Source organism: Dendropsophus ebraccatus, chromosome 5 (genome assembly GCF_027789765.1).
Source record: "Dendropsophus ebraccatus isolate aDenEbr1 chromosome 5, aDenEbr1.pat, whole genome shotgun sequence".
In the NCBI taxonomy this organism is placed as follows: Eukaryota; Metazoa; Chordata; class Amphibia; order Anura; family Hylidae; genus Dendropsophus; species Dendropsophus ebraccatus.
In genome coordinates this window covers 70,851,373-70,923,461 of record NC_091458.1, presented here as the reverse complement: position 1 = coordinate 70,923,461, position 72,089 = coordinate 70,851,373, and the positions used below count along the sequence as shown (strand labels likewise).

Genomic DNA, 72,089 nt, shown 5'->3' with positions numbered 1-72,089 from the left:
CATGTGCAGACAACAGGAGTATGTTTGCGTATTAGGTAAGGCAAAAACGCACTCACCTAGTGGAGTTGTACTAAGGGCACAACACCTAGAATTACTAGTGGCAAAACCAATGGATGATCTCCTGGAATTGCTGCCACTGATCCCAACCGGATAGGAAACAACCAGTAATGATCATAATTGTTGACAACCAGTAATTGTCATTGTTTGCAACACCCGGTGTCCAAGCGGCCTCCTGGGTACTGCAAATGTGATCAGTAGGGGGGGGGGATCAAAAGTTTGCTATGAGGCCCAGCAATTTCTAGTTACACCCCTGTCTTATTATTAAATATGGCAGAAGAAATGAAGGCAGGAAGGAAGAGAGAAAGGGAAGGGAGGAAGGTAAGAATAGAGGGAGAGAGGGAGAGAGGGAGGGAGGGAAGGAAAGAAGGAAGGTAAGAATAGAGGTAAAGAGAGGGAAAAAGGAAGGAATGAAGGAAGGAAGGAAAGGGAGGGTGGGTGGGAAGGAAGAAAGGAAGCAATGGAGGGAAAGAGGAACAATATAAAGAAGAAAAGATAGAAAAAAATGAACAAATGAAGGAAGAAAGAAAGCAAATAAATTATAGGAATGGAAAAAAAAAGAAGTGAATTCACAGCTGCCATACATATAACTATGACCATGACTGAACCTTTTCTTCACACTGTTTTCTTTCCATTACACAGTGGGCAGCAGTTGAAAATGAGACTGTTGTAGCATAATGGGCCTAACACAGAATAGATATCGTTACCGTTCTCGCCCATTCCGACTCAATTACCTGAGAGAACATTATTAAGAAAGCTGTGCGTTTATTTAATAAATAGATAATTGTGGTTTTAACACCGGTAGGAGAATAGCTTATTTACTGTAGATTTCAACCACAGGTGTGCTCATTTCTCGGCCTACTCTTTATAGAAATTCTCAAAACCTAGTGTTTTGAGCAGTGTTCATTTCATTGTGTGAGGAGGTCCTGAAATCAATCATTCTGCCAGGCCTTTCAAGCCTCTTTTAACTTTTTTTAATGCACTAGCAGCTTTTCATTAAGTCTTTTTTTCTGCAACAGGGAACACAGGTAGTGAACGCCAATGAATCAGCAGTAATATTGATTGATATAGAAAAGCAATAATTAACAATATTTTCTGGGTCTTAGAATACTTACTCCTAGCACAGAAATAGAAAAGGACCAAGTGAAACCAATTAGCTAAGGGTATCAGGTTAGAAGTAATGAAGGCCTGGGGTATTGATTATTACGTTTATACAGTATTAGGTGATTTTTTTTTTCATGCCCTTGCTGACATTAGAAACATACTTTGAGATTACAGTAGGTCACTGTTATGTATTGTAAAGGTTATTGCTGGTGATGATGCTAGTACGTTATGGGGTGAGAGGTGTACAGTGATCTTGTGCCTTCAGAAATGTCTAAGATGTTATAATACATTAATTTAAATTTAAATCGGACAAATATATGTAATCTATAAATACTTGTGTATCCGAATAAATCCAGAGTGTTTTATTGCTAAGATGCAGTATATTCTCATTGTTATTTCAATGTAGATGGTTCAGCAAGGGGCCCCTCAATTGTTTAGTTTTCTATGAAATAATACAATCACAGGAATCCAGAAAAGGTGTGATGCTCCCAAACAGTGACACAATTTAAATGCAACATGTCCAAAATCCCAGGGCTTCCCATCATCTGACTATACAGTATGCAGCTGCAGCTGCACCTATATGTTTCACACAGACCAAAACTATACAACTAGCAGCTTGCCCAACTGTTAGGATCAGGAAAAGACAGGAGTATTGAAGGCAGGTAAATCATTGACTTCAGCAGTACACTTACACATTACCTCTTGATGTGTCTGTAGACAGAGGGGAGGAGGATGGGCAGAGCTACAACCTACCCTCACCTCAATGTGCTCCAAGCCCTGGCCTGAGACCTGACCTGATGTGCCCACAGCTGCTGGTAGGAATATTATCTGCTGGCTTTTTTTTTCCAACTAAAAAAGCTGGTGCTTTATGCCTCCTATGTACTGAGCCTCCTATGGACTGTGCTTCTCATGAACTGTGCCTCCCATGTATTGTACTTCATGCCTCCCATGTACTGTGCTTCTCATGTAGTGTGCCTCCCATGTACCGTGCCTCATGCCTCTGATGTACTGTGTCCTTCATATACTGTGCCTCTCATGTACTGTGCTTTTCATGGGCTTTTTAATAGTTGCATACAGCACCATCATACCATGGGATCTATCCTGCATGTATATGAAAGTTAGTGCTTCATGTCTACAATGTATAATAACTTTAATATACCTGCAGGATGGATTCCATGACCAGATGTGGCTGTGATTTTATGGGTGCTGTATGCTGCGATTACAAACAGATGCACAGTACATTCTGTGAGGCACCCCCACCAGTAACTAGAATTGTTGTTATGTGCCCCCAGATCCAGCAAAGAGGAGTTTGGATCAAGGAACATTAAAGGGGTAGTGCGGGTCTAAGAAATTATTCACAAAATAACACACATTACAAAGTTATACAACTTTGTAATGTATGTTATGTATGTGAATGGCCCCCTTCCCGTGTTCCCCGCCCGCTGCCCATGTACCCAGAAGTGTAGTGCACTATACATACCTGATCCATGTCGACCGACCCCGTCTGTAATCTTGTCAAAGACGTCATCTTCGGGAGGCCGGCCGACCCGCTCCTGCCGTCCCTCATGTCGGTCCTTCTCTGCCACGTCATAACTGTGCTCAGCCGCGATTGGTTGAGCACAGTTATGCTCAGCCAATCGCGGCTGAGCAGCTGATGACGCGGCCGCGGGGAACACGGGAAGGGGGCCATTCACATACATGACATACATTACAAAGTTGTATAACTTTGTAATGTGTGTTATTTTGTGAATAATTTCTTAGCGCCGCACTACCCCTTTAAGTATAAGCTTTGCTGCCTATTCAGTATATATAGGGCTGACAGACATTTACTGTATTAACTTGGTCATTAAATTAGACCTGTCACAGGCTTTTAGGTGCATAAACTAAGTGCATGTTTGTGTATGATATCTCAGTCTGATTTCATGCATACGTAGCTTTATAGATTGAGCCCTCTAGCACTGAGATAGCTGTCATCTTATTATTACAGAAATTAGATCTAAAAGTCCAGGGGGTTTCCCCCTGGATGCAAAAGTCCACTTATGTAAATCCCAACCCTTGCATACAATGCTTCTGTACATGCTTGTAGGCCTGGATGCAAAAGCCCAAGCGAAGACCAGTCATTAAGACTACTAGGAGACGCTCTGCTCTCAGAAGGTGAAGTTGAAAGTAAAAACTAATGGATGTCAATCAAGCAGTTAGAGGTTAACAGGCATCCATTGGGAGCACCTCCTGGAATTTGGGAGCTTTTATCCATATTAATAAAAAGACAGCTATTTTGGCACTGGAGGGCGCAATCTGTAAATGGGAGGTATGTGTGAAATCAGACTGAGAAGCCCTATACATCTATGCACTTGGTTTAACCACCTAAAACCTTGTGACAGGTCTGCTTTATGGGACATAGAAATCTAATCTGCCTGGTCATTAAGGGGTTAGTATTAAATAATAATAAATAAGATTGTTCACACAACAACTTTAACCCCTTTGCGTCCCATGACTTACCCCGTATCTGCAGTCAGGGAGCGCCTCTATTAGCCGACTTGGGTCCTGTTGACACGCTAGCTAATAAAGCATTAAAGTGCAGCTGTCAAACCTGACAGCTGCATTTAAATGCTTTGTACCTCATGTCCCTGGTGTCAAGTGGGACGAATCTCAGCATTGCACTGACGCTGATCCTGGCTCAGCAATACATTTCTCTGGTCTGCAGCAGGCCGGAGCAATGTATCACTTATCTCATTGATCATTGCTGTGTTTCTACACCCCCCTTTTCCCATTTTATAAATATAAATAAACAAACATATTTGGTATCGCTGTGTTAGTAATCGCCCAAACTATTAAGTTATCACATTCCTGATCTCGCAAATTCCAAAGTGCAAAATTGCGCATTTTTGGTCGCATCATTGAATGACTTTTTACAGGTTTTGCAGGATATTTTATGGGAAAATAAAGTCTGTCATTGCAAAGTACAATTGGTGTCACAAAAAATAAAGGCCTCATATGGGTCTCTAGGTGAAAAAATTCAAGCGCTATGGCCTTTTAAACATAAAGTGGAAAAAGCAAAAGTGCAAAAATGAAAATTCCCTTTGACCTTAAGGGGTTAAAAACAAAAAGATCCCCCATTAGATATAGAAAGTATGTGATCTAAAGGTTAGCGTAAACCAATTTCCTCCTGTGGGTGCACTCATCACATACTGCTGACAGCATAAACATACTGGAGTGGAGCAGTCGGTCCATCAGAGAGTTCACCTAGCCAGATTGTGTCCAGTCAGGTCCCCCACATATGTAATTATAATCACATGCTGTATCTTAGTCTTAGGTAGCTGGCTTAATTCAGATCAGTTCAAGCGAGAGAAAAGTAAAGTGTTCGCTGTTATCTGCACTGTGTTTTATGACGTTGATAACAATAAGTTCCCTTACCATGACATGTCTAACGTTTGCAATAATCAGATATTTACTTCTTATAATAATGCACTGAAGCGCAGCAAGAGGGAAAACAGTCAGAAAGTAAAAAGGTAAAACACAGGAACATATTTGCTTTATTTCATGCGGTCGTTTTCTGGCTAATTAGCCAATCTTTTAAGCAATTAATATTATGGTAAAATAATTAATATGAAAAATTTTAATATTATAGCGTGGGTGCAGACATTGCAAATGCATGATGACTTTAATTTAAAACATACATTATTTCTAGGCAAAATATTCTGTATAAAAATGAGATGGGTAAGTGTTGATTTTCTCCGAGGTTAGATGAAAAGTAGAACAACTTCAATTCACACATTATGAAAATTGTTCATCACTGGGCTCCTGTTTATACAGTAGAAATGCATGTGGGAAAAAAGTAGGTCTTAGGACTAGAGATGAGCAAACCGGGTTCCGGGAGTCGATCAGAACCCGATCGTTCAGCATTTGATTAGCGGTGGCTGCTGAACTTGGATAAAGCTCTAAGGTTCTCTGGAAAACATGGATACAGCCAATGACTATATCTATGTTTTCCACATAGCCTTAGGGCTTTATCCAAGTTCAGCAGCCAACGCTAATCAAATGCCGAAAGTTCGGGCTCGGATCGACTTGAGCATGCTCCAGGTTCGCTCATCTCTACTTAGGACACATCTATATCATAAAAATCAAAGTCTGTCTGTCTGTCTGTCTGTCCTTCTGTCTGTCTGTCTGTCCTCTATAGACTTCCAAATGCCTGAACCGTTTGACCCCAAATTTGGCACACAGATACATTGGGTGCCCGGGAAGGTTATTGCGAAGGTCCCGTCCCCGCCAGATGTACAGGAGGGGAGGGGGAGGGGAAAGAGAGGCGCCCCATAGAGATGAATGGGAAAATCTCCTCACTGCAAACACAGGTGATATAATTAGCTGCAGCAGACACGGCAGTTGGAGCCTTAGCAACCAATAGGATTACTGCTTTCATTTTCACAGGGAGCAATGGTTGCTAGGGCAGCTGCCTCACAACATCCACAGTAATAAATGGTAGACCCCCTACTCCATCTATACAGTACATGTATATACAGGACCCCCTACTCCATCTATACAGTACATGTATATACAGGACCCCCTACTCCATCTATACAGTACATGTATATACAGGACCCCCTACTCCATCTATACAGTACATGTATATACAGGACCCCCTACTCCATCTATACAGTACATGTATATACAGGACCCCCTACTCCATCTATACAGTACATGTATATACAGGGCCCCCTACTCCATCTATACAGTACATGTATATACAGGGCCCCCTATTCCATCTATACAGTACATGTATATACAGGACCCCCTACTCCATCTATACAGTACATGTATATACAGGACCCCCTACTCCATCTATACAGTACATGTATATACAGGGCCCCCTACTCCATCTATACAGTACATGTATATACAGGACTCCCTACTCCATCTATACAGTACATGTATATACAGGACCCCCTACTCCATCTATACAGTACATGTATATACAGGGCCCCCTACTCCATCTATACAGTACATGTATATACAGGGCAGTGCAGGTATACCAAACTGTGACTGGGTAACACTGCTACACCAGACCTGACCAATACCGCCATACTGTGCTGGATAACACTGTCATACCAGACCTGACCAATACTGCCATACTGTGACTGGATAACACTGCCAGACCTGACCAATACCGCCATACTGTGACTGGATAACACTGTCACACCAGACCTGACCAATACCGCCATACTGTGACTGGATAACACCTCCATACCAGACCTGACCAATACCGCCATACTGTGACTGGATAACACCTCCATACCAGACCTGACCAATACCGCCATACTGTGACTGGGTAACACCGCCACACCAGACCTGACCAATACTGCCATACTGTGACGTGACTGGATAACGCTGCCACACCAGACCTGACCAATACCGCCATACTGTGACTGGATAACACTTCCACACCAGACCGGACCAATACCGCTATACTGTGCTGGATAACACTGTCATACCAGACCTGACCAATACCGCCATACTGTGACTGGATAACACTGCCATACCAGACCTGACCAATACCGCCATACTGTGCTGGATAATACTGTCATACCAGACCTGACCAATACCGCCATACTGTGACTGGATAACACTGCCATACCAGACCTGACCAATACCGGCAAACTGTGACTGGGTAACACCGCCACACCAGTCCTGACCAATACCACCATACTGTGACTGGATAACACCATCATATCAGACCTGACCAATACTGCCATACTGTGACTGAATAACACCGCTATACCAGACCTGACCAATACCACCATACCGTGACTGGATAACACCGCCACAACAGACCTGACCAATACTGCCATACTGTGACTGGATAACACCCCCATACCAGACATGACCAATACCGACACACTGTGACTGAATAACACTGCCATACGGGTAAATACAACCCTGCAGGTATACAGGACACTACAGGTATACAGGACCCCAAAACTATACACTACAAGTGCACGAGACCTCCACAAAACTATATACTACAGGTATACAGGACCCCAAACTTTACACTACAGGTATACAGGACCCCAAAACTATATACTAAAGGTATACAGGACCTCCACCAACTATATACTTCAGGTATACAGGACCTCCACCAACTATATACTACAGGTATACAGGACCCCAAACTATACACTACAGGTATACAGGACCCCAAAACTATACACTACAGGTATACAGGAACTCCACCAACTATATACTACAGGTATATAGGACCCCAAACTATACACTACAGGTATACAGGACCTCAAAACCATACACTACAGGTATACAGGACCTCCACCAACTCTATACTATAGTTATACAGGACCCTCAAACTATTTACTACAGGTATACAGGACCCCCGAACTATATACTACAGGTATACAAGACCTCCACCAATTATACACTACAGGTATCCAGGACCCTCAAACTATAAACTACAGGGATACAAGACCTCCACCTACTATACATTACAGGTATACAGCACCAACTATATACTACAGGTATACAGGACCCCCAAACTATACAGTACAGGTATACAGAACCTTCACAAACTGTACACTGCAGGTATACAGGACCTCCCTCAACTATACACTATAGGTATACAGCCCCCCAACTATGCACTACAGATATGCGAGACCCCTAAAAACTATACATTGTGGGTATAGGTATACACTAATTCCACTGATTAACTCAGATGAAACAATACCTTTAGCTTGGCCTCCTGGGCACCTTAGAACAAATCTAATTAACACACTGACACTTTATACCCGGGCAGCGCCGGGTACATTTTCTAGTCTATATAATAAAAATGAAAGTCTGTCTGTCTGTCTGTCTGTCTGTCCCATATAGACTTCCAAACGCCTCAACCGTTTGACCCCAAATTTAGCACACAGATACATTGGGTACCCGGGAAGGTTATTGCGAAGGTCCCGTCCCCGCCATATGTACAGGAGGGGAGGGGGAGGGAGAAGAGCGGTGCCCCATAGAGATGAATGGGAAAATCTCCACACTGCAAACACAGGTGATATAATTAGCTGCACGTCTCCAGCAGTAAGCGGCAGTTGGGAGCCTTAGCAACCAATAGGATTACTGCTTTCATTTTCATAGGGAGCTGGAATCTGAATGGTTGCTAGGGAAGCTGCCTCACAACAGATCCACAGAAATATATGGTAGACCCCTTACTCCATCTATACAGTACATGTATACAGGACCCCCTACTCCATCTATACAGTACATGTATACAGGGCCCCCTACTCCATCTATACAGTACATGTATACAGGACCCCCTACTCCATCTATACAGTACATGTATACAGGACCCCCTACTCCATCTATACAGTCCATGTATACAGGACCCCCTACTCCTTCTATACAGTACATGTATACAGGACCCCCTACTCCATCTATACAGTACATGTATATACAGGGCACTACAGGTATAACGGACCCCCTACTCCATCTATACAGTACATGTATACAGTGCCCCCTACTCCATCTATACAGTACATGTATACAGGACCCCCTACCCCACCTATACACTACATGTATACAGGACCCCCTACTCCATCTATACAGTACATGTATACAGGACCCCCTACTCCATCTATACAGTACATGTATACAGGACCCCCTACTCCATCTATACAGTACATGTATACAGGACAGTATTACCAGCTGCTGCTGCCCTAAGCACTAAAACTGAAGATGCCCCATCCTCACTCACCAATTAGCATCAGGATTGGTAGGTAATAGCTCCACACATCACATTTAACACCGCCACACCAATACCGCCATACTGTGACTGGATAACACTGTCATACCAGACCTGACCAATACCGCCATACTGTGACTGAATAACACTGTCATACCAGACCTGACCAATACCGCCATACTATGACTGCATAACACTGCCATACCAGACCTGACCAATACCGCCGTACTGTGACTGGATAACACTGCCACACCAGACCTGACCAATTCCGCCATACTGTTACTGGATAACACTGCCATACCAGACCTGACCAATACCGCCACACTATGACTGGATAACTGCCATACCAGACCTGACCAATACCGCCATACTGTGACTAGATAACACTGCCATACCAAACCTGTTCAATACCGCCATACTGTGACTGGATAACACTGCCACACCAGACCTGACCAATACCAACATACTGTTACTGGATAACACCGCCACACCACACCTGACCAATACCGCCATACTGTGACTGGATAACACTGTCATACCAGACCTGACCAATACCGCCATACTGTAACTGGATAACACCGCCACACCAGGCCTGACCAATACCGCCTTACTGTGACTGGATAACACTGTCATACCAGACCTGACAAATACCGCCACACTATGACTGGAAAACTGCCATACCAGACCTGACCAATACCGCCATACTGTGACTGGATAACACTGCCATACCAGACCGGACCAATACCACCATACTGTGACTGGGTAACACCACTATACCAGACCTGACCAATACCGCCACACTGTGACTGGAGAACACCGACACACTAGACCTGACCAATACCGCCATACTGTGACTGGATAACACCGCCATACCGTACCTGACCAATACCGACACACTGTGACTGAATAACATTGCCATACCAGACCTGACCAATACCGCCATACTGTGACTGGATAACACCGCTATACTAGACCTGACCAATACCGCCATACCCCCCTCGAAAAGACACCAGATTTTCTGGCAAATCTGAACGGGAGGGTACTGCCCCTCTGCAAGGTGCTACCCTACGCACCAGACCATGGGTGCCTAATGGTAAATACGACCCTGCAGGTATACAGGACACTACAGGTATACAGGACCCCAAAACTATACACTACAGGTGCACGGGACCTCCACCAACTATATACTACAGGTGTACAGGACCCCAAACTTTACACTACAGGTATACAGGACCCCAAATCTATACACTACAGGTATACAGGACCTCCACTAACTATATACTTCAGGTATAAAGGACCTCCACCAACTATATACTACAGGTATACAGGACCCCAAACTATACACTACAGGTATACAGGACCCCAAAACTATACACTACAAGTATTCAGGAACTCCACCAACTATATACTACAGGTATAAAGCACCTTCACCAACTCTATACTACAGGTATACAGGACCCCCAAACTTTACACTGCAGGTATACAGGACCTCCACCAACTATATACTACAGGTATACAGGACCCCAAACTATACACTACAGGTTTACAGGAACCCAAAACTATACACTACAGGTATACAAGACCTCCACCAACTATATAATACAGGTATACAGCACCCCCACCAACTCTATACTACAGGTATACAGGACCCCAAAGCTATACACTACAGGTATACAGCAACTTTACCAACTATATACTACAGGTATATTGGACCCCAAACTATACACTACAGGTATATAGGACCCCCAAAACTATACACTACAGGTATACAGGACCTCTATCAACTCTATACTACAGGTATACAGGACCCTCAAACTATGCACTACAGGTATACAGGACCCCCGAACTATATACTACAGGTATACAAGACCTCCACCAATTATACACTACGGGTATCCAGGACCCTCAAACTATAAACTACAGGTATACAAGACCTCCACCAACTATACATTACAGGTATACAGCACCAACTATATACTACAGGTATACAGGACCCCGAACTATACAGTACAGGTATACAGGACCTTCACCAACTATACACTGCAGGTATACAGGACCTCCCTCAACTATACACTACAGGTATACAGCCCCCACAACTACACACTACAGGTATACAGGACCCCCCAACTATACACTATAGGTATATAGCCCCCCAACTATGCACTACAGATATGCAAGACCCCTAAAAACTATACACTGTGGGTATACAGAACCCCTCCAACTATGCACTACAGGTATACACTAATTCCACTGATTAACTCAGATGAAACAATACATTTAGCTTGGCTTCCTGGGCACCTTAGAACAAATCTAATTAACATACTGACACTTTATACCCGGGCAGCGCCGGGTACATTTTCTAGTACATAATATAGATAATGTACGCTTGTGTGGTTTGATGGATCTGGGGGCAGTGTCATTTGAGCTTAAACAGGGTTTTCAACTGTCTGCAGATTCCTGAAATATTTTTTACAAAGCCAACACTGCGCATTACCAAAAGTAAACCATACACACAATAGAGCATGGATGAGGCAGCCTTGTGGTTTGGGGCTGGAGAGAATAATAAATAATTCCAAATATTAGTGAATTTTGGAACAAAACTTTCAGGCTTCTGCAAAAAAAAAAAAAAAAAAAAAATGCAAGGGAGATTGGATAAAGTTTACCAGGGCTAGATGTGCCATGCTGTTAGACTCCTACCCAACTGAATGATTCCAAAAATTTAACAAAGTATTAGTTCAAATCAAATATGTCAACTGCAATTTATGTTAAAAATATTAATAGTTATGGCCATATTTTCACATCAGATAATGTTGTGTGAACATACCCTAAATGTGAAAAAAACTTTTGAAGTTATTCTTTTTGATCTAATTTTTTTAAATGACAAAACTTGCCATTTTAACAGGGTTGTCTAAACTTTTTATATCCACTGTATTAGGTTTCTTGTGTCTGTCCTGATTTGCTTTATGCTTGAGATCCTCCGCTATTTTTGTAGCCCGTCAATATTTTTTCCAGAACCGGACTTAGTGTTCCAGATGAGCGGTTTATTCAGTGCAGGGCATTTGCATCCCTTTCCTGACATCAGTGGGGGTCCAGCTAGTCAGACACCCAAAAGTTAGCTTGTTCCCCTATCACAAGCTCAGGTGAGAATACCCCTTTAACAAGTCTCTGATTTTATTAAAACTGAAGCATTGAAAACTGCACATTTTTAATATGCGTAGAGTGAATCTTTTTTTCTACTAAAGCTATTCTAAGAAAATCATTTCAACTGCATCAGTTCACTAACAGTACATCTAAAGATACAAGTAGGTTACACTAAAAAAAATCCGCACCTTTTTCCCAAAGTATGCCCTACTCACCTAATGTGTGGGAAGGCATAGAGGAGGCATGGCCTCTTCCAGTACCTAATTTTCATGATTTATACCTGCTAAAAGACGTAAATCATGTCAAAAATCTACACCAGCTACACCAGTTCAGTCGGATTAACTACTCTTAGTAAATCAGGCATGGGGCACAGGGGGCAAAGCTTTATGTAAGGCCAACGTACCCATGCACCCATCTCGATAAATTCCCCACATGAGATAGCTGTTAGATCAAAGAGACACATAATACCTTCTATGTATCTGTCCATGCTTCCATAATATATAAAATGCTTTTAAAGCAATACTGGATTCACCAACCCACCCCACTCAAACTACTGGTCCCTTCCATTTGATGATGCTAAGTCCTTCACGGTCGTGTCTTTTAAAATGCACCGGGTGCCTTGGTTAGGGTAAAGAAAAATATATTTTAATCTGCAGCAGCCGAGTCAATGAGGCATTGCCTAGGGCACAGATGCTTTGCTGCAGATTAAAAGATAATCTTTTACCCTAACCAAGGCACTGGGTCCACTTTAAAAGACACGACCGGGAAAAACTTAGGGGAAGATTTATCAAACCGGTGTAAAAGTAAAATTGTCTTAGTTGCCCCTAGCAACCAATTAGATCCCACCTTTTATTTTCTGAAGGACTTGTATTGAATAAAAGGTGAAATCTGATTGGTTGCTAGGGGCAACTAAGACAATTCTATTTTACATCAGTTTGATAAATCTTCAGTTTAGCTCCTGAAGTTCAACAAAATGTAACACCTCCCATCCCTCCTGAAGGGTCAGGTATGAAAGGGGGAGTAAGGAGGTGTTACAGCCCTTAGCAGATTAGGAGCTTGGGAAAGCCTCTTTAACACTGTCCTAGAGAATTAAAGCATAGACAGATATATGAGACATGCTATTTTTCTTGTTGCCCTGACAGTTATCTAACAGTGTCAGCAGTTAGGAATCTGAATTGCAGCTGACAGATTCCCCTTAAACCTTGCAAATGGGACTAAAGGAATTTATGGGAAACTGACACACAGCTCACCATTCAACTTTATGGAAGTCATGAAAATTGCCAAGCCAGCATGCTAAGCACTGGATATCATTTATAACATATCCTATGGCTATACCATAAATGTCATTTATTAAAATATCCCGGTTAACAGAATCTCAGTTGTTTGACAAATATAGCACAAAGAACCCAAGACCATTTTTTTAGCTCCTACTTACTCCAGTTTACAGCTGTGACACATTGATAAATCTTCTTCAGGATATTCATCATTGCTCCTCATTAATTTTGCAAAGCAGCATGTACACTATTTAAGAAAAGGTTGTATTGGCATTGTGTTATAGACTAGAAAGGTTTTTCATACTTTATATTAAATACGTTGCTGCTATACCTCACCATCAGTAGAAGTGGTTTCTATTATAAAATACATTAGCAGCCTCCTTTAACGATCGACACATTGTGCAGAGCCTTCATATGGGTTTGAAAACTGGAATTTGTGTGAGCGTAAATGTTACAGATTTTATTGTCTTTCCTTCATTATAAGTGCTACCACCCACAGTGATAACATAATTGAAAAAGCTTCTGTTGTCTTTGTTGGAAACTGATGGAAAACAGGATTTTTTTCTCTAGTGATAACAGAATTCAGAGACTCTAAATACTGGGTGTATTGGCAAAAACCAAATAGGCAAAGAGGGAATATGGGGTAATAATAGCCTAAACAAACAAGCCCAGAGGGGCTTAGAAATCTCCTTAAATATACTATAAAATAGAACTTTTATTTCATCTCTTAAAAATTAGCATGCATATGAACTATGCAGGGTATGTGTCATTAATATAATTTTTTCCCGCTAGCACACTTTTGACTCGCTGCGCAAAAAAATCTGGTCTATGTGCAATAGGAGCATGGGCCTGATAAATATTGGACAATTTTTGGGCTTTTTTGTGCAAAGAAACTGAGAACTAGAGATGAGCAAAGCGGATTCGTCTTGCGTCATATGATGCAAAACTGATCTACGCTCATATCCCTCAGGCTGCCCAATCTGTGCAGAGGGTGAATACTGCCCAGAGACCGCCTGGAAACATGGATACAGGCGGTACTCTTCCTCTGCACAGAGCCGGCAGCTTGAGGGGTATGAGCACAGATCAGTTTTGCTTCGTACTAATCTGCTTTACTTGTCTCTACTAACAACCTACACCAGGGTTTGACTAATGTACTGCTGTGCAGTACTGGTGGCTAAAAGAGTAGCTGATATAAACCACTCCCTATCCATTTTTGTGAAATTGCTCAAAATTTGCATAAACAGCCCAATATTTTTTTTTCTTTTTGCCAAAATAATTAAAAAAGAATGATACCTATGCCCCTATGTCTTCACATGATAAAACTAAATGATTGCTCCAGTGATTTCCAATGGACTTCGAACTTTACATATTGAGCGTGCAGACCATTGGGCGGGCTCTGCCCTGGGTTCCAAGGTGACAGGTTTCCTTTAAATAGACAGCCCTTATACAGTATGGGAGGCACAAACTCTCAGCAGTACAATAAACAAATAGGACTGCAGCAGAAGGTTACTCTTTTTTAAGTAAGGTAGAATAGTGAAATGTCAAAAACTCTGAAACTTCTACACCGCACTACAACTGTAGTCCTAGGTTCCCTACCCTGTGAGATGGGTGCTCTGCAACTGGTTTTCTCCCAGTGAATCACCATAAAGAGCTAACTCACTTCAGGGCTGCAATAAACCCTTTGCACAGGTTTCACAGGTTGGACAAGTTTCTGAAGAAGTGTAGCTGGGGCAGTCCCTTTTGTTTCTAGGTGTAGCCTGAACCCCCTATGGTTCCAAGGTAGTTATGAGCCATGTGCCCAATCTCTCTCTCCCTACAGGTTCTCTCTTGCATTCTGTATATACTTCTTTCTCCTCTTGACTTGTTCTCTCTCAGGATAGCACACCAGCATAATAAGAATTGCCCAAAGAGCTCTTTTGTAGCTCCAAGTAATTCTGGGTTTTAGAAGGTTAAGTGGACATATTAACCAATAGTCAGAGCATTAGTGTTACAGCTGGAGTATGAAACAAGCATAGCCAACACAAAGAACAAGACTGGAAAGAGTCCAGGAGACAAGTAACCATAGACTTAAGTCCACACAAACTGAGATTACACAGAATAGGTTCAGAAATTGCATTTGGAAATGTATATAGCGAGGCCTTGATAAGCTCATGAGAAACAGCCATGGGGATCCTGTACTACATAACAACAGACCTCAGAACTAAGAAAGACTAAAGGCCCTATTACACAGGCCGATCTGGAGGAGCAAGCGAGCTCCTTGTTTTCTATTGCACCGAGCGACTATTGTTCTAGTTTTTTTCATCCTGTTGAAAGACAAGGATCAGCCGATATTGTGCATGTCTACTGATTCTTGCCTTTTAACAGGAGCTATTACAGCAAGTGATAATCAGCCAAATATTGCTAATAATCGCTTGGTGTAATAGGGCCCTTAACTGCTGGTTTGGCTCAGCAGCAGAGTGTGGTTGTGCAAACTAAACAGAATGACACAAGAAGTGAGCTATGCTAGCACTCAAGCAAACATGTGGAGAATCTTGGTACAATAACAAATGGCACGGTCATCAGCACACATTACATAACAAGGTGGCCTACACACTCAGCCGACATGGTAGGACAGTGCTGAAGCAGTGATCTGTGAGTGTAGCACTGACACCCTCTCCTTGGCATGGGAATTATATGTAGCTGCTTTGTTAATGATCCATAACCCAGTAATATATATTGAGCAGACAAGTAGCAACAGTTAAAACACATAGGTAAAGCATAGTAAGCAGTGGATAGGCTATCTGAACCCTTTCCGTTCTCTTTTCCAGTGAAATTTACTCTTTAATGTCTTTTACTTGTTATTTCAAAAATGGCCTAAGATTCCTAACAATTCTTTGTGTATTTATACTCAGGCTTGTGAATTATTCTGTTCCATACATATTCCACTGACACTGCTCCAATAATACTCCGACAGATCATTAATCTTTCTCATAACAGCCGTATTTAGCAAAATTAATAAGATGTTTTAATCAAATGTTAGCTGCTTCCAATGTTCCCATACTATTCTCTCTATACATATTCCCAGATTTAGGGGCCGGATGAGTACCAAGGAAATCCAGCCAACAGTGGGCTTATCCAGAGGCCTGACAGATATGCTCCTGGCGTCCTCATCTGGCTTCTTGGCACTCACCACCGGCAGCTGTACTAACAGCCTGGCTCTTGCCCTGAAGCATGTCATGTGGTCATGTGCTCCACTGCTACTGGCTTTTCACCCCCTCTCCTCCTGGATATAGTTTTCCTTTGATTCACCTTGAATTCAAGGAGCATGTGTTCTGATCTTTAACTGAAAGTAATTTACCGATCAAGTCGCTGCCCAGATAACTGATTTAATCTTTTTACACTCTTGTTACCTTTTTATTGAAAACAACACTAACACTTTTCACATTACGTTAATAGTCACTCTTTATGGGGACATAAATTCTGTACGGATTTGCAGATGCACTTTAATGTGCATGAGTAATGCTGCTTTTTATATAAATTATTCATTCTGTCACTCTTTTCCATTTGTAGTGATTCTCCTGTAACAGACACTATATTTTGCATTACATCCTTTTCAGAATGTGCATATAATGAGCCGACATTCTATATTATTATGCTCCACGTAACATACAGCATTTGCAAAAATCAGTATCATCAAACCCAATATCAGCATGACAGTAAATATATATGGGATCATAATAATCATTACATGAGAAGGACACAGTTGCAATGCATCAAACTTTCATATGACAATTCTACCACCAAATAAAATGTTAATAGAGGAAATCCTTCCTAATAATAAAAAAAAGTATTTAAATTTTCCTTCTTTATTGTCGTTCAATTACCTTATTTGTCTATATATTATTGTTATAGTTTTTGTTGTTTATACAATGTGGGCAGATTATTACCAGGCGTCTGTATTAGAATTATAGGTTATTCTCACAGGAAGCAAGCTTTGAATATTTAGAACATCTTGAATTAAACAGTTGAAGGCTTTTGCAGCATAAATACTAAATAGAAATATTTGAGGGACCAGATCTGTGGGAACCAGGAGCATCTATTGCTGTCTCGGTATAAATAATAAGAAATACATTCATGCGACATCCAATTAAGTGTTGTAGCAGCTCAAGTAGTTAATATTATGGTGGCTGAGCAGTTCTTCATAGACACAGTACAGAACTTGCAATACAAGCTGGCTGGATGGTTTTATGCAGTAGTGTGCAGTAAAGTAGTATTTTATAATGAATCACACGTCAGGGGCCCTAAAAGATCTTAAATAATAATATATGTTACTTTATATACAAATCAACCTTAGCAGATAGATAGCTAATGCCAAGACTCCATCTACGAATTAAAACATAAATAAAGCCAGCATGTAACTTGCACTCTCTTCCCTCCCTAAAGCTTCTTTAGATATATGATGTAAACTTTATCCTTATATGCAGAGAAGATGAGTATGCTGGGGTCTCTCTTACATTGCTTTGCAGGTAATGTTATTGTGGATAATAGGTATATGGAAATGAAATAGTCATAGACATAAACCCCACACTTCAAAATAGAACATTTGTCTTCATTGTTGTTGGACAATAAGGTCATTTTCATGCAGCAGTATTTAGGTCAGTAATCCACATCAGCATTTGGAAGCCAAGACCAGGAGTGGGTCCAACACACAGTTTAACTTTTTCTCTGTGTTTGTTCCACTCCTAGTTTTGGCTTAGAAATACTAATGAAAAATACTGATCAAAATAGCAATAGATTAGCTACTAATGTAAGGAGCTATGTGACACTAGGGATGCTGTGTAAGCTAGTATGCTTTGGAGCTGACTTCAGGTGGGCATAACCAGGTATATTGCTCTGGGTCTCCAACCACAAGGGGGCCCAAGGACAGCTTAAGGACCATTTGTCACAATAAAAAAAAGCTGCAAAAATACTATGATTTTGTACAAATGCAGTATATATGATACAGGGGCCATGGGAGCAGTATATATGATACAGGGGCCATGGGAGCAGTATATATGAGAGAGGGGCCATGGGAGCAGTATATATAATACAGGGGCCATGGGAGCAGTATATATGAGAGAGGGGCCATGGGAGCAGTATATATAATACAGGGGCCATGGGAGCAGTATATATAAGAGAGGCTATGAGAGCAGTGTATACATACAGGGGGCAACCCACATAGCTACTGACTTTACTGCACATGACACAAAAAAGTAAAGTAAAGTTGTAAAAGTGCGGAGACGAATTGTAGCTGCAAGAAATCATCATGGTGGTCTGGGCTGGATGGAGAGGGAAAGGAAAGTGACACCTCAGAAGAAGACGTCACCTGTGAGTCACTGAATGACTGACTTTTTTTGCCCCAAATTGAAAAGGATTGAATAACACTGCTCTATGCCATAATACACACACTGTTTCTTCCTAGTAACAAACCCCTTTTAGCAAGATTCGCCCTGTAGTTCAAATTACCTAGAAACGGCCCTGCATGGGAGCAGTGTATATGAGAGAGGGGCCATGGGAGCAGTATATATGAGAGAGAGGCCATGGGAGCAGTGTATATGAGAGAGAGGCCATGGGAGCAGTATATATTAGAGAGGCCATGGGAGCAGTATATATGAGAGAGGCCATGGGAGCAGTATATATGAGGGAGGGGCCATGGGAGCAGTATATATGAGAGAGAGGCCATGGGAGCAGTGTATATGAGAGAGAGGCCATGGGAGCAGTATATATGAGAGAGGCCATGGGAGCAGTATATATGAGAGAGGCCATGGGAGCAGTATATATGAGAGAGGGGTCATAGGAGCAGTATATATGAGAAAGGGGCCATGAGAGCAGTATATATGAGGGAGGGGCCATGGGAGCAGTATATATGAGAAAGAGGCCATGGGAGCAGTATATATGAGAGAGGGGCCATGGGAGCAGTATATATGAGAAAGGGGCCATGGGAGCAGTATATATGAGAGAGGGGCCATGGGAGCAGTATATATGAGAGAGGGGCCATGAGAGCAGTATATATGAGGGGGGGGGGGGGCATGGGAGCAGTATATATGAGAGAGGGGCCATGGGAGCAGTATATATGAGAAAGGGGCCATGAGAGCAGTATATATGAGAGAGGGGCCATGGGAGCAGTATATATGAGAAAGGGGCCATGAGAGCAGTATATATGAGAGAGGGGCCATGGGAGCAGTATATATGAGAGAGGGGCCATGAGAGCAGTATATATGAGGGGGGGGGCATGGGAGCAGTATATATGAGAGAGAGGCCATGAGAGCAGTACATATGAGAGAGGGGCCATGGGAGCAGTATATATGAGAGAGGGGCCATGGGAGCAGTACATATGAGAGAGGGGCCATGGGAGCAGTATATATGAGAGAGAGGCCATGGGAGCAGTATATATGAGAGAGAGGCCATGCGAGCAGTGTATATGAGAGAGAGGCCATGGGAGCAGTATATATGAGAGAGGCCATGGGAGCAGTATATATGAGAGAGGGGCCATGGGAGCAGTATATATGAGGGGGGGACCATGGGAGTAGTTTAGATGTAAGAGAGGCCATAGGAGCAGTATATATGAGAGAGGGGCCATGGGAGCAGTATATATGAGAGAGGGGCCATAGGAGCAGTGTATATGAGAGAGGGGCCATGGGAGCAGTATATATGAGGGGGGGACCATGGGAGTAGTTTAGATGTAAGAGAGAGGCCGTAGGAGCAGTATTTATGAGAGAGGCCATGGGAGCAGTATATATGAGAGAGGCCATGGGAGCAGTATATATGAGAGAGGCCATGGGAGCAGTATATATGAGAGAGGGGCCATGAGAGCAGTATATATGAGAGAGAGGCCATGGGAGCAGTATATATGAGAGAGAGGCAATGGGAGCAGTGTATATGCAAGAGAGAGGCCACGAGAGCAGTATATATGAGAGAGGGGCCATGGAAGCAGTATATATGAGAGAGGGACCATGGGAGTAGTTTAGATGTAAGAGAGAGGCCGTGGGAGCAGTATTTATGAGAGAGGGGCAATTGGAGCAGTATAAATGAGAGAGGGAACATGGGAGCAGTATATAAGAGAGAGAGAGAGAGAGCAAAGAAGGCAGTATTTATAAGAGGGGGGACAGTGAAATCCCATTTACTTAGACTAGCTGACATGTAGCTTAAAGGAGACCTGTCACCCCCCCGTGCGCGTAACTCCCATAGACTGCCAGTTTGGCAGGCAGGAGGCTGGCAGGATTCCACTGCGGAATTCCACCAGTTTTACTCCGTGTGAACTGGCCCTAACTGCGTGAACCACGAGCTCCCCTTTTAATTTTGTCCAGGGCCACTGTTAACTGCTTATGTTATGCCAATGAAACAGCTCAAATCTGTCAAAGCACAGGCCTTACAAGACCTCTGAAGGTGTTTGCCATATCTGAAACTAAAGGCCTTATTACACCAAGTGATTATCTGCCGTATTGGTCCAATTAATGGCTGTTAATAGCCAATAATGGCTTGGTGTAATAGGTAATGTTAAAAGGCAACAATCAGCCAATGTGCACTTTGTTGGATGATCATTGTCTTTTAACTTGTTGAATAAAAACAATGACAATAGCGACAGTCTGCTGGCCGTCGCTCCGTGTAATAGGAACAGTGGCAGCAGACCACTGCTTTCTTCTATGAGCCACCCGGACAATCTAAAGATCATCCGGGCAGCCCCTCTCTCAGCTGCCTGCAGCTGCCATATAATGACACAGACAGCAAGCAGGGAACGAGGCGCAAGCAAGCGCTCCTTAATATCGGACCATGTAAAATGTTAGCAGAAGTCCCTGACTTGTTTTCCCAGAACATCCCGCAGATGTTTGTTCAGATTAAGATGTGGGGAATTTGGAACTTGAACTCTTTGGCCCATATTTATCAAAGGTAGAGATGAGCGGACATGCTCGTCTGAGCTTGGTACTCGTTTGAGTATTAGGGTATTCGATGGTGCCCGTTGTTCAGACGAGCATCTCGCGATACTCAAGACAATGGCATCTTCCTCTTCCTGCATGTTTGGCGGCTTTTTTTCAGTAGGCAGGAGAGTCTTTGGGAGCTCGTAGCATCACGTGGGAACTCTACATGTCGACAGCGGTGATTGGCTGGTCAGACCAGATGACCTGGGCATTTAAGAATCAGGTACCGTGATGCTTGTTTCAGATGCAGGCTGGATGAGCATAGGGAGAGAGCTGCTGTCTGTCAGGGAGAGTGTAAGGCAGAGAATTAGTGTGTGGTTAGGCAGGAATCCGACACGATGAACCCTACAGTCCCTCTAAGGGCTTAAAATTTTCAAAACATATATATATATATTTTTGCTACTCTTGGCTGCTGGCTTGGACTTGTAGTGCAGCTGTCAGTAGTCAATTTGTCCTGTTGCCTTAAAAAAAGAACCAGCACCAGTTACACATATACTCTATGGGGGACATATATCAAGTAGCGTATCTTTGTTTTTCGGCGGAAAGTGCCGTTTTGCGAATATTTTATTTACAAAATGGCCGTTTTGAGAATAAAATATTCGCAAATCGGCACTTTCTGCCTCGTACGCCAGGGGGGCAGGGAGGAGATGTGGAGGGGGCGGAACGGGGGGGCGGACTCAAGAGTCTGTGCGATTTATCATTGCTTTGTGTTAAAGATACGCAGGAAACCTACTCCAGCTGGCGTAGGTTTCCTGCCGTGTGCACCGGCGTGCACAGGATTTATGTAGAGGCAGTCCACCTCTACATAAATCTCCGTAGTGAGATTTGTTATAAATAACAAAAGACTTAAAACCGAAAATGTTGGTCCCCTCAAAAATAATCTGGGTGTAATGGTGGAGGGGGAAGAGGAAAAGGCCAATCTACTAAATACATTCTTCTCTACTGTATTCACAGAGGAGAATCCCATAACAGACGATATGACTAGGGATAATATAAATCCTCCCATAAATCTCACCTGCCTAACACAACAAGAAGTGGGGAAACGCCTTAAAAATATTAAAATCCATAAGTCACCGGGCCCAGAAGGTATCCATCCTAGAGTTTTGCAAGAATTAAATACTGTGTTAGACAGACCGTTATTCCTATTATTTAAAGATTCTATTACGACAGGGATTCTTCCACAGGACTGGCGCATAGCTAATGTGGTACCAATATTCAAGAAGGGGTCAAGGAGTGATCCTGGAAACTACAGGCCCGTAAGTCTAACATCTATAGTAGGTAAAGTATTTGAGGGGATTGTAAGAGATGCTATACTGGAGTATCTTAATGAAAATAATCTTATGACTCAGCACCAGCATGGATTTATGAGGGATCGGTCCTGTCAGACTAATCTGATCGGCTTCTATGAAGAGGTAAGTTATAGACTGGACCTGGGGGAGGCTGTGGATGTTGTGTATCTGGACTTTTCAAAGGCATTTGATACTGTGCCGCATGAAAGGTTGGTCTACAAAATGAGGATGCTGGGACTCGGGGAAAACGTATGCAAATGGGTAAGTAACTGGTTGTGTGATAGAAAACAGAGGGTGGTCATTGATGGAACATATTCAGATTGGGTTTTAGTTACTAGTGGGGTACCACAGGGGTCAGTGTTGGGTCCACTTCTTTTTAATATTTTTATTAATGATCTTGTAGAGGGGCTACAGAGCAGAATCTCCATTTTTGCAGATGATACTAAACTGGGTAAAGTAATCAGTACAGAGGAGGATAATATCATATTACAGAGGGATTTGGAGAAGCTAGAGGCTTGGGCGGAGAAATGGCAAATGAAGTTTAATGTGGATAAATGTAAGGTTATGCATTTGGGCCATAGAAATAATAAGTACAGTTATGTGCTAAATAATAAAACACTGGGTAAAACTACTTCCGAAAAGGACCTGGGGGTATTGGTGGACAGTAAACTCAACTTTAGTGATCAGTGCCAGGCAGCAGCTGCCAAGGCTAATAAAATAATGGGATGCATCAAAAGAGGTATAGATGCTAAAGATGAGAACATAGTTTTGCCTCTTTATAAATCACTGGTCAGACCACACTTGGAATACTGTGTACAGTTTTGGGCACCGGTATATAAGAAGGACACAGCTGACCTAGAGCGGGTGCAGAGGAGGGCAACAAAGGTCATTAAGGGAATGGGTGGGTTACAGTACCAGGACAGGTTATCACGCTTGGGGTTATTTACGCTAGAAAAAAGACGTCTTAGGGGCGATCTGATCACAATGTACAAATATATGAATGGACAGTACAGAGATTTTTGTAGTGGTCTTTTTACTCCTAGGTCTGTAACAATGACAAGGGGGCATCCTCTACGTCTAGAGGAAAGAAGATTTCATCATCAGCATCGACGCGGGTTCTTTACTGTACGAGCGGTAAGACTGTGGAACTCTCTGCCACATGATGTTGTCATGGCTGATTCAGTAAATAAGTTCAAGGGAGGCCTGGATGCTTTTCTTGAACAATATAATATTACAAGTTATGGGCATTAGATTTCTGGTGATACGTTGATCCGGGGATTGTTCTGGTTGCCATTGCAGTCGGGGGAGGGGGGAGGGGGGGGGAGTTTCTCCCTGTGGTGGGGCGTTTGTCTTCTGCCTCATAGGGGTTTTTCGCCTTCCTGGATCAACACAGTAGGATTTTCCTAGGTTGAACCTGATGGACTCTTGTCTTCTTTCAACCTTATTTACTATGTTACTATGTTACTATGTAGATGCGGGGACATTTTTTTTAAGTCCGACTTAAAAAACGTTGGACTTAATAAATGTCCTACTATATGTCACGTTGGACTTAATAAATGTCCCCCTATATGTCTACCCCCAAAACTGCTGCCAGTAATCAATTTGTCCTGTTGCTGACATTCTCTTGGCTGGCTGGGATCTGTAGTTCAGCTATACCTATACTCACTGTGTTGTGTCCTGTGCACGTGGTGAGAGAGACAGGGATCAGCGAAGTACAGGTACTGTATCAGTGTGTCCAAGGCTGCGCTTTGACCCCTGATAGACATCAATCAACTAAGGAGATTACTGGCCCGACAGTGAACAGAAGTTAGAGCGAGGGAGGAGGTACAGGAACATGGGGGGGGGAACCGGGAACCCATAATTTGGCGTAATGTTGCGATTAGCCAGCCCCAGAGGCCTACATTCATGCTGCCTGTGCTGTTTCCTGTCCATTTACGTGCTGTTTCCATCATTTTCTGAGGTTTCCAGGTTTTTTACGCAACCTTCCCTGTGCAGAGCTTTGGTCCCCTGCAAAAATGCTCGAGTTTCCCATTGACTTCAATGGGTTCGTTACTCGAAATGACCACCCGAGTATCAGGAAATATTTGTCTCAAGTATCGAGCACGCGAGCATTTTAGTACTCGCTCATCTCTAATCAAAGCATGTAAAATATACATTGGTGTAAACTGCCCACAGCAACCAATCACATCTCAGCTTTACCATCACTGTAAGCTGAGCTGTGTTTGGTTGCTGTGAGCAGTTTACACCAATGTATATTTTAGACCCTTTGATTAATCTCCCCCTTTGTCATGTTCCTTAAAGGAGAAGTCCGGCCAAAATAAATTTTTTATATGTTATTACTTATGGAAAGTTATGCAATTTTCTAATGTACATTAATTATGGAAAATGCTCATATACTGCTATTTCCCTTAATTTAGTGTATCAGGAAGTGTTAGAATTCTCTCAAAAGCAGTGACGTCACGACGAATGGTGTAATTCCTATGGAGTGTCCAGCAGGGGGCGCTCTATATATAGAAGTCAATGAGTATAGTATCTATATAGTGCGCCCCTGCTGGACACTCCATTGGAATTACAATGGATGTGTGTGTGTAATGTAATGTTATGCACTGTACTTTGCGATTGAATACCTTTATGGAATACTTTGGGGAGCAAGTGTCCTTGCTCCCCAAAGTATCCCATAAATGTATTCAATAAATACTTGCAGGGCACCGAGCAGGGAGGGAGAGAAGTGCCATCTACCTCCCCCCTCCCTGCAGCGGCTGGGAACATATACAAAGTACTACTCCCCCATTATCTGCAGATAATGGTGGAGTAGTATCTGTGCTACCTTATCGCCGCCTGCTCCACCGCCGCTCGTAGAAGTGCCGCCCGCTCCGCCGCTGCTCATAGAAGTGCCGTCCTCTTCGCCGCTGCTCATAGAAGTGCCGCCCGCTCCGCCGCCGCTCATAGAAGTGCCCCCTCCTACTCCGCTCCCCCTCCTCCCGGTTTCAAACACTATGGCCCCGCTGACTCCCCACCGCTCCTCACACTATCCGGCCGGGGAGTCAGCGGGGCCATAGTGTTTGAAACCGGGAGGAGGAGGGGAAGCAGAGGAGGAGGGGGCACTTCTATGAGCGGCGGCGGAGCAGGCGGCACTTCTATGAGCGGCGGCGGAGCAGGCAGCACTTCTATGAGCGGCGGCGGAGCGGGCAGCGATAAGATAGCACTGGTACTACTCCCCCATTATCTGCAGTACTTTGTATATGTTCCCAGCACCGAGCAGGGAGGGGGGGAGGTAGATGGCACTTCTCTCCCTCCCTGCTCGGTGCCCTGCAAATGTATTTATTGAATACATTTATGGGATACTTTGGGGAGCAAGGACACTTGCTCCCCAAAGTATTCCATAAATGTATTCAATCTCAAAGTACAGTGCATAACATTACATTACACACACACATCCATTGTAATTCCAATGGAGTGTCCAGCAGGGGGCGCTCTATATATAGAAGTCAATGGTACTCATTGACTTCTATATATAGAGCGCCCCCTGCTGGACATTCCATAGGAATTACACCATTCGTCGTGACGTCACTGCTTTTGAGAGAATTTTAACACTTCCTGATACACTAAATTAAGGAAAATAACAGTATATGAGCATTTCCCATAATTAATGTACATTAGAAAATTGTATAACTTTCCATAAGTAATAACATATAAAAAATTAATTTTGGCCGGACTTCTCCTTTAAGTCATTTCTGTACATTTTCTTAAATGTGGGAGAGCAAATGATCCCACTGAAAGAGGCCATTGTTATTGAGGAGTATCAATGTGATGTGTTTGCTTGAAATGGAAAAATCTGTAGGAAGGTGGTAATTGTCCAAATAACATCCACATGAATGACTAGACCCTAGGTTCCCAGTAAAAGATTGCTTTCTTCTCATAGTGCATCCTGGTAACATCTCTTTCCATAGTAAGCAATGAACATGCACCAGGGGCGGACACGGACTGCAGAGGGCTGCTGTGCAGAAAATGTGCATGGCCCCCCAGATGCAAACCACGCCACCACATACCTGTACATACTCACCTGGCCTAGTGCAGTCTCCCAGCGTGTCACTTGTGTGCCAGGGAGCTGGGAGAGGAGGAGGCTCTTGTGGCTGGAGGAACAATAATGCCTCCAGCCGTAAGAGAGATATATGTATGTGTGCGACGCCCTGGCCCCTAGGGGCCACTCCACTATACAGATGTTGTGAGGGTGCAGGAATCGGGGCAGCTGTAGGATGTAGTGGTCACGGTTTAGGCACGAGGGTGCTACAGCTGGAAGCCGGGCTCCTGACCATGCGGGAATACTGGGCGTGCGATTCTTCGTTGTCCTTAGTCAGGGCACCAATGATCACACCAATGCCAAGGTTCAGAAACAACGGTGGTTGTATATTTATTGTAACGGTGGTAACTAGTAGCAACAGTCTCTCCGGATGCAACCAAGAATAAGGCAATCTTGAATAAAACAGAATAATGGGTGATGCTGCAATAGGCTGTGAGAGTAGCGTGCTGAATGATGGGAGTAGTAGTGATACTGAAGCAGAGATGCTGGGTGGAATGAGACTTGAATGAAATACTTGCTGTTGATGATTTGAGAAGATGATGATGAGAGGAACTGAAGAATGACTGAAGAATCGACACCCAGATGAGAATCTTGAGACTTGAGACAGGAACACAGCCAGTGGACTGAAGCAGCAGAGCACACGCAGGTCTCTCTCTTTTGCAGGGAGAGAGAGGGCTAACAGACAACCTATCCCCTTGATGGTAGGGAATAGACTCAGGTAGCACAGGAAGTCACATGGTAACCTAGCCAAAAGCTCGATGACCATTGGTGTTACCATGGAAGCAGGGCACAGTCACGTGACATCCAGCCATTGCATCATCACACCATTAGGCATATACAGAGGAATATACATGAGAAGTACCATCCTTGAACACTAGGAGGCGACATAATACCTTTAGACACTGATACCTGAATTCACATGCAATAATTGACTGAAATGGCAGACTTAAATACTGAGAAGAGGGACAAAATACACGCAGTTTGCAGTGGACCACAGCTTTCCGGAACAGAACTGTTTATAATGAAAGTGTAAGCATAAGAAGGGCTGTTCTGGGACACTGCATGTGTATAGGCAACCGTTGTTACTTAGGGTATAAACCCACACACCGTATACGCAGCGTATTTACTGCTGCGATACGCAACAAATACGCAGCAGATTAGATCTAAATAACTGAACCCAGCATCAAATCTGTACCAACAAATCTGCTGCAGATCTGCTACGTATCTGCTGCATATCTGCTGCGTATACGTTGTGTGTTTGTACCCTTAGACAGTATCCCTCACCTGCAACACTTCTGCCGCCCTTTCGGTGAGGGTGTGACGTTGCAGGCTGCTCTTATCTGCTGGCGTTGTGGCTTGCCCTGCTCTGATGCTCTGTTCCAAGGTTGGGGGGGGGGGGGCGTTAGGGTGTTGTGTGGGCAACTGTAGTGCGTCTTCCAGGGGGTTGATATGGAGGGGGAGTTGTGGGCCGCTCTCATCCGCCATATCACATATGACAGCGCACCCCTCACCTCAATAAACGTCATACACTCCTTACTTCATCACACGTCATACACTCCTTACCCCATCACACATAGCACTGCAAACTCCTTACCCCATCACACATAGCACTGCACACTCCTTACTCCATCACACACAGCACTGCACACTCCTTACCCCATCACACACAGCACTGCACACTCCTTACCCCATCACACACAGCACTGCACACTCCTTACCCCATCACACATAGCACAGCACACTTACCCCATCACACTCAGCACAGCCCACTTACCCCATCACACTCAGCACAGCACACTTACCCCATCACACATAGCACTGCACACTCCTTACCCCATCAGACATAGCACTGCACACTCCTTACCCCATCACACACAGCACTGCACACTCCTTACCCCATCACACACAGCACTGCACACTCCTTACCCCATCACACATAGCACAGCACACTTACCCCATCACACTCAGCACAGCCCACTTTCCCCATCACACTCAGTACAGCACACTTACCCCATCACACATAGCACTGCACACTCCTTACCCCATCACACATAGCACAAAACACTTACTCCATCACACATAGCACTGCTCACTCCTTACTCCATCACACATAGCATGGTGGAGTGCAGGGGAGGCTGGTGCCGCCCCCCTCAAGGGCTGTGTGATCTGCTGCCTGAGCGCGGGGGAGGTGGCTGTGAGGGCACTGGACTCCAGCTGTTCACTTAGGCACCAGGAAACTTGCGGAATGTGCGTGCTTATGTACCTCAATGTAGCCAGCCCCAGCCGTGCTAGCTTCCATTTAACTGGCAGGAGACAGCGGCCCCTCTCCCTCTCCGGGCCCCTGTGCAGCCGCACTGGCTGCACATGCGATAGGTCCGCCACTGACATGCCCCCAGTGATCCATATAATCCATATAATCAGACATGACCACCTTCCTCCACTGCTCTATGGTCCAATTGTGATTTTCATTCAGCATTTGCCATGGTTCGAGATAGGTGCTGTTAAACTGTGGTGTTCTGTGTAATCTGATACATTTCTATCATACTCAGTATTAGTTTTTCACCAATTTGTGCTACGAGATTGTCAGATTGGATAAGATGGGCCAGCCTCCATTTGTCACGTGCATCTATCAGCCTTCGGCACTTATGGCCCTGTTGCCAATTCACCAATTGTCCTTTCTTGGACCATTCTTGATAAGTATTTAAATGCATACTGGGAACACCTCACAAGCACTGTCATTTTATTAATTGCCTTACCAAGTCATTTAACCATCACAATAAGATTCTTGTCAAAGGGGTTCAGATCCTCATTTTTTTCCTTAATCCAAAACGATCAACTTTAAGAACTGTTCGGTTGCCACCTAATATATTTTATCTCTACAAGGGCCGATTCTCAGATGATTATTCATGTCACTTGTTAGTGTTTTATTATAATGACTGACCTAGTTTATCTTTATAATAAAAAAGAATGTCTGTCCGTCCACCTGTCCGTCTGCAATGCACAGGCGAGGGAATAGCCTCAGCCAGAGCTATAGAGTCATGAATGTGCAGATCCAAAGCTTCACAATCATAAATATGACAGCAGCCAGGCCTGTAGGTAGCTCACGAGGAGAGGGTTGGGATAAACAAACCCATAGAAAAAAATGGTAGAGGTCAGATTTTACCTCACAAAGATGATGTCAGTGTATGACCTCACACATACACAAAATAATGGTAGTTGGAAAGGTATAATTAGCACACTGACACTTGATACCAGGCAGTACCAGGTACATTTTCTAATACTGTATATATGGGGGTTTAAATTCATATAATGCCCCCATGACAATATTGTACCTGACAGAAAATGTTCATCAATATTAAGATATTAAAAACCAAATGGTCTTTGTAAAGTTCTTGTGATTAGGCTCTTTTAATAGGCAAGTGTATAGATTTACCTAAAAAATGATCTCTAGGTATATTTACCTATACATAGGGAAAGTGTTAAATGTTACACTCTGCAACATTGATCCAGGTTAAACGAATACGCTTATTAAAAAAGAAAAATTATGAATCTTTCCTTAGTAAATGACATGACCTCCATCTACATGCCTTGATGATGAATGAATTCATTAATTTTATGCTTATTGGGCATTTCTCAGCTCAGTCTTCTAGAACTCTAGGATTGCAAACACTAAAAATATGTCTATCATCCAGTGTACAGGAATGCATTCTGTCACTGCAGGACACACACACACACACACATACATACACACACACATACATACATACACATTGTATGCACGTGCACATAAGCTCTCATGCAGGAAACCAATTTGTTGAACATGATATTAATTTGATGCAGATGGTTTCTGGTTGTGACACCCAACTGTAAGCCAATTCAAGTGTTATACATATGAATAAACTATTTATTTAACATGTGGATAAATAGGTTAACATGCCTCAGAAAGTTAAGGTCCCCCATACAGTTTATATGCCTGTCAGCTAAACCTGTCAGTCGCAAATATAGGCTATGTTCACACAGCATAAAAGTACGGCCGTACTTTGTAAGGTGTGGAACACTGCCTATTCTTCTATGGGATCCTGGCCGGAGCGTATACAGTGGTCTAATGACAGTCCACCAACAGATGATGTTGCAAAATGGAAGATGAAAAATCACTGCCTGACCCCTTTATTCTTGCTGCAGCTTAACCCTCTCCTCCCCATAAAGAACACAGGAATGCTCGGCCACACCAAACATTCCTGTGCATGGTTATTGAAGGTGTATGGTGAACCTTATTTTTGAAGAAATTTTACCTCCATAGTAACTGACTGTTTAGGAACTGACTGCCAGTGTAATGCAGTGCCCCACTGTGTTGTTTGTGGTGATGGTTTATACTGCCTTAACTTTATGTGTTTTCTGACTTTTTTATTAGTGTTAAGAGTCACAAAACACAAAAAGTTTTTTTTTTACTTTGTTATGCTCTTTTCTGGCTATTCTAAAAGGATTGTGGTGAGAAGTCAGACTCTTAGGGTGGTATTACACGGAACGATAATCGAAAAATTGTTAAATCGTTCGGATTTGAACGATAATCATTTCGTGTAATAGCAGGCAACGATTAAACGACCAACGAGAAATCGTTGATCGTTTAATAGGATCCGGACCTATTTTTATCATTTGATCGTTCGCTCATCGTTCGCACATCGTTCGCATATCGTTCGGTGGAATAAGAATTCACAGCTGAAACGTACACAATAGCGACGACTAAACGACCGCAAGAACGATCATAAATAACGATCATCGTTTCATGTACTTGGGGGAACGATTTCGGGTCGTTTGCCTTAGCGGTCGTTTAAGATCGTTTATCGTTAATCGGAAAATTGCTTGGTGTAATAGTACCCTTACTCCTTAGCTAACCTAGGAACTTTAAAGTGTACCTGTTGTTTTAAGAGACATGTCAAAAGTTTCGAATGGTCCGGCTAAGAGTGCTCATACCTGTACTGATCGGGAGATAGAGCAGGCTCCATAGAAGCCCATTATAAGTCCGACTCTTCTCCCCACTCTATTTCCAAAACGCTACAGGTCTGAGCATGTCTTTATGACATGTTAAAAGTTTTTATAACGACAGGTACACTTTAAGGCTTTAGACCATGCCATTAAATCTTGTGACTCACCCAGCTATGGCTCTTCAAAAAATGCATCCTGCAGTGGGCACTGCAGCACCAAAGTGAGTAAACAATTGGGAATTCAGTGGGAGCAAACCAACTTTAAGTACACCTCTCTCTGAGAAGAGAAACCAAGAGTAGCATTATAGTGTGGGCTAGAGGTTACAGCTTCTTCAATCATCTGATCTGCTTGGAGTCATGGAAATCATCTTTTAAAGGGATGTCCCTTTTAATTAAAACAGGCAAGCAGAGGGGTGCGGGAACTTATTAAACAAAGTATCAGAACCAGTCACCCTACCTCTGTTGCATCACTCTCAGTTCTCACTGCCAGCCACCGGCTGTCATTTTCATCTGTAATCCAGGTACGTCACGTACCCGACTCCACTCGTTGCAACGTCACATTCCGGATGATCGCTTGCCTGCTCAGCCAGTCAGTAACTTGGGTGGTGTCCCGCCCCAGTCACTGATTGGCTGAGTGGGTAATCGATGATCCAAAGCTGGAAGAGCTGCAGGAAGCTGGCGGCTGTCAGCCGCACCCCGGGGCGGCACTACAGGGCATGAGGATAGGTAAATATACTTTGTTTCTGCACCCCTCTGCCTTCCTGCTTTTTTTATTTCATGGGACTTCTCCTTTAAGCAATTTCCTATTAGAGTTTGTTAAATAATTGCAAAGTAAGGGCAGAGTTTCAGAATATGTATTATTCATATGTGGTTTTATGGTAAAGCCATGGTTCATATGTAACTGGTTTAGTAGAAAATGAAATATAACCTTTCCGGTCTTCATGTGAATAACAAAAACCATTGTCCTCATTTAGATAAATGTTACTGCTGCAGCTATTGTCTATCTTTATTGCAGTAACAGCAGTCTCTTCCTCTCTACATCCCTTATGCGTGTGATCAAGTGCTGCTCTATTGTAAACATTTATTTTCTTAACCAAGTAAAAATTAGAAATATAAATCATTCTTTTCTTCTTCCAGATCGCAGTCCCGTAATGTATTCTGTTAGTCACTTGTCAGGGTTTTCAATTAATGTTGCTGCTCCCCAGTTGTACCAATCAGGCTGTCGGCACTAAGTGAAAGCACAGTAAGCATCACTAAACAACACATTATAGCAACCTACCTAGTGGACTCTATCTGAGGACTCTCTTATCTGTTCTAATTCTGTTCAAACTTCTTTGTTGGCATTGAGCTAAAATGATTTGTTAAAATGTTGGTATTAACAATTAGCGATGAGTGAACATCCCGATGGTCGGTTTGGCTCCGGAATACAAACATGAAAAAAAAATTGTGATTGGTTCGTGTTCACCGAACATTCAAGAACAAATAACGAACAAACATTATACATATGTTTTGGTCTAGAGGTGCAAAGTGTAAAATACGTAACAGGGGAGCAATTATGAGGTGCGCAGCATTAGCATATGTTTTATTTGCCCATGCGTATATACGCAACGACATGCGTACAGGTATTACACAATAAGCACAAGGAATGCTAGGCTGCAGCGTACAGTGGACTAAGACCTGCATCATGGCCCCGTGCAAAATCCAAACTTGCATTAAAAAAATAATAATAATTATATATATGCATATATAAAGTAGCCCTAAAAAGGACTGTTGGGTTCTTAAGTTATTTTCACAGAGGACGCCTGGTCCATACACTGACAATTTCACAACGTTCTAAGCCCTACTCGATTCAGCTCTCCATCCCTACACTGACTAACTACCACTGTGAATATTGCTGCTTAATTAAATTCAGTTGCTGTCCCTGCTCAGTTCACTCCCCCTACTGAATGGCACAAGAATTAGGTAAGACTTTGAGAAAATTCCTCTCAGCATCGCGTTTTTATCGCATGTACGTAACATACTTAAAGTGACTGTACCACCAGGCCCAGGCTGAAGCACTGGAGGTGGGCCGACCCACCCTTAATGGGAGGAAACCCTAGCCCCTCTATGATTGGGTTCCATTGATTCTAATGGAGTCATGTCATAGAGGGGCTGGGGTTTCTTCCCACTAAGGGTGGGTCGGCCCGCCTCCAGTGCTTCAGCCTGGGCCTGGTGGTACAGTCACTTTAATGATGCTTATCGTACAGCCAATCACAGTAATGCCAGTAGTGAACAGTAGTGGCTCCTACATTACCTGCTGTGCCCTTCCTTCCCCACATGTTCATTGGCTCTTTCAAATTGGTGGGAGGAAACTTACGCAGTTGATAAAAGTTCACATGTTCGAAAATGTTCAGAGCCGCTTTAAAGTGAACCTGTCACCCCCCGTGCCGGGGTGACAGGCTCCCGACCCCCCGTTAGAGCCTCCTATACTCACCTAATTCCGCCGGGTCCCGCTTCTGGAGGTGGTTGGGTGATGAAGATCTCAGCCGCTGCAGCCCGGCGCGCGCTGAGAGATGAGTCCAACACCCATAGAGAATGACAGGAGAGTCCAGCGCTCCATCATTCTCTATGAGCGTTGGACTCATCTCTCAGCGCGCGCTCCGGGCTGCAGCGGCTGAGATCTTCATCACCCGACCACCTCCAGAAGCGGGACCCGGCGGGATTAGGTTAGTATAGGGGGCTCTAACGGGGGGTCGGGAGCCTGTCACAGGGGGTCGGGAGCCTGACAGGTTCCCTTTAAGAAAAAACACAATTGTGTTAAAATGTCTATAGAAGCACAAACAGAAAACAAGCAACCATAAAACAACCTGTGTCTCATAAAAGAAAAGCAATGGGAAATTGAGCTCCTTGCATATTCCTTACTGTATAATCAGATTCTCCCTTTGTAAAGGCAGTAATTGTCATGTCCGATGTATATTGTATTAAAGAAGAACTCCAGTAGAAGAAAAATAAGCTTGTGGGAAAGTGAAGCCGTTTCTATAATATAAAATGTGATATTATCCCAGTATACTATCCTTACTGCAATATAGTGAACAGTTTTATAGGGACATACTGTAGATATCCAGGATAGTCACCGAAATACATGTGGCTAGGGAAAGTCACTTGAAAAGAATATGAATCGGATAGTCTGAAGGACACTTTGGCTGCCTTCTTTGTTCAGTCTGTGGCGTCACTGTGCAGAGAAGTCACTTTCTCCTCTTACAAACCCCTTGGACGCAAGAGAGATTAGGGATGCAGACGGGCAAATAATAAGGTAAAATAATCTGCCTGACAACACAATCTCTTTGGCATTATATGTTTAGTCCTGTGTTTTTGGGGTGCTAGCAAGTGTTAACACGGAGTGAGTACAGAAGGCATGGACATTCATCAGCCTGACAGAGATTAGGAGGCTGATTGCTTTCATGGGGGAAATAATGTGTCTTGCATTCTCCTTGAGTAGTAAAGCTATCCTTACTGTAAATCAGTTTTATTGTGCTAACATGGAAATTGTTCGACAGTAACTTACATTTGCACAAGGAGGAGAACATGATTAGCAATGATAATTAAACAATATTTTAGATCATTCCTTGACAGTAAAAGAAAAAGAAAAAGTTTCTATTCTTTTTAGCAAGCAATTATATAAAGATATACAGGTTTTTACACGCCTCCATAATACGTGTCAAAGATGTGCTTTTTCACACCTTCATCTACTCAGTTATACAAGAAGGTTAAATGTTTTATTGTACATTGCATGTCAATGTGATTTCTGTTTTTTTTTTTTTTTTTAATTTAATGTAATTCACACAGATTGTCTATAGGATTAATGCATGGGTGAGCGCATTCACAGACACATTGTCACACAGGGCAGCGCCCAAAACATGGCTTATGAGACTGTCAGCTTCTAGAAGATTGTTTCTAGGGAACAATGTGTCCAACATACGTCATGCAATGAAACATTAGAAATATGTAGAAGACGGCACTTCCGTGGCGGTGGTGCTCGAGGTAAAAAAAAAAATTCAGACATTAGGAAGAGCCCGGCACTCACCAAGTAAATTATGCTTCTTTATTGTAGTGTAGCAAACATATGGTACAAGGACGCGTTTCGGCCAAGCATGGCCTTCATCAGCTTAGGGGTGTACAATGCAGTGAGGTATTCAACAGGTATATATACATAACAAAAAACCGCCAAAGTACATGGGGGTGGGGCCGACGAGATGACGTCATGAAGTGGGCGGGGTCAATGTGATGACGACAAGAAGTAAACAATACGGGAAAAACATCAATGGGGAGGGGAGTAACATAGTAAACAATGGGACATGTGTCACATGATAATGAAGAGTATACAATGCATAGGAAGTACATATAAACATAAACAAACATATTGCTAGAGACGGCAGATGATAATATCATAAAGCAGGTCAAGGTAGAGTGGTACAGAGTGGGACAGTTGCTCCGATCGCAAAGTGAAGTCCATGATCAGAGGGGAGAGCCGTGTTACAGCGCTGCTGTCAGTGAATGGGGTGTGCCTGTCGGCGCAAGCGTATAGGTGCGTGGATCGGGCTGCTTATGACTGTAGTAGGTAGTAACTGTGTGCTGTGTGGTGTTACAGGTAGAGAATACAGCGTGCTGTGTGGTGTTACAGGTAGAGAATACAGTGCGCTGTGTGGTGTTACAGGTAGAGAATACAGCATACTGTGTGGTGTTACATGTAGAGAATATAGCGTTCTGTGTGGTGTTACAGATGTAGAATACAGCGTGCTGTGTGGTGTTACAGGTAGAGAATACAGAGTGTTGTGTGGTGTTACAGGTAGAGAATACAGCGTGCTGTGTGGTGTTACAGGTAGAGAATACAGCGTGCTGTGTGGTGTTATAGGTAGAGAATACAGTGTGCTGTGTGGTGTTACAGGTAGAGAATACAGTGCGTTGTGTGGTGTTACAGGTAGAGAATACAGCGTACTGTGTGGTGTTACAGGTAGAGAATACAGCGTTCTGTGTGGTGTTACAGGTAGAGAATACAGCGTGCTGTGTGGTGTTACAGGTAGAGAATACAGGGTGCTGTGTGGTGTTACAGATGTAGAATACAGCGTGCTGTGTGGTGTTACAGGTAGAGAATACAGCGTTCTGTGTGGTGTTACAGGTAGAGAATACAGCGTGTTGTGTGGTGTTACATGTAGAGAATACAGCGTTCTGTGTGGTGTTACAGGTAGAGAATACAGCGTGCTGTGTGGTGTTACAGGTAGAGAATACAGTGTGCTGTGTGGTGTTACAGGTAGAGAATACAGGGTGCTGTGTGGTGTTACAGATGTAGAATACAGCGTTCTGTGTGGTGTTACAGGTAGAGAATACAGCGTTCTGCGTGGTGTTACAGGTAGAGAATACAGCGTTCTGTGTGGTGTTACAGGTAGAGAATACAGTGTGCTGTGTGGTGTTACAGGTAGAGAATACAGAGTGCTGTGTGGTGTTACAGGTAGAGAATACAGCGTTCTGTGTAGTGTTACAGGTAGAGAATACAGTGTGCTGTGTGGTGTTACAGGTAGAAAATACAGTGTGGTGTTACAGGTAGAGAATACAGTGTGCTGTGTGGTGTTACAGGTGGAGAATACAGCGTGCTGTGTGGTGTTCTGTGTGGTGTTACAGGTGGAGAATATAGCGTGCTGTGCGGCGTTACCGGTATAGAAGTGATGCAGTAACACAATGAAACTGCAATATGTGAATACAGCCTAGATGTTCAGCAACAGCTTTGGGCGGGGAATGGGCAGGGTGGGGGACTGTGATAAACAGTTGAGGTAAAACAATACATTTTGGAACCTTTAGTACTGAGCAACTTATCAACCAGAAAGTACAACCAGAACATACAGAACTAAAACCCCCAAAACAAATGAATTTTTGGTAGTTTCAGACCTTGTCGGACAGGTAAGCAATGCTACAGTATATGCTTCTGCAGCAAGTGTGCGTGTTTTTTTTACTTTTAGCTGGAGTACCCCTTTAAGCATCTGCATTTTGAAAAAACACTCAATGGATCCAAAAAAGCACTAAGGGTACAAACACACACAGCGTATACGCAGCAGATACGCAGCAGATTTGATGCTGTGTTCAGTTATTTAGATCTAATCTGCTGCGTATCTGCTGCGTATTTGCTGCATATTTGCTGCGTATCACAGCAGTAAATACGCAGCTTATACGCCGTGTGTGTTTGTACCCTTAGGGTACAAACACACACACCGTATATGCAGCAGATACGCAGCAGATCTGCAGCAGATTTGATGGTGAAGATTTGATGCTGTGTTCAGTTATATTGATCTTATCTGCTGCGTATCGCAGCAGTAAATACGCAGCGTATACGGTGTGTGTGTGTTTGTACCCTAAGGGTATAAACCCACACACCGTATACACAGCGTATTTACTGCTGCGATACGCAGCAGTTTGATGGTGAAGATTTGATGCTGTGTTCAGTTATTTAGATCTAATCTGCTGCGTATTTGCTGCGTATCGCAGCAGTAAATACACAGCTTATACGCCGTGTGTGTTTGTACCCATAGGGTATAAACCCACACACCGTATATGCAGCGTATTTACTGCTGCGATACGCAGCAAATACGCAGCAAACACGCAGCAAATACGCAGCAGATTAGATCTAAATAACTGAACACAGCATCAAATCTGCACCATCAAATCTGCTGCGTATTTGCTGCGTATCTGCTGCGTATACGGTGTGTGGGTTTGTACCCTTAGAGTACAAACACACACGGCATATACCCTGCGTATTTACTGCTGCGATACGCAGCAGATACGCAGCAGATTAGATCTAAATAACTGAACACAGTATCAAATCTGCTGCGTATCTGCTGCGTATCTGCTGTGTGTGTTTGTACCCTCACGCAGCAAATACGCAGCAAATACGCAGCAAATACGCAGCAGATTAGATCTAAATAACTGAACACAGCATCAAATCTTCACCATGACATCTGCTGCGTATTGGCTGCGTATTTGTTGCGTATCTGCTGTGTATACGGTGTGTGGGTTTGTACCCTTAAGGGTACAAACCCACTTGACGTATTTGCTGCGTGAATCAGTCTTAAAAATAAGCAGGCAAAACGCAGGTTGGTTTTATACAATTGTTCTGCGTTAAAATACGCAATTGCGTATTTTTGAAGCGTGAAGCTACATGCGTTTTTCGCACAGGTTGTTAACAACTGATGCTTTGCTAACAACAAGCTTCACGCTTCAAAAATACGCATTTGCGTATTTTAATGCAGAACAATTGTATAAAGCCAACCTGCGTTTTGCCTGCTTATTTTTAAGACTGATTCACGCAGCAAATACGTCAAGTGGGTTTGTACCCTAAAACAAAGAAAAGCACTGCATCTACACCACATTTATTGAGAAGCACATGCTTCTAAAAAAAGATCTAGTTTTCTAGTATTCTAGATCTAGTATTTATGTCTGTCTGGTGCGACCCCCAAAATTTTTACACACAATTTTCACAGCTTTTTGACGCATATGTGCCTGCTGCAGCCTTTATAAATCTGGGCCTATGGGTTGTATGGTTTACTACTGGCCTTTAGGCTTTGAGACTTTTTATTAGTTTTTAGGCTTTTTTGTTTTTTAAAATATGCCAAACACAACACTGCAAAAAAAGTGAAGTTTTTTCCTAAAAGCGCTGTGTGTGCCTTTAAGGCAACAATTTTAAAAGATTTAAGAAAAAATTCCTCCCTTCCTTGCCATTGTTTAGACTCTAGTATTATGGAAAAAGCTAGGCATGTGTTTAGCACACCCAGCCTCCTCTATGCTGCAGCTGATTATTAGTCAAGTCTGCGCTAGACATGTTATTTACCAGCAGACTGAATTAGAATACTGGCATGCCACGCTTGTAATTGACATTGTTTAAAGTTTTTGATGGGATTAAGCCATTTGTAGTGTTTCTTTGCTCGTTTCCATGCGGGATACCAAATTTCTAATACAGGGTTTACGTGCTAGAGATTGTTGATGTTGCTGGAGTTTGGAGTTCAATAAGACAGCTAATCCTTTAACATCATGCCTTCCAATACTAGCAGCACAAAGATAAATACTACTCAGGGAGAATTGTAGACGCATTATTTCCCCCACAAAAGCAATCAGCCTCCTAATCTCCATCAGTCTGATTTATGCCTCTGGGTATACCTTCTCAGTACACATCAGCTATCACTAGACGCACAAAATCTGATGTATTATACTTGTATAATACACTGAATGAAAATCCCCTGAGTTATAAATGACTTTGCCATGCCGAGAACCAAAAGGTGTATTTATAAACTGTAATTATTCAGGGATATTTATGCATTTGGCTACATTCTGTATATACCAATAAATCTGGTCATGAATAAAACTCCGAGATGTGCTGCCACCGAGTAGATCAAGCCTTCTGCCCTTCATGGGAATATTACTGACCTATAATAGCAGCGTGAGGAGTTAAAATCTTCCTCCTGTTGAGAATTTCTCTATCAGCAGCTGCAGTAGCTAAGAAGTAACAGTTCTCTATCTCTAAGGAATTGCAAGTGTGTGCTGATTGCAAAGCCTGGGAGAGATAAAACAATTTGCATTTTTATAGTTGCTTTCATCTAAACAGGTCTCCAAGGTGCATTATAATGATATTTTGGAGCTGCAGAGTGGCCACCTCTATAGAGGTAAAAGGGCTAAGGACTAGGAGAGTCATTTGGCGAATATCCTCGGCTGTGAAACTGGAGGCACAATACCGAGGCGCACGTCGCTCATACTTCTTGAAGAGATGCCAGAGGGGGGTTTTCAATCCACATAACAGAACTATTTAGGTAACTAAAAACTTTTACATGTAAAGTCAGGTTCTGTTCATTATGTCATAATAATCCAAAGAGGAATGCATATGATAAAAAATATAATACATTACATACACATTAAAGTACTCTACAAATAGAAGGCCATCAAACAATTAATAAATGAGAACCGCTGATTGGGATATAGGGAAACAGAATGATATAAGGCAGCTTCCCTATTAAAGGGGTACTCCAGCAAAAATCTTTTTCTTTCAACTGGTTTCAGAAAGTTATATAGATTTGTAATTTACTTCTATTTAAAAAATATGAAGTCTTCCCATATTGATCAGCTGCTGTATGTCCTGCAGGAAGTGGTGTATTATTTCCAGTCAGACACAGTGCTCTCTGCTGCCACCTCTGTCAGAGACAGGAACTGACCAGAGCAGGAAAGGTTTACTATGGGGATTTGCTACTGCTCTGGACAGTTCCTGTCTCGGACAGAGATGTCAGCAGAGAGCACTGTGTCAGACTGGAAAAAAAGCAACATTTCCTATACAGCAGCTGATAAGTACTGGAAGACTTAAGGGGGGATTTATGAAGCTTACGCCAGAGGCATACGCCAGGGAGAGGTGCAGATTTGCCCCTTCTCCCTGGCGTACCCCTCCTGTGCGCCCCGCTTGCCCGATCATGACGCAAATCTACACCTGCTGGAAGCAGTTGTAGATTTGGTACATGGGGCACAGAATCGGGTGCACAAAAAGGGGGTGGGGCTTAATATAAGACCAGCATACTTGTATGCCGCTCTTCATAAATCCCTCCCAAGATATTTAAATAGAAGTAAATTACAAATCTATATAACTTTCTGAAACCAGTTGATTTGAAAGAAAAAGATTTTCGTGGGATAACCCCTTTAAAATGACAAAATGACTGCTATCCAGTTATACCAAGAGACTCCAATAAATATCTTGCAATACAGCCACTAACTCACCATTCATGTGCCTTCTTATGTGGGCCCCTCAGGCACTACAATCGGGATATGAATGCTAATGTACAAAGGTACAATAGCAGTCACATCCTATAGTTACAACCCAAACAAGAGGGTACATTTGAAAATCTTTCCTACTGCAGTGTTGCCACTCCTTAAAAACAGAGTGAACAGGGCCGGAAGCAGATGGCTCTATATATTGCATTGTATAGCATAGTTACTGCAGCTGCACTCCCACTGCAGTAGGGCACCCTACCAACCACTTATTAAAGGGGTATTCAGGAGGAAAAAACATGTTTCCAAATCAATTGGTGTCATAAAGTTACACAGATTTGTAAGTTACTTCTATAAAAAAACTCAAGTCTTCCAGTTCTTATCCGCTGCTGTATGTCCTGAAGAATGTGGTGTATTCTTTCCAGGCTGACACAATTATCTCTGTTGCCACCTCTAAGCTATGTCAGGAACTGTCCAGAGCAAGAAAGGTTTTCTAATGGGATTTGCTACTGTTCTGGACAGTTCCTGTCATGGACAGAGGTAACAGCAGGGAGCACAGTGTAAGACTGGAATGAATACACCACACCCTACAGGACATACAGCAGCTGATCAGTACTGGAAGACTTAATGTTTTTTTTACCTATAAATAATTAACAAATCTGTAAATCTTTCTGGCACCAGTTAGCTAAAGGCAATGAATAAAGAAAAATCTCAGATCTTGTTGGCTGACTGAGGCTACAAAGGGTAAAGCTAGTCAGGGAGTGGCATAATCTGTGGGTTATTGCACTTCACTGTAAAAGCTGGACACATAACAACACTTTTTTTTTCTCCCCCATGCCTTAAGTGCCTTTTTTATATCCTCAATTGTAAGCGATTCCATATAATTCATGGATTGTTGTTATAGTAAATGCTGTACCATTAACATATTTGTTTTATACATGGTGCATTTTATTTTCTTCCATTAGAATTGTATAATGTGCAGCTACAAAAGTGCATTAATGTATATAAGTGGAATATTCCAATACAATACATTACTTACACACCTATTAACAGTTTAGAATTTGCACCGCTTGCCTGGATGCGTCATAGGAGTGCTCACATTTGACCCTTCCTAAGTAGTAAGTATTAGATAATGGAAAGTATAATGCACCTTTCATTAACATTCAATAGATCTCCACTATATTACATACAAATGCCCATACAGAAATACTGCAGCTTCTTAGGTTTGGCATCCTGATAGGATATACCCTTTAGCACCTAAACAATACCAAATTCGTACTGCATATATTCTAAATGTGACTTCAGAAATTAACTCAATACCATCATATGGTGACCCATTAGGGTGTGTTCACACATTCAGGTTTATAATTGCTGTTTCTCAGTGCAAAGCCAAAAAGAGATTATATATGGAGGACACGTATAAAGGAAAGACTGAGGTTTCTCCTCTTGTGAAATCCATTCCTGTCTTTGTATTTTCTGTCTTCGTATTCATTAACTGCAATTAAAAACCTGAATGTGTGAACACACTCTTAGATTGTTCTTACACCGTGCTGTTTTGATCAGGTTTTGTGATGCAGCTTTAAAGCCAAAACCAGGTGTGGATTCTAATGAATTCAATAAAATAGAGAACATATGTCTGTTCTACTCCTGGTGTGTAGAGTAGAAGTGGCATCTGTTCTTTATTTTATCTAATTCATTATGATCCACAACTAGTCCTGGCATTAAAGCTGCACCACAAAACCAGAACAAATCCTGACCAAAACTGCCCTGAGTAAGACCAGCCTGATACATGCAGCTGACATTCTGTATATACTGTATTTGCAAGTGTGAACTGATGGCTAGACACTAACCACGTAGTCTATTGAACCATTTTTGAAAGCCATGTGGCAAGCGTCATAGGGGATGCAGAGTAGGCAGTCACACCTGGGTCCTAGTGGCAGAAAGGACCCAGTGACTCCTATGCCCCATAAATAGAAACTAATAATACAAAGAATTAGCATTACAGCCCAGTCACTCATCTGATAAGTTTAATATTATTTCTAACCTGGAGCACGCTTGAGTCCATCCGAACCCGAATTTTCGGCATTTGATTAGCGCTGGCTGCTGAAGTTGGATAAATCCCTAAGGCTATGTGGAAATCATGGATATAGTCATTGGCTGTATCCATGTTTTCCAGACAACCTTAGAGCTTTATCTAAGTTCAGCAGCCCCAGCTAATCAAATGCCGAACGATCGGGTTCGGTTCGACTTGAACCCGAACCTGGTTTGCTCATCTCTATTGTATATAAAATCGCTGCATTTAAATTCATCTCCTATCCACAGAATAACAGCAAGCATCTGATTGGTGGGAGTCTGACTTCTGGGCCCATCAATGAATACAATGGTAGCACAAATGCTCGGCTGTCGCTCCTTCAGTCCTGGGGTAGGAAGGGGGGCTATTATCAAGATTCGGGTTAATAGGAAGAAGCAGTGTGTTTATTACGGAATAGAGCAGTTCCGCTTCCCTGACAAATAATGTTCTCCTGAATAGAAAAACATAATTCAGTGACTCACAGGTGACGTCTTCCTTGATCTGAGGCGTCACTTTCCTTTTCCTCTCCTTCTGGCCTGGACCTCCATGATGATTTCTTGCAGTTAGAATTCGTCTCTTCAGAACCTGCCAGACAAACATCTCAATCCTTGCACTTTTTCAGAAACGTTCTTCCCACTTATAGGGTCTCAAAATGTAATTATTGTGCTGTTTGGTGCGGTAAAGTCAGTAGGTATGTGAGTTACCCCTTGTATGCTGGGCCCCCATATAGTAATAATGTCACCCTGCACTCACCCTATATAGTAGTAATGCCCCCCCTGCACTCCTCCCATATGTCCCCCCGCACTTCCTATATAGTAATAATGTCCCCTGCATTGCCCCTATATACTAATAATGTCCCCTGCATTACCCCATATAGTAGTATTGTCCCCATATAGTAATAATGTCCTCCTGCATTGCCCCTATATACTAATAATGTCCCCCTGCATTACCCCATATAGTGGTAATGTCCCCCTGCATTGCCCCCATATAGTAATAATGTCCCCCTGCATTGCCCCTATATACTAATAATGTCCCCCTGCATTGCCCCCATATACTAATAATGTCCCCCTGCATTTCCCCTATATACTAATAATGTCCCCCTGCATTGCCCCATATAGTAGTAATGTCCCCCAGCATTGCCCCCATATAGTAGTAATGTCCCCCTGCATTGCCCCTATATACTAATAATGTCCCCCTGCATTACCCGATATAATGGTAATGTCCCCCTGCATTGCCCCTATATACTAATAATGTCCCCCTGCATTGCCCCATATAGTAGTAATGTCCCCCTGCATTGCCCCATATAGTAGTAATGCCCCCCTGCATTGCCCCCATATAGGAGTAATGTCCCCCTGCATTGCCGCCATATAGTAATAATGTCCCCCCTGTACTCCCCCCATATGTCCCCCTGCACTTCCTATATAGTAATAATGTCCCCTGCATTGCCCCCATATACTAATAATGTCCCCCTGCATTGCCCCATATAGTAGTAATGTCCCCCTGCATTGCCCCATATAGTAGTAATGTCCCCCTGCATTGCCCCCATATAGGAGTAATGTCCCCCTGCATTGCTGCCATATAGTAATAATGTCCCCCTGTACTCCCCCCATATCACCATACTCCCCTTTGGTTGCAGTATAACTCCACCTCCCCCTTGTATGTATATTAAATTACCCCCCCCCCCCCCCCCCCCCGGACCCCTTGCATTAACCCCTCGGTCTCTACAGTAATGCCCAAAGTCCAAATAATGTGCAAAGTCTAAGTTTAAAAAAAAAAAATCCCGCTCACCTGTCCTCCGTTCCAACGCTGCTCGGCCTCATCCTTTTGAAGTCTGTATGGCTTACAGGTCTTCTCCTACAGGCGGTGCATGATGAAATGACGTCATCACGCACAGCCCGCAGGAGAGGACGTGCGCCGTTCTTCTGTACAGGAGCAGGGAGTCCCTGCTTTTGTACGCACATTACGTAGTAAGCTACGAAATGTACATACAGGAGCAGGGATTTCCCTCCTCCTGTACTGTAGTGAGTGCCAGTGCATACATAGTACGTATTGCCACTTACTTTTCAGAGTTTTGAGTGGCTGAGCGGGCGGCCGGCAGCAGTGTGCAGTGCTTCCCCTTCAGCTGCGTGGCTGCGCACCGCGCAGCTTAAAGGGAACACTGGCTGAGATGGGGCCCAGCATTACAGCGAGGGGGAGATAATGCCGCCCCCTCCAGGACCACAGATTCTGCCGCCTGACATGGCAGAAGCGGCCCTGGAGGTGAGGGGGAAGATCCAGGGGAGATGTGGGAGGTGAGGGGGAGATCCAGAAGGAGGGGGCGCCGCCGGGGGGGGGGTCCATTTTTTCTCCCTCAGGGAAGGGAGGTGGCTGGGGTGCCAATGATGCCGTGGGTCCGGGTGGCCTGTCGGGCCCTGCCGGGCGCCCCGTGCAGTGACCCAGCCCGTCCGGTTATAGAAACGGTCCTGAAGGTCATAAACAAGCTAGATTCACATGTTTCGTGTTCGCTCTGTGAAGCACGAATGACACAGACAGTCAAGTGACAGTGTAGTGACAGAGCCACACAGCTTTGACAATCCACATTAGACATGTCAACCGAGCCCATCGGGCCCAGCTGATCAAAGAGAGGACAGGATGACTATCAACTGTTCATGGTGGCCTCCCAACTTTACCCATTCAAAACATATTCACACTCAACTGGGGCATATATAGAAAAACATCTATTGGCTGAAGAGGCATTCAGCTAACAGTTGTCACATGTGTATGGTAAGCTTAAAGTGGTTGTCTGGAAAAAAAAAGACATTTAGCTATGTTGCCAGGGGTGTGGGGGACATGTCAGTGAGGTATACTTACCCATCCTGCACCACCGCAGCTGCCGGGTTCCGGGCCCCTAACTCTCTGCCGCTGTCATGTTCCATCCAGAAATGGAAGCTCAGCATAGACAGTATGGGGTGGCATGTCATTGGATGTTTTGAAATCACTGACAGAGGCAGAGAACGGACGTCCTAGAACCCAGCGGCTCCATAGAGGACAAAGCTAAGAGGTCTGTGCGGCCGTTCTGGGAGCCCAGCATAAATATGGCTGGTTGGTTCCCTTCAACAACATTCTGTTTTTTCTAATTTGTAATGTCACAGTGGAATAGCATCAAGTGCGTTAGAAAAATTTATATATATCTCTCATACACTGTATTACCAAAATCCAGATTGCAACTTAACGTATCAAAAAAATAATCAGATTGGTTGGCTGCACTAGTCCTTCATGATCCTGTGTTGACAGCCTCAAAGAAGATTACTGTATTTTCTATAAATTAAGTCTAGATAATATCCTTACAAATGCATTTTACTTCTAATTCTGTCTTAAGCCTTCTAGTCCGTAACATTAAAGCAAACCTCTAGTGCGTGGTAATACTTTACTATACAGGCAAGAATGTATAGTCTTGTATGGATTTTTCAGTCTTGTTGCTGTAGTTCCTCAGAAACTGCCCCCCCCCCCCCCCCAATGTGTAAGCTAAATGGCCATCTGTTTCTCAAACTACCTTATATACATTGTGCTGCTCTTGAACAAGTCACACAAAAAAGCCACAAGGAAGCCACAATCCATATTTCACATTGCATATTGCAGTGGAGCAAGTATGGCGTGTGAGGTTTCCAGTGAATGGAGAAAAATGAAGAGGAAAATGCTGAAATTCTCTTTCTGCCCCATGGCACAAGGAGGCAGAATTGGTGCTTAATAAGTGTGGAATCTGGTGCAGGACGTGGCAGATTTGAAATGGAAATACAGAGTACCGTTGACTTTAAGAGGCCATTAGAAGAGGTGACTGGATCTCTATGTTCTTACATATTAGTATTACCATTGCACCTGGCATTTCCAATAAGATGTTCCGTCCATTTTTTTTTTCACATATGCAATTTGGAAGCTGTTAAAGTAGGGGTCATAAGTGATGTCTGCCTACTTAGTTTTACCATTTAAAGGGGTAGTTCACAATAATAATTAAAAAAAAAAAACAAAAAAACATTTCTATTAAATCGACTGGTCCCAGAAAGTGCCAGAGGTTTGTAATTTACTCCTATTTAAAAACTTTAAGTCTTTCAGTAGTTATCAGCTGCTGTAAGTCCTGCAGGAAGTGGTATTTTGTCCAGTCTGGAGAGCTGGAGAGATTTTCTATAGGGATTTGCTACTGCTATGGACAGTTCATGACGTGAAAAGAGGGGGCAGCAGAGAGTATTGTGTCAGACTGCAGATCTCTGGCACTTTCTGGCACCACGTGATTTGAAAGAAAAATGTCTTTGTGAACTACCTCTTTACATTTTTTTTTTTTGTTTGTTTTATTTATTTTCATGTACATTTTACATATCTATTTACTTTGCTTATATACTTTGGCCATGTTCACACAATGTATATTTTTGTAAAAGTACGGCCGATTGCAACAACTTTTTACGAAAATATATGTTGCCTTGTCTTCTATGGAATCCTAGCCGGAGCGTATACACATAGTATACACTCCGGCCGGGATCTCTCGCGGTGCCGTAGAAAACTGACATGTCAGTTTTCTGCGGCCGCTATTCAGTGAATAGTGGCTGCAGAAAACCCTGTCAGTGCACACAGTGGAGCGTGCCATAGGGAGTTCTGATGCGGGTTCGCACGGATGTGCCTGCATCAGAACTCTGCGGCCCTAAAGATCATCCGGACGGTACTGCAGTACCGGCCGGGATGATCTTTTCTGAGACTGGCCAGTCCATGACCCGGCCAGGTCATAGAGCGGCCGGTCTCCTATGTTGTGTGAACACAGTCTTTTTCTGTTTCAGTTTTTAAAAATTAAATCTTAATTTTAAAAAAATCAGTTTCAAGATCCCAAATGGAAGCATTCAGGGCCTGATCATGATTAGTGTTGAGCAGATGCAGATCTGTCAAAATGTTTGAGTTTGGCAATGTTATCTGAAACTCAACGCTCAGTGTTTGATTCCCCACAGCTACACACTCCACCCTATGGTTGCCAGGAAAACATGGATAGAGTAATAGGACTTCCTAGGGCGCCATTCAACTTGTGCGGCCATAGGGAATTGCAAAACTCAAACAATTTGACAGAACGCTTAACACTAATCATGATGAACAAATGCACTGTTCCCTAAAGAGCGTATTACACAGTACAATAAGGAGGGGGAAGCGAGCGCCAACCTGTCCCAATTTTTATATCCGTGCCACTCACAGCATTTGGCATGAGGGGTATGTGCAAAGTTCATAGGTGTCAGTAACACATTTGGAAACAGAGGCCTACATTACACCATAGGTATAGCTTCCTGGGCATTTTGGCAGTAATTTGTTCCCTTTAAGGCTGTATTCACACATATCAGATGTGATACTTCTGCAGTTAAACCCCGTTGTATCTGCAATGTATGAACACAGCCTTAAGCAATAGGGTAAATCAGTAGTTTACATTCTTATTCTGCATGCTCTACTTAATCCTCTCCCACTGTTTTTAAAGGGTGAGACATAATACATTAGGTGGGTAGGTGATGACAGAATGACATGATCCTAAGTTTGGGAACTATTTAGAAGAATGGAAACTGCATTCAATAACCTCCACGCTAAAGCTTCTATAGGAAGATACAATGTATCGTTCAGAGGAAAACGTTTTTCATGTTTCAGGCCTGGTCTATTCTCGTTTTTCTCATTGAAACCGTGTACATCAAAACCATTGGCAGGGCAAATAAGGTCCTCTCTTAGAAAAATCCTACCCTTAAAATCCTTTTCAACTTCAGGTTTCCTATATCCATAGATCTAATCCTAATTAAAAATAAATTACATGCTACATAGAACTTGAAACCAGAAAGATAATCCTATTACTCCAGAGATTTTATCCTGCATCTACCCCTTTAAAAGTGCAAGGAAGATTAGATGAAGCTGAGCCCTTTTTCTCAAACTATGTTCTAACTTTTCAATAGATATTATCCGTCATGTGATGCAAGTGTTTGCACATGACTATGACAATACCGGTATTAGACTTTGCAAGCTATCTTTTAGCCTTCTCCTCCAATCTTAGGCTTTTGTTGCTTGTTTGGTCTCATGATCGGTAGACATTTGTCTACAGCACGGTTCACATAACCACCGGGGCTCCATTGAGGCAGCAAAAAGCCTATTGACACGACAAAAAGAAGCTTTGTTCAGAGGATCAGTTTGACTGGGGTGTTTTTACTCCCTATAGGGATCTAAGGGTTGATACTTTGAATGCCATTTGCTTAATCCTGGTGGCTGTGCCGTCTCCGCGTATCCAGGGATAATACCCAGTTTAGAAGTAAGATGAATTTGGTTAGCAAGAACAGCCATTTCATACCTAAAGTCAAACTGTACATGTGTCTTAAGAAGAGTAAGTAGCCAGATGCTCAGTCTGCTATTGGGCTGAAAGGAACGTCACAGACAGGCTCTCATTAGCCTCAAGCTTTCTTCATTCACATGCCAGGACATCTCCTCCATACATGATCACTGTGCTGGCATGGGATTAGATGCATGCTGTATATGTTAAGTCTAAGCTCCATGTGACAAAAGATAGCGCCAACTGGCATATACAGGCAACAGAAGGCAATCAGAGAGGGTATTGTAAGGATGCACATGGGCATTGAGCTCACCACAATTTGCAGAAAGAAAATAAAGCATCAATTAATAAAAGTGGCCCATCCATTATATCACGCCAGAATAATTACCGTCAATTGCCTGGTAATGACCAGTCCTCGCTGTCTGAATCAACTCACAATAACATCAACCTATGACACTAGTTCAACGAGCATCCTGAGTTCCTGAAGAGTGAAAGCTTATATAAGAAAGCAATATGTCTAATTATGACGATTGCAGCAAAATAACGCAAAATGTTAGTCAGCTAGCTGAAGCAAGAAATGTCTGCTCTCTTTCTTCGGTTCAGCTTTGGCGATATATAAAACTGCTTCCACGTAAAGCAAACAAAGCTTAACAAATGTCTAAATTGTACACCTTGTATGCTTGATCTGTCCTGACACATTGTAAACTATCTAGCAGGCAGTGGCTTGTCATGTCCTTTAATGGCACTGTTCATGCTGGATTAGTAAAGCATATCGTCAACCTGAAAGGCCATATGGTCATTACCTGCAAGCTGTGTTTTGATGTGCTGCTTGAGCTTGAGCTATATGAATCAGCCTGTTGCATATTCAGAAGTCTTCTTCATCACCTGCCTGTGTCTCTGCAATATTTGTCTGCACCCTTCTGTGCTCTTTCAATAAATGGCTCCTAGAGGTGGAGTAATTTAATACGGCAGTCTTTCATTGATTCTGCTTAATTCTATTATAGGGAACGGTTTGGAAACATTATTTGATAGAAGTGTTTGTTACTCAGTTTAAATATGACAAACAGTTACCAAAAACTAAAGTATTTCACTGTGTCCAAAATTAGGCTTTCTCCATCTGTTTAAAGCTAGTTTTACATTGGTTTTCTATATACAGTATGCTAATATAGTACATGGGAAATATAGTTAGGGCTGTGTTTCTCTGAACCTGGCTCTGCAATAGCAAGATGGAATCTTCCTCTATGGTGGACTAGGCCTGACCATGGATTAGACAATAACCCATATATGCAACTAGGCTCTACGTACTACACCTTGCCTAGGTAAATGTTGCAACTTTCCTTGACTATATCATCTTTTCGCAGGACACTTTAGAAGCCTTCATTGATCATCTGATTTCCTAGACTCTTTTGGAAAAGTGGCAACTTTCTGTCATGATATACAGAAGTGCTATGTAGTGCTAAATGAACCTCTCTATCTCTGTTACATCTCCGCTTGCAACTGGCTATCCACTACCTACAGTAAATGTCTACAGTTCTGTTATCTGGTTATCCACTGGTTAGCTAAACATTACCAGCTCTGTTACATCACCTCCTGAGGTTATTACCATCAGTGACATCTCCTCCTGCTGACCAGCGCCACCTAATGGATCTGCTTTGTTTTTTTATCCACACTGGACTGTTCTTAGTCTCTTGATTTTTATACCAGGCCACTACACCACCCACATCACTGCCAGTGTTCACAGTCCTTGGCACCTGGCTAGATAGTCCTGGTCCCAAGGATCGTGAACATCACGTCGCTAACCGAAAAACTTTAGAAATTTAAATAGAAGTAATTTACAAATCTCTATAATTTTCTGGTACCACTTGATGTTGAAAGTATATTACAATGTGCATAGCCAACTAAGGATAGTCTGCTTTGCCCCTCTGCTTGGTTTCTGAATGTTCCCAACACCTTATACATCAGGTTCCGCTGTTGGTAAAAGGTGTATGTGTGCTGACCCACCGGGTGATGTTATTATTGGTGGTTGTGTCAGCTCAGCCAAAGGTGTTAGTGTTGTCATGCAAGTCCTTGTCTAGCACACAGGTGTGATGTTGGTACCTGCTATGTTTTGTGTGGCTGTATTCCCAAATGGTTGGTAACCTGCCGGGTTGTAGTGGGTCCCTTGGGCTCTTGTCACGGTAGTCCTGAGTGACAACTGACCCACCCTGACTATTGGTACCACCACCCACAGTCCAGGGAAAAATAACCCAAGGTATGCGGTTTGTGTGTGTGGGTGCTGGTGCGTACAGAATATGACAGAATATGAGTCCCAGTGATATAAAAAATAGAACATCTTTACTGTCAAGTTCTTTGGTAGAATAGAGAAATCTTCACACAGACTTCAGTGCTTAAACTTGTAGTGCATAAGTAGGTGCTTGAGAAGTGGAATAGAAGAAAGGTAGTTGTAGCGGTGCTTTTGAAGAGTAGAGGAGAGCAGTTTGTCAGAGGAGCCCCAACCCAATGTAGCTGTGTACTCTGCTGGAACTTGAAGATATACTTTATAGTGAGAAGTTTACTTGTAGTTGTGTTTAGACTTTGATCTGACCACCTTCTGCCCTACAGTGTTGAGCTACCTGTCCTTTCAGGGTACTACAAGCCCCAGCCATGGTTATCTGGGCATAGCTAAGTGTCTAAACTGTGACTAGACTGCCTTTGTCCCTGTTAGGGGTCCTGGCAGCAGCCAGGCCCTGGCTTAACTACGGCAAAAACAGCTGGTTTTGGGTCTTCCCTCTCTGAGAATCTGGATAAGACTGGCTCTGCACTTCCTCCACCAGTGTCTCCTCTTACAGGGGCCTGAAGTGAGCTTCCCTGTGAGTGGTGGGGATGAGTGTGTGCAAAAGAAAGAAGAGATAAGATTGGCTAGAAGTGAAGAGCACCTCCTATTGGTCAATAATAACACATGGTACACATAAAACCTTAACCTAATACTGACTTTAGCTGTGCAAAACATAGACATATAAAATACTGACACCAAGTGGTTAAACCTCGGATTACTTCATCACCACTTTTAACCTGAAAGAAGGGCTTTTGGACAGGTGCACAGGAGAGAGAGAAAGAAAACACACCTGTGTTGTGACACCACATATGAAGCTCTCCTTTAGCTGTGCTGAAAGTTTCTGTGTATGGGGAGGGGGGGAACAGAAGAGATAAATGATAGCCGGGTAATCGTTTGCCCATCAGTTTTTGAAGGTGCATGGCTAGCTTTATAGAGTTTATACAGAGAATAAAAAAAAGAGAAAGATAGAGAAATATAGTGTATAAACAGTGAGGTGAGGCACACACCAAAAATAATATATAAAATAGCTTTATTGTCACCGGCTACAGAAAGTTAAAAACATCTAAAATCAAAGGATGGCTACCACCTATAATACAGAAGGTTGCTCACTGCTACGAGAACAGACTAAATAAGCTGATAGGAAGGGACTAAATGTACAGAGTGGCACCAAAAACAGGACAATATAATGTGGGGTAGACAAAACATGTACAGATGAAAAACGTAATACCCAACAATATCCGGCCCATATTGTAGCAGAGGGAGAGGAACCCCACGCGTATTGCTGCTGCACAGCGGCTTCATCAGGAGACTCCTGATGAAGCCACCGTGCAGCGGCGATACGCATGACATGGCCATAGACTATATACAACTTTATTAAACACTGTACACTTCATGGCTACACTATTAAAAATATAAGCATAAAACTGCATACTTGATTCAAATGATAGATAAAAGATAAAATTAGTTAACAACTAAAATTGATGATGACAGACATAGCAGACATTGATCAGGACCAGAAGTACACTGACATGAAAATGGGGCCAAGGAGTCAGAATGCAGCCAGGATTTAAAGGGGTTATCCAGCAAAAATATTTTTCTTTCAAATCAACTGGTTTCAGAAAGATATATAGATTTGTAATTTACTTCTATTTAAAAATCTCCAGTCTTCCAGTACTTATCAGCTGCTTTATGTCCTGCAGGTAATGTTTTATTCTCAGTCTGACACAATGCTCTCTGCTGCTACCTCTGTCCCAGACAGGAGAAGTTTTCTATCAGAATTTACTGCTGCTCTGTCTCCGAGAGCACTGTTTCAGCAGAGACCACTGTGTCAGATTGAAAATAAATAGAGATGAGCGAACCTGGAGCATGCTCGAGTCCATCCGAACCCGAACTTTCGGAATTTGATTAGCGGTGGCTGCTGAAGTTGGATAAAGCCCTAAGGCTATGTGGAACTCATGGATATAGTCATTGGCTGTGTCTATGTTTTCCAGACAACCTTAGAGCTTTATCCAAGTTCAGCAGCCACCGCTAATCAAATACCGAACGTTCGGGTTCGGATCGACTCGAACCCGAACCCGGTTCGCTCATCTCTAAAAGTAAAACATTTTCTGCAGGACATACAGCAGCTGATAAGTATAGGAAAACTGGAGGTTTTTAAATTAAAGTAAATTACAAATCTATATAACTTTCTGAAACCAGTTGATCTGAAAGGAAAAGATTTTCGCTGGATAACCCCTTTAAGGAGATGGAAGGAGTGCAGGTGGAGACTACGCAGGTTAGTTAGCAAAATCTCAGTATCAGGATGTAGACAGGATTAGGGGCTGCACACAAAGGCAAAATGAACACCAACAAAGCAAAGACACAGCAGATAGTAACAGAGTGGGTGAACTATATAAGGCATGGGCAGAGTGTGCAATAGCATCAAAAAAATAACAGCATTTCAGTTGTATTGTTTTCCAGAATATCCTTTGTCCATCATCTGTGTTCCCGGGGTAAATAAAATATTAGCAGACAGGGAGGCAAGCATTGTGAACATACAGCTCTGGAACATGAATGTGCGATGAAGAATAAGTCACAGACAAGACTCCACAGCACAGACAACACACCCTAGTTATGGTGTGCCGATAGAATGAACAATTAGGAAATGAAGACAAAGTAGGACAAAGCGGTGATCTTGAATGTCACACATAGGCAGACATTTAATAGCATTAAACAATTGAGTGTGACCATAACCTGATAAAAATAGTTGATCCTCTGGATAATTAACCTTGTCTTTCTTGGTTTCATGCCAGGTTTCTATGTGACAGCGTGCAGATGTGAAGGGGAAAAAAAATCACATCTCGCCCATGAGATGATATTCATGGATGCCACGACTTCTGAAAGTGTCCTTCAGGACTGGATGAGTACAATTCCTATCTTTAGCAGGTTGTGTCAGTTCTCAGAGCATGTCACTGACAGATTTACATTTAGTTCTATAGCAACTAAAGAGTTACATATAGGCAATATGTTGGGAAGGAAAAATAAAGCAGAGGAAAGGATAAAAGGAAAGACAGAGCGACCATTTTCACTACTAAGTGCTGGAATAGGAGAAGGTCACTTATTTTAACATATCTACTAAAAGGTGGTTTTCTTCACAAGGGGCTTGGGACTAAACATCCATAATAAATAATAAAAAAGCTATTGTCATGTACTGGTGACTTTATCTATTTCACACTGAGCTCATTGATACAGTCGGTCAGATGATAAGATAAATGTGATACACAAGCAGTGTTAAGGGAAGGCTGGAATGTCTGACAATCTTTAAGGCAGTGTATACTATTTTATATACTGTTCTCATATACTCCTATACTGAATAGTATATGCAGGTATATAAATCATGCAGTTAACCCATATGCATTTGATAAAATCTGTTGCTTTGCAGGTTCTACTTTAAGCAGAGCTACAGATTTCCCACTCGTCAATAGTACAAGCAAACAATAACCTATTGTGCTGCAGATGGGAAGATATTAATATTCAGCACAGATCCTCTCCTAGACTGCTATTTGCTTTAACATGGGTATAAATATTCAGCTATACCATTACAGCCACCTGCCCCTAATAGTCTGTAGAACCCTTTTACACCATCAGAACAGTTCAGAGCTAACAAGGCATATACACCTCAAGCCTTAAAGGGGTAGTCCACCCAAATTTTTTTTCTTTCAAATCAACTGCTGCCATGAAGTGACAGAGATTTGTAATTTACTTCTATTAAAAAATCTCAAGCCTTCCAGTACTTATTAGCTGCTGTATGCCCAACAGGAAGTTGTATTATTTCCAGTCTGGAGAGCAGGAGGGGTTTTCTATGGGGATTTGCTCCTGCTTTGGACAGTTCCTGACATGGACAGAGGAGGCAACAGAGAGCACTGGGTCAGACAGGAAAGAAAACACCACTTCCTGCTGGACATACAGCAGCTAATAAGTACTGGAAGACTTAAGATTTTTTAATAGAAGTGAATTACAAATCTCTGGCACTTTATGGCACCAGTTGATTTGAAAGAAATTTTTTTTGGGTGGACTACCCCTTTAAGGTGCCCTGTGTTATCTGACACTAAGATATTACCAAGTGCAACATGGAGCCTGGGTGGATAGAACTTGTGTTCCCATCACATCCCACTGATGCTTGGTGGGATCTGGGGAATTTGGAGACTAAGCTGACACCTCAAGCTGTTCCCCAAGCCATTTTAGAATCATTTTTGCAGTGTGGTGGGGCACATTATCCTGCTGAAAAGGGATCACTACCATATAAATAGTGTTAACATAAAAGGGTCTACAAAAATGTTTTAGTAAGTGAAATGTGTCAAAGTAACATCTACATGCATGTCAGGGCTCAAAATTTTCCAATAGAACATTGCCCATAGCATCACACTGTCTCCACAGACTTGCCTTCTTCCATCAATAGGCACATGCACTAGGACATCCACATATTGTTAAAGAAAATGTGATTTATCAGACATTGCCCCATGCTCCAATTGTGAGGCCCATTTGCCCCTTGTAGGCTTTTCCAGCAGTGGACTGGAAACAACATTAGCGCTCTGGTCATCACCCATGCAGCCCTATACGCAGCTAGCTGCAATGTGTTGTGTATTCTAACACATTTCCAGCCAGCATGAAATTTTTCAACAATTAGTGTGACAGTAGCTTTCCTACATGGGCTGGTTTTCTTTCCTCAGGTATATCACTGAGCTTTAGATTCCATGACCCTGTGTCTGCTTCTCTGGATGCCCTTCCTTGGACCAATTTTAGGAGATACTAATCACTGCAAACTGTAAGCATCCCCCAAGCCCGGCCATTTTGGAGATGCTCTGGCCCAGTCATCTAGTCAATCACAATTTGGCACTTATTAGGGTCTCTCATATCATTATACTTGCCTACCCTTCCTGCTTCCAACACATCAACCTCAAGAATTGACTGTTCACTCTCTGCCTAATATATACCACCCCATGACAGATACCATTGTAATTACTGAATGCAACAGAGTTGACATGTATGTCTCAGTCCCATGCTCCCGCTGTTGTATGAGTTAGGGATGTCTGTGCTGCCTCCGCTGATGAAACATCCCTATGTGTAATGTGTTCTTTTCTTTGTAGAGCAGCCTTATTACATTATCAAAATAGCTGCCTGGATGCTTCAAAGAGATTGCTAAGCCATTTCACTACACATAAAAAGTAATACGCTGTAATCACCACAACTGTATCCACACTGCCCTAATCATTAAAATAATGGATGTGTCTGAATTGAAAAGCGTGCACAATCCGGATGCTTAGAACTTGCTCTGGTACACAATGTATTCAACCTTCTGATAAAATACAGTATACCAAAGAGTGCCCATGGCAGATTACACTGGGGTGACAAAGACACCACATGTGAATTTTGAGTTACAAGACCCTAGAGAATGAAAAACCTGATAGCCTGATAGAAGGTAGGAGTTGTAGGCAGACATTCTGCTGTCATTCTGTCATTGTGCTAATGTCCTCTATGCAGAAGGGTAAACATCTTCAGAGTAAAGCTCTTTCACACATGCTTCATATGCACAAAGGTCCCAGCTTGACCACAGGTCTAATGACCCAAACTGACAGCTTTATAAATCACTAGGATGATATCAATTCAGGTCTCTAAACCCACAGATGGGCAGAGACTTGTGTACCTAACACGTGCAAACACACATTTATATTACACCTGTGTGAAGAATAAAGTGAATGGACTAATTTGCTTACTCAAAATTTTTTAAAACTACCTGGTCGGCGCCAGCGCGTACATCCCAGTGGCATAAAATGCCGCCCAGTTCCTGAGATCTGCACTGGTTTCTTCCTGTGCACTCTATGCACTGGAGATGGGCCCGGCTCCCCCAGTATACCAATATCCCCTCTGTGACACAGACAGACTTGATTCTGATGGAGGTGCATCACTCAGGAGAGGGGATATTGCTACACTGGGGGCATTGGACCTGTCTTCAGTGCATAGAGCGGGCTGAAGTGCACATAAAGAAACCAGCAGAGATTGCAGGAACCGGCTATGCTTACTTAAATGGACCGCACCACCAAGATGTACATGCCAGTGTCGACCAGGGAGTCTAAAAAAAAGTTTGTGAATTGGTATGAAGTGGTGCATTCACTTTAACATAAGCTGTAACATCTGCATACCTGGCATACAGGATCATATACATGCAATATGGAAGCTTTATTAATACTTTAAGGGCATATGTCAGAGTCACATCTCAGTTTTTGTGTAACTTTTCAAAAATCAAGGCAAAACTGCAACTTCAGTTTCAAAATGGCACAAGCCACAACATAACTGCACCATGTGAATGAAACTTCACTGAATACTGTCAATAACCTGATCAGTCATTTTCTACACATGAAATGAAGGGAATCTATCACCACCATATTACACCCAGACCTTGTGGTGTGGTGCAATAGTCACTGGGACACTGAATATATTGTTGCCTTGTATTCTACTAGACCTTAAGATGGTTAAGTATCCCTTTAAGATGTCAAAAGTATGATAAATGTCTCTTTAAAATGCTTAAAATGACTCTGTACCCACAATCTGACCACCTTCAGATAGCTGCTTTTAATCCAAGATCTGTGCTGGGGTCCGTTTGGCAGGTGATGCAGTTATTGTCCTAAAAAACAACCTTTAAACTTGCAGCCCCGTGCCTAACAGGAGTATTTGTGCCCTAACTTTGCACCACCCCTCCGCAGTTTGGGGGGGGGGGGTCAGATTGTGGGTACAGAGTCGCTTTAAACACGTAGTGTCCCAAATTCATTAATCTGTGTGAAATAAAAACGGGTGTAACTTGTCAAGGTGAACCAATCCCAGCTCAGCTTTCATGTCTTAATGAGCTCTGGTGAAATGAAACCTGAGCTGTGATTCGTCACTATGGGCAAATGACTCCAGTTTCTATTTCAAACAGATTGATAAATCTGGGCCATGTTGAATATTGCTAGTGATAGCACAATATGAGACGTTCATTCATGAGCACCAGTTTAATGCAGTGTAGACTTAGATTAGACACTTTTAAGACAAAACTTTTTTAACTCATGCAAGCCACATTGCTTTTCCTACAAGCCATGACATCTTTTCAAGAAGTCACACTGATTTTCCTACAAGACATGGCACTTTCTTATTAAACCACAACTTCTTTTTGAGCTAGGCAAACAAGTGTCGAAAACATGAAATAGGGGTCATTTATCAAAATCAGCATACAAGAACGCCAATCTAACATATAGCCCCCCACCCCATGCCCCACACTGGATTTACTGAGAGGCTTACATCACTGAGTAAATCTGGTGACTCTGAGGTTACTGCATGGCAACTGCAAAAAATCTACACCAGCTCTGACCTACACCTGGTGCATGCTTGATAAATTCCTCCCAATAAATGTAAACATTTAATATTGTCACCCCCTTAAGCTTATATTCTGGACCTTTCATATCTTACTGTATAAAGGATTTCTTGGTGGTCTCGCCCCTCAAAAATGAATGTTATTGTTGGTGGACAGAGCCATGTTGGTGGGCTTAACAATAGTAGCACCCCATATGTCTACCCACATCTGCATCATAGGCCTAGAGGGGCGGGGCCTAGGCCTGTGGGTGGGCCTATTCTAATGGCTGCAGAGGGGACAAGGCCTAGAAAACGACTGCGTCATGGAGGGGGGGGGGGACTACAGCACCAATGTAGGCGGAGATATGGGGCAGAAACAGCACCGCTCTCTTGTGGTTTTTACAGGGCAAGGATAGTGCTGTTCTTCCAGTGGCTGCAGGGGACAGAGCCTACTACGTCACAGAGCCTACTACGTCACGGAGGGGGTGGGGACTACAGCACCAATGTAGGCTGAGCTATGGGGCACCATGGTTGTTTAAGAGAACCTGTCACCCCCCCCCCCCCCCCCCGTGCCAGGGCAGAGCCCGGCCGACCCCCCGGTGGAGATCCTAATACTTACCCCGTGCACAAAGTCCCATTCCTAGACCCGCTCCCGTTGCCGAGATATCGCCGTCGGAAGCCCAGTGCATGCACATCAGAGATGAGTCCGATGCTCATAGGGGGTCGGCCAGGCTCTGCCCTGGCACGGGGGGGGTGACAGGTTCTCTTAAACAACCATGGTGCCCCATAGCTCAGCCTACATTGGTGCTGTAGTCCCCACCCCCTCCGTGACGTAGTAGGCTCTGTCCCCTGCAGCCACTGGAAGAACAGCACCATCCTTGCCCTGTAAAAACCACAAGAGAGCGGTGCTGTTTCTGAAAGAAATCAGCCATGTTTTTCTAAGCCCAAATAACCCCTTTGAGGCTGGTTTCACACACAGCAGTTATTTGGAAAACTGGTACTGCAGTTTTTGTGCCACTGCCAGAAGTGCATTCCAATGCTATGGTAAATATAAAGGGGGGGCTTGGACTTCTCTTTCCTGTTGGGTTCACTTCTGGTTTTGGCACAAATAACTGCAGTGGCAATTTAAAAAAAAAAACAAAACTGCCACATGTGAAACCAGCATAAAAGTCCATCGAAAAGAAATACAATTTGAAGTTTTTGTTACTGTTGTTGTTTTGTTTGACCTAATGCTGTGGGTTAAACCAATTTAAAGGGGTTTTCCAAGATTAGAAAATAGTGCCAAGCCTGTCTTCAGGTTATACATGGTATTGCAAATTATTTCCATTCACTGGAAATAAGCTGCAGTACCACACACAAACTGGGGAGCAGTGGCGCTGTTTCTAAAAGAAAGCAGCTATGTTTTTCTAATCCTGGATAACCTCTTTAATGCCACTTTACAAAAGAACATAATACAAATGCATTTTTCCATCCTTATTACTGACCTGACAGCTGTCGGTTTTGGTCATCAGAACTATGGCCAGGCCAGGACTCCAGGCTGCTATACCAAAGCAAATATGTGTCTGTAGTGAAACTGGCGATGAGAGGTGCAAAACTGTCTTAGCTCAGATGACACACTGTATAGAAATGTTCTCATATGTCTCTCTGACTATTTCATATGACAAAGAAATCTTGTGCAATGTTAAAGGACTTGTCCAGCGAAAATCTTTTTCTTTTAAATCAACTGATGTCAGAAAGTTATATAGATTTTTAATTTACTTCTATTAAAAATCTTGTCTTCCCATACTTATCAGCTGCTGTATGTCCTGCAGAAAATGTTGTTCTATTTTCAGTCTGACACAGTGCTCTCTACTGACATCTCTGGCCGAGACAGCAGAGAGCACTGTGTCAGACTGGAAATAGAACATTTCCTGCAGGTCATACAGCAGCTAATAAGTGTGGGAAGACAAGATTTTTTAATAGAAGTAAATTACAAATCTATATAACTTTCTGACACCAGTTGATTTGAAAGAAAAAGTTTTTCGCTGGACAACCCCTTTAATACTAAGAGCCCAAAACACACAGTAAACTATGTACAATATTTCTGATGAATGTGAGCTCCATTATTGGGTGGATAACTTCATGTCGGATACCCCTATATCCTTTGCCTTTGTTTGCAGACAGCAATACTTACTGCATTCTCCTGCCTGGTAAATCCAGATGACATATAATGCTAGATTTACTGTACATTCCCTCAGTAGGTCAGTGGAAGCAAATGCCTCAGTGACCTCTCTCCTCCTAGGTGGAATAAAGGCTGACATGAAGCTATGAAGCCTGCAATGGGTTGGGAGCTGAGGAATAGCCCCCCTTAGTGAGGATGTATAATGAAATGTGCGCTCCACGTGCTCTATGTTACAGTAGCCTGGGGCTAGTAAGAGCTGGTGATCCACAGCACAGTGTCTATGTCTTCTTACATTGAAGAGGCAGATGGTGGAGTCCCTGAGGGTTCGTGCCAGGTTTAACCCCCCACTGTGGTTTTGTCAGCCTGGAACGAGACTGGTGTTGCTTCCCAGAGAGGCACACACTAAAAATCCCCTAAATAGGCGGAACAGAGCATCAGGAGGGGTCGCTCACTAAATGCATTCTAATAGGAGGCGGCTATTGTAGCCCCTTCAGCCCAGCTCATCGTTTAGCCGCAGAGTTATGGCCCTGATGGCTGCTGAATGGGGGGCAGAATGGAGGCATGTGGTGCCGGCTCATTATATTCATCTTAGTCCAATTCCTCTGTGGAAACTGTTCCACTTGTTCCCCCGGTGGCTGTCATGCTGCCATAATACAGACATAGGATAGCCTGCCATGCCATTATCCCGGGCCAGCTAACGAGGCTTTCATAAGCCTTTGATACTGTCTGATCTTTGAAACCTTTCCAAAGCTCCTCAAGCTTCTGCTAAATCCTATTTAGGACATTGAATTCTTCTTTGGGCCTGCTAGTGTCCAGGGCTTATGGAAGCCACTGACATGCATACTAAAGCCCATCCCAGTCATCTGAAAAGCAAATTGCAGCTCTGATCATTGACTCTCACACGACAGAACCAGCATCCTGGGCATAGATGTGAGGGCACTGGATTCAGGGTAATCCTTCCATCTCATTATGATCAGGATGAAGTGTCTGTAACCAGGCAGATCTGAAGTCACCATATTGGTAAATAACAAGGCACCTGGCCCACACCAGGGTGTCACACTCTCACATTTAACAAAGTGCTCCGTTTGCTGCTCTATCCCCCAGTCATCTCATGTACTTATTTACTTTAAAAAAATGGACAAAGAAAAGAAGTCTCCTGTTTCTCCTTTAAGGTTCTATAATAAACCCTTTGTTGCTAAACGACCCGCAAACTCTTGCCACATCTATTCATTGCTGCTGTTTAAGCCAGAGAAATAGTTAAATCAGTTCTATGGGAAGAATTCAGGAGGCTGGGGAGGGAGGCGGCCCTGCCATTGGCTGCTGGGGGCTCACATTTACATGTCTGAGCTTATAAAACCCCCTGAAGAGTAGTCAGAACAGCTCAGAACTCCTAGCCCAGCCAGCCTGTCACTGACACTCTGCAGACCATTGCTCCTATTGCTATTCCTCTTCATGCAGTCTTCTTAAAGATCCCATTGCCTCCTGTCTTTCCACCTGCTGCTAGTGCTATTGACTCTAGAAAATGACTTTGATAAGAAGGGGCTGCTGCTCGAGGATTTGCCACTATTGTCTTCTGTGCTTTGTTACCCTCTTCTCCATCGCTACCTGCAAGACTATACGATACAGGACTTATGAAGAAGACGAGCCTGGCACCGTGATAGGCACCCTAGCAGAAGACATGCACCTCAGCCTACCTGGGGAGGGAAGTTTCCGCCTGATGAAGCAGTTTAACAGCTCCCTGATCCGGGTGAGGGAGAGTGACGGCCAACTGTCCATCGGGGAGAGGATAGACCGGGAGCAGATCTGCAGGCAGTCCCTCACCTGTACCCTGGCCCTGGACGTGGTCAGCTTCTCTAGGGAGCAGTTCAAGCTGATCCATGTGGAGGTGGAGGTGAGGGACATCAATGATAACAGCCCCCACTTCCCCAGCCCCGAGATCCCCGTGGAGGTGTCTGAGAGTGCTGCTGTGGGCACCAGGATGCCACTCGAGATCGCTGTGGACGAGGATGTGGGCTCCAACTCCATCCAGAGCTTCCAAATCTCCGTCAACAGTCACTTCAGCATCGATGTCCAGACCAGGGCGGATGGGGTTAAATACGCGGACTTGGTCCTGATGAAGGAGCTGGACAGGGAAAGTCAGTCTGCCTACACCCTGGAGCTGGTGGCTATGGATGGAGGGAGCCCATCGCGGTCTGGCAGTGCAATGGTTAATGTGCGTGTTTTAGACTTTAACGACAACAACCCGGTGTTTGAGAGAAGCACGGTGACGGTGGAGCTGATGGAGGACGCTCCGGTAGGATACCTGCTGCTGGACCTCAATGCGGTGGACCCTGATGAAGGTGCGAATGGAGAAATCGTCTATGGCTTCAGCCCCCAGGTGTCCCAGGAAGTGCGGCAGCTCTTTAGGATTGACCCCAAGTCTGGCCGGCTGACGCTTGAAGGTCACGTTGACTTTGAGACTAAGAAGACGTACGAGTTTGATGTCCAGGCGCAGGACCTGGGTCCCAACCCGCTGGCGGCCACCTGTAAGGTCATAGTGCACGTGCTGGACGTGAACGACAACGCTCCCGACATCAGCGTCACCCCGCTCACGTCCATCAGCGCCGGGGTCGCCTACATCACCGAGGCGGCGGCTAAGGACAGCTTTGTAGCGCTGATCAGCACCACGGACAGGGACTCGGGGCCGAACGGCCAGGTGCACTGCACGCTCTACGGGCACGAGCACTTCAAGCTGCAGCAGGCGTACGAGGACAGCTTCATGATCGTCACCACGGCGCCGCTGGACCGGGAGAGGATAGCCGAGTACAACCTGACGGTGGTGGCCGAGGACCTGGGCTCGCCGCCCTATAAGACCATCAAGCAGTACACCATCCGGGTGAGCGATGAGAACGACAATGCCCCGGTGTTCGCCAAGCCGGTGTATGAGGTGTCGGTGATGGAGAATAACGCCCCCGGGGCTTATATCACTACCGTAGTGGCCAGAGACCCCGACCTGGGCCACAATGGGAAGGTCATCTACAGACTGGCCGAATCCGAGGTCAACGGGGCCCCGATCTCCACCTACGTGTCCTTAGACCCGGCCACCGGGGCCATCTACGCGCTCCGGACCTTCAACTACGAGATGGTGAAGCAGCTGGAGCTGCGGGTCCAGGCCAGTGACGGGGGGGCCCCGCAGCTCACCAGCAGCTCCATCATCAGGGTCAGGATCGTGGATCAGAACGACAATGCCCCGGTAATCGTTAACCCCGTGCTGACCAATGGCTCCGCAGAGGTGGTGATCCCGGCCCGGGCCCCCCATGGCTTCCTGGTCACCCAGATCAAAGCCAAGGATGCGGACGAGGGGGGCAACGCCGAGCTGTCCTTCAGCCTCTCCGAGGAGGGACGCGGCCGCTTCACGGTGAACAAGGTGACCGGGGAGGTGTTCCTGACCGCGGACGTGAGCGATGACCTGGGCCAGAGCTTCCGGACAGTGGTGACGGTGACGGATAACGGCAGGCCCCCTCTGTCCACCACCGCCACCGTCAGCTTCCTGGTCACCGCCGCCACCCCGCCGGCCAACCATGAAGTCATGCAGCCAAGTTCTTGGGAGGAGAAAGTTTCCCACTGGGACGTCCCGCTGATCGTGATCATCGTCCTGGCCGGTAGCTGCACCCTGCTCCTGGCGGCCATCATCACCATAGCAACCACCTGCAACAAGCGGAGGAAGGAGAGCAAAGCCGGCAAGACGGAGCGGGACATCTCCGAGCTGGAGAAGGGCGAGCAGGACGACGAGGAGCTGATAGACAGCCAGAAGGGCAACCTGTTTGATGCCAGAGCCTTCCCCAATGCTACCCCATTCACGGGGACCGAGGCGGCACCGGCGGTCACCCCGGAGGTGCCCAGCACCGAGGAGAACTTCAGCACCTGCCTGTACGACACCCAGAAGAGGCTGCGCACCGCCCCCACCGAGGTAAGGCTGGCTGCCCGGCTGCGGCTGCCGCTGGGACGGGAGGGCATGTACGGGGCTCCGCCATAACCTGCTGCTTGTCTCCCACAGAACTACACGCCGGCTCCCGGCTACGGCAAGGAAGCGGGGCCCACGGTCACCGTGTGGAAGGGCCACTCATTCAACACCATCTCCATCCGGGAAGCCGAGAAATTCAGCGGCAAAGACAGCGGCAAAGGGGACAGCGACTTCAACGACAGCGACTCGGACATCAGCGGGGACGCCCTGAAGAAGGATCTCATCAACCACATGCAGACCGGTGCGTTACCTGACCGTTACCGCACACCTACACGTGTCACTTAGAAAGAGTGTATGGGAGAGGGAACAGCTAGCTGGACTCTTACTATACTCTATCAGACTAGAGATCCATTGTCTGTCTGCCTAGCTACTGTATCTATCTATTATCCATCTCACATCTGTGCATGAATCTGCTGGAGGTCTGTCTGTCTGTCTGTATATCTGTCTGTCTAATATTTGTCTATGTACTGTATGCACAAATCCATTATCAATATATATCTATCAGCTTGCTAGCTCTGCCTGTCTGTATATCTGTCAGTCTAATATTTGTCTATGTATTGTATGCACATATCCCTTATCAATATATATCTGTCAGCTTTCTAGCTCTGCCTGTCTGTCTATGCCTGCCTGCCTGCCTGTATGTCTGTCTATGCCTGCCTGCCTGTCTATGCCTGCCTGCCTGTATGTCTGTCTATGCCTGCCTGCCTGTATGTCTGTCTATGCCTGCCTGCCTGTCTGTCTGTCTATGCCTGCCTGTCTGTCTATGCCTGCCTGCCTATCTGTATGCCTGCCTGCCTATCTGTATGTCTGTCTATGCTTGCCTGCCTGTATGTCTGTCTATGCCTGCCTGCCTGTCTGTATGCCTGCCTGCCTATCTGTATGTCTGTCTATGCCTGCCTGTCTGTATGCCTGCCTGCCAGTCTATGCCTGCCTGTCTGTATATCTGTCAGTGTAATATTTGTCTATGTACTGTATGCACATATCCCTTATCAATATATATCTGTCAGCTTTCTAGCTCTGCCTGTCTGTCTATGCCTGCCTGCCTGTCTGTATGTCTGTCTATGCCTGCCTGCCTGTATGTCTGTCTATGCCTGCCTGCCTGTCTGTATGCCTGCCTGCCTATCTGTATGTCTGTCTATGCCTGCCTGTATGCCTGTCTATGCCTGCCTGTCTGTATGCCTGCCTGCCTGTCTGTATATCTGTCAGTGTAATATTTGTCTATGTATTGTATGCACATATCCCTTATCAATATATATCTGTCAGCTTTCTAGCTCTGCCTGTCTGTCTATGCCTGCCTGCCTGCCTGCCTGTATGTCTGTCTATGCCTGCCTGCCTGTCTGTATGTCTGTCTATGCCTGCCTGCCTGTATGTCTGTCTATGCCTGCCTGCCTGTCTATATGCCTGCCTGCCTATCTGTATGTCTGTCTATGCCTGCCTGTCTGTATGCCTGCCTGCCAGTCTATGCCTGCCTGTCTGTATATCTGTCAGTGTAATATTTGTCTATGTATTGTATGCACATATCCCTTATCAATATATATCTGTCAGCTTTCTAGCTCTGCCTGTCTATGCCTGCCTGTCTGTCTGTCTATGCCTTCCTGCCTGTCTGTATGTCTGTATGTATGCCTGCCTGCCTATCTATATGTCTGTCTATGCCTGCCTGCCTGCCTGTCTATATGCCTGCCTGCCTGTATGTCTGTCTATGCTGGCCTGTCTGTATGTCTATTCCTGCCTGTCTGTATATCTGTTTAGCTAATAATATTTGTCATATCAGTATATGTATTATCCATTTATTTATATGTATATTATAGTTATCTAGCATCTGATATCAGTATTCATTGTCTATCTATCTGTCTATCTATCTGTCCATCCATCTTTATGTACATCCGAAGGGTAGCTGTAAGGTAGCATGCATCAGAGAGCCGTCTAGTTATTTGCAGTTTATAGTGGCTACACTGTATGTAAATCATGCACAGCCTAGATTTAAGTTATATATATATATATATATATATATATATATATATATATATATCCCATATTATGTATACAAGTCATTTAGAAACTAAAAGACAAGGTCACTGGAAGGATTTTTTAGTAATGACACAGATTCTACATTTTTTTCACTTTCATAGTCACCTGTAAAAGCACAATCTACGTATATATATATATATATAGCCAGTATGATCTGGATCTTAGGCCATTTCTGATTCCTTCCTTTATTCAAATGACAATTCAAAATCAATAAAACATTTTACATTAATGTCTATAAACAATGACACTGTGCCCAACAATGCTGTAGGATTGTAGTAAGCTGGCCAATCTGATGGCAGTAGAATCCCCTGGTCTGCAGATGCTCTATGTTATATAGAGCTGATCTATATATCCTATATATACTGTCCTATATATCCTATATATACTGTCCTATACATCATTTCTGATGGTGTGTAAATGTACCTAGACTTGTAACAGACAGGGAAAATGTTGCTTATTCTTTTCCCTCTACTTCCTATACTGATCTTTTACTATTTTTATTTCAGGGCTGTGGGCCTGTACTACCGAGTGTAAGATCCTAGGTCATTCTGACCGTTGCTGGAGTCCATCATGTGGAAGACCACCAAATGTCCATCCTGCAGCCATGCACACAGGCCAGCTCTCCGTCTCTAGCTTTGGCAAGAGCACCTCTCTCCCTCGAGATCCTCTGCATAGAGATAACTATTACCAATCATCTCAAGCACACCTCCAAAAAACAGGTGGACTCCAGTGTGTGTATGAGAAGGTGCCACCCAAAGACTACGAAAGCAGGACAATTACCTTAATCTCACCACCGAGGCCTGGCAGGCTTCCTGATCTGCAGGAAATCAGCATGCCTCTTTATAAGTCTCCTGGCACCAGTAGATATGTGCCACCACAAGACACCACCTGTGAACAGGATGAACTTTAGTCTAACACAGTGGGACCTGTACAGTCTGTTCTAGACAGCCACACTCTGTGTAAATGGGACTGCAGAACTCTAAGAGTTTTAAGTTATTGACCATAGTTAAATATTAAGGATTCTTTATTTAGGTACAAGAAGTCTTAATGCACTTCATATGCCATAGTTTAAGTGATTTCTATGGGTTATTTATTACAAAGTCTTCCAATTATAAAATTATGAAGAAATTATAATTTTATGTGATTTTATGAATTTTACAAAGACAATGCAAGACCGGACAAATTCAGATCACACGTTGTTATAAGTTACTGTACACCAAAACACATTGGGCCTCGGTTGTGAAAACTAATACAGAAAAAAAAAAGATGGCACTACTTAAAGCAACCAATCAGGTTTCATCATTCATTGATTGGTCGCCATTGGAAAACATCTCAATTCATTGTCATTAGTTTTTATAAATGAGGTCACCTTTTTGTAAATATACCTCAAGTGGAATCTCTCTTGTTGACACTGCCCCACATGCTCTACTCTATTTTTCAGTAGAAAATTGGGCTGTTTTTTAAAACCTGTTGCAAAAAATATACTGAAATAGTATAAAATGAATAAATAGAATATACTCCTATTTCTTTGCTGCTCCCCTAAACTATGCTGCACTAGTTTGCCTTTACGGTAAATACAACCACTATTACGCATCATAAAAAAATGCATATCCACCCCAGTTCCATTACCTTTGACACTTAAAGGGGTTGTCCAGACTAGAAAAACATGGCCTTCAGTTTGGGTGTGGTTTTACAGCACAGCTCCATTGAAGTGAATGGAGTTGAGTTGCAATACCACGCGCAACCTGAGGACAGGGGTGGCGCTGTTTTTGCAAGAAAGTAGCTGGCTGTGTTTTTCTAATCCTAGAAACTTCTTTAAACATTAACCATTCTCTTTACTACAAATGGAATTTCTTGTCTTGCATTAATTTTTTTTTTTTTCACATACCATTGCACTTTTCTAAATCTAGTGCAAGACCATTTGCCTATTTGGCAGCTATAGAAATTGACATTCACTTTTGTATAAAAAAAAAAAAAGAAATCTATACTCTTGAGTTATGAATACAATCAGATATATCAGTGTTATGTATGTTACATTCTCCATGTTGTGACAACACATATTCTCTTAGCATTATGTAAGTGTACTTGTACCTGGATAAACAGTGGCCAATGTGTGTGTATATTTGTTATATACATGCACACATACACTCATTTAAACAATGGGAGGAATCTATCAAAGTCTTACTCTAGATGCGCAAAATAATTCAACCAAATGAAACATTTTCAAATGCATAATATTTTTTTATTTATTCAATGGAATTATTTGTGTCGACCAAGAGTAACTTTTGCATGAGGGCAAAATGTTGATAATTTCCCCCCAATGTGCCTTAAATCAAAGAAATGGTGGGATTACATTCCTGTCAGGTCAATATCATTTGATATTAGTAAACAAATATTGTTTGACGTTTCTGTAATTTTTATGAAATGTGCAGTATTTCCTTTTTTTTTTTTTTACTGTGTTTTTGCTCTGATCTCACACATGGCTTGCCATTTGGTGGTAAAATTACATGACTACTGTGTACTTGTAATAAGTTTGTAAATAGTTGGGAAAATTTGTTCTATTTTTATATGAAAATTTTCAAAATTATTGCCAAAGGAAATATGTGTATGAATACAATTCAAAACTTGTCACTTGAAATGTATATGTTGCAATGTACATTTTTACAATCCTTGAAAAAACTTGACCTGAAAAGTGTGAGTTGTAGATTATGCACCAGTGGACCATATTCAGTGTTACTGCGTTTTTATTTCAGCAATTGATGTCACCATCAAACACAATAAAGTATTTGTGAATTCTGTCAGGAACGTCTCTTTGGATTCTCTGTATTTCCAGCCATATGTACAGAATTTCTTGCCTAAAAGTAACACTCTTATCTGTTTGTATCGGAATTTGAAGCTTCCTGACTCCATACTACATTGTCCATTCAACATTTATTGAAATAAATAGCCTAATGGTGCGTTCACACCTACAGGATCTGCAGCTGATTTTCTGCAGCAGATTTCATTTAAATAACTGAACACAGCATCAAATCTGCTGCAGATCCTGTAGGTGTGAACGCACCCTAATGGTAGAAATTTTAATTATTAAAAGCGTATGGGAGCTCTAGAGTATGGGCAGTCGCAGGTGTTTCCTCCTCAGTACTTACTCTACATAGGCACAAGGCTGTGATAATGGGAGTAAACTACACAAGCTTGCCAATAAAGGAGAAAGGAGGGTAGAGCAGGGTAGATTATCTCTATACTTGTATGTTAAAGGGGAACTATCAGCAGGTTAGATAAATCTAACCTGCTGATAGCTCCTTAGTAGGCACAAGGAGCTGAGGATGAAGGTATGTCTGTTACCTTCATCCTACGGGCCATTCCTGTGCTGTTTATTCCGATATCCTCTACCCAATAAGCCGTTAGGAGCGCCAGGGGTGAGCTGCCACCCCCTGAGCACCTGAGCCAACCCTTTTAATGATCATCAATGGAGGGGGCAGCCGGATCAGTGCTGGGGGGAGGTAGCCCCACCCCTAGTGCTCCCAACGGCTTATCAGGCAGAGGATTTCAGAATAAACAGTACACGAGGATGAAGGTAACATAATTGTCTAACCTGCTAGTTCTGTAGAGCACTCCAGTTACAAAAATTGCTGAAAATACTAGCACCTTCTGGTACTCAGTAAAAAAAAAATGGATGTGAGTTTGGATGTCTATAGGTGTGTGCTGTGAAAATGGGAAATATTATTTTGTACAGGCTAATTTATTATCAATGTACACACTATGTATACACTATATACACTTACAAGCTATGTTCCCAGTACGAAATTTAATCAGGAAAAGGCGTCCAGAGCGGGTAAATATGAAAAAAAAAAAAAGAAAGTGTGCAGGATATGTTACACATGTATACTGGACATAGGGTGGTATTGGGAAGGGGGATTGTTTAGAATATTGAAAGGTGTTATCCAGCTCTACAAAAACATGGCAACTTTCTTCCAGAGACAGCCCCACTCTTGTCTCCAGCTTGGGCGGGGTTTTGCTGCTCAGTTCCATTGAAGTGAATGGAGCTTAATTGCAAACCACACCTGAACTGGAGACAAGAGTCGTGTTGTCTCTGAAAGAAAGTAGCCATGTTTTTGTAGCACTGGATAAGCCCTTTAAGTCTTTTTACAGTATTTAATGCACACCACATGCAGTATTACAACCATAACTCCATTGTGTAAAAACCACTCATGTTTTTTACAGTTCATCTACATTTGCATTATATTATATATAACATACTGTATACATGTACTGTATGCAGACACTGACTGCCAACTAAATATTTTGTGATAGCTCAGTTATCAGAATTTTATCTTATGGTCTAAAGAGAAACCATTTTAACAATTGCAAATGTCAATATGGCATGAGTTTTTGCAATACCATTCCAAGTAGAATTATCATTCTTTTGTTGACTAAAGTTACAATAAAGGTCATGATAACCTGTTACAAAGGAAGAATTTAGAGCC

General features: G+C 43.4%; 1 protein-coding gene and 1 long non-coding RNA gene across 2 annotated transcripts; one reads left to right on the top strand and one right to left on the bottom strand.

Moving 5' to 3' along the window:
- Positions 1 to 32,663: 32,663 nt before the first annotated feature.
- Positions 32,664 to 64,195, bottom strand: LOC138792761 (uncharacterized). The gene is made up of 3 exons (XR_011363182.1): positions 63,269 to 64,195; positions 33,888 to 33,992; positions 32,664 to 32,822 (listed from the first exon to the last, which is right to left on the bottom strand). It is a non-coding gene; the product is annotated as an uncharacterized lncRNA (long non-coding RNA).
- Positions 63,091 to 70,365, top strand: PCDH8 (protocadherin 8). The gene is made up of 3 exons (XM_069970586.1): positions 63,091 to 65,523; positions 65,611 to 65,818; positions 68,112 to 70,365. The coding sequence occupies exons 1-3, from the start codon at positions 63,097 to 63,099 to the stop codon at positions 68,513 to 68,515; spliced, it is 3,039 nt and encodes a 1,012-aa protein (XP_069826687.1). The 5' UTR covers positions 63,091 to 63,096; the 3' UTR covers positions 68,516 to 70,365.
- Positions 70,366 to 72,089: the final 1,724 nt, after the last annotated feature.

What these genes read in the sequence shown, in the direction of transcription:
- PCDH8 (XM_069970586.1), top strand. Translation starts at nt 63,097, where the DNA reads ATGACTTTGATAAGAAGGGGCTGCTGCTCGAGGATTTGCCACTATTGT. An exon ending in TGCGCACCGCCCCCACCGAG is followed by an intron (nt 65,524 to 65,610) that starts GTAAGGCTGGCT and finishes TGTCTCCCACAG; the next exon opens with AACTACACGCCGGCTCCCGG. An exon ending in CATCAACCACATGCAGACCG is followed by an intron (nt 65,819 to 68,111) that starts GTGCGTTACCTG and finishes TTTTTATTTCAG; the next exon opens with GGCTGTGGGCCTGTACTACC.